The sequence below is a fragment of the Balaenoptera acutorostrata genome, chromosome 9 (genome assembly GCF_949987535.1).
Source record: "Balaenoptera acutorostrata chromosome 9, mBalAcu1.1, whole genome shotgun sequence".
Lineage (NCBI taxonomy): Eukaryota > Metazoa > Chordata > Mammalia > Artiodactyla > Balaenopteridae > Balaenoptera > Balaenoptera acutorostrata.
The window spans coordinates 11853105-11925193 of NC_080072.1; the positions used below are offsets into that span (position 1 = coordinate 11853105).

Here is a 72089-nt window from a genome sequence, read left to right on the forward strand (position 1 = left end):
TTTCATAATCCATTTGTTCTGAGACTCTTTGAAACAGAGTAACATTTACTCTTGTAATGGAAACTTGTCTGACAAAAATTCCTTCCTTCTGAGGATTACAGAATTACTGAAGAATGCTTTGTAAACTGGTATGTGTTTGGCTGATTTGAAATTGTAATGTAACATATAAATACCTAGTTCATCAAGTTTTTCTTACTCATAAGTGGAATAATTCATTAAATCCTTTACTTAGTCTTATGATATAAATGATTCAGGAATGATGATAGTACATCAAGAAGAATATCAATATTTAGGTTTGTAAAATATCACTGTATAATGAAATACCAAGCACAAGTATTCCAATCACTGGGTATAATCAATTTGATTTATTTATATTACCCAACCAAACAGGAGATGGCAGATGACTTTGATCACTACACCAACAGCTATCAAATCTATTCTAAGGACCTCAAGAACTGTCAAGAATCCCTTAGCACATCAGACGTCATCAACTGGAAACAACATTTGCAGATCCAAAGTATGGAAGGGATCTGGGATGCGTGCTGGCTGCTAGGACTGCTCATATCTATATACCTGTAGGGCCACTTTTTATCCTGAGTACATTCCCCTACAACCTTTATTTCCTTTTACCAAACTCCAGACACTCAGCTTGATGTTCATTCCCTGTATCAGCTGCCACCATCTCTTCAGTGGAGTTGAATTCAAACATTGCAAACTCTAAGGTTCTTTTAAGAACGTGTGAGTGATGCAAGTTCTCGTTACCGGAGGATTCATGATATATTTTTCAGACATGTTCAGGATCCCTTAGGGTGATTAGATGTGACAGCAGAGCTCCCCCTCTGGCCTTCCACTCCTAGAATTAGAATGATAAGTCCTTGTGCCACAGAGCGCCACCCCAGTCACAAGAACACCTGTCATTGTTGGAGTCAGACTCCCTTGGGTGACATCCTTGCTCTGCCTGTTACTTGCTTTGTGATCTTGAGCAAGTGTTGTAACTTAACTATTATTCAGTTCCCTCACATATAAAAAATGAAGATAATAAAAGTACCTAAAACATAAGGTTAATGTAAGCATTAAATGTGGTATCAGACCAATACCTGGGCATGTAGTATGTGAACATGCAAGGTTGCCTACTGTTTTCTAAATACCAATTCTCCTCGATTTCACAGTACTATAGTCAGGATTTCTAGTATCTCTGTATTGCAGAAGAGAAAACATGCTTAGGTAGCGACATGGCCATGGTCACATGGTCATTTGCAACAGCAGAGGCAACATTGTCTGACTTTAAGTCCTGCATAGCTTCTGTTGGGAATCTTCGTGAAGCATCTAAATGGACAATTGCTTCTCTCCTAACTTTATCCCTCTCTAGGTTCACAGTCCAGTCTGGATGAGGTGATACGGAATCTTGCAACCACTAAATTCGTTAAGGTCAAGCAAACACAATGCATTCTCTATATGATGTCTGAGACAGCGAGGAAACTTCTTCCTTCCCTGCCGGAGACAAAGAACTTACCTGCTGGATATGGCAGACCCAAAGCCATGTGAGTTTGAAAAAAGACACTCTGCACTATTCACATCTTTCACTATTGAAGTAGCCTCCCAACTTCTCCCCTTATATTCACTCTTGTCTCCCTACAATCCATTTCCAGGGTGATTGCTTTTAGTATGTAATGTGGATTATGTCCATTCACCCGCAAAGAAGCCATTGAGGTTTCTCAGCATACTTTTAATAAAACCAAACTCCTTCATGGACTTTCAAGGTCCTGTAAGACCTGGAACCCATCACCTTTTGGACTTCATTCTGTCCCTCTAGCTAACTCCCACCAGCAGCTCTGGCCATCTTTCTGCAGCTCGATCTCATACATTCACACATGCATTTGCACTTTGTCTGCCTACAATGTCCTTTCCTCTGATCTTCATATATTTGCCTCTTTCTTGCCATTCATACTCTCAAATGTAATTTCCTCAGAGAGTTCTCAGAGAACCCTGTCTAAAACCACTGCTTCCCATAAGTCTTCAACTGCAAAACCCAATTTTTATTCTTTATTGCATTTATCATTATCTGAAATCAGCCTGTTTGTGTATGTATTGACCTGTTTGTTCTTTGACCCTCTCCCCTACAACATTTCAAACTCCACAAGTGCAGCGACCTTCTTTATGTTGTTCACTGACAGATCCTCAATAACCAGACTGAACACATAGCAGATGCTTGAAAAATACACATTTAATGAATTCACAGAGCAAAAGTTTTCCAGTAAAAAGAATTTAAACAAATTATATATTTTCCCCCATTGATGTCCAGTCTAACACTGAATAGAACTGAACACTGATGGTGGAGATTTGAGCTGGAGACGCCCAATCCTATGACCCTCTGTGTGTTAATATACCTGGAAAAGCTTTATTCACATTTGTATCACACATGACACCTGAAAAGCACCTGCGCATCTATAATCTCATTTGATTCTCCTGTCCATCCCATGAGATAGACAAGGTAGGAGATATTATCCCTAGTTTCCTGACAGAAAATAGGCTCAGATAATGAAACAGCTTGTTCAGGTCACATGGATGGTTAAGGGCATAATGGGCTTGAGTCTAGATCTCCTAGTTCCACGTGGTGGGCTCGTTCTAGGACACCCCCGAAGCCTCTTTACAGCCTGCAGATACCTGCAGATTCAGGGTTCTGTACCTCGGGGGTCGCCTGCATGCCACATCACTCCCCCTCTCTGGACTTCAGTTCCCACAGTGGCCAAGGACCCTCTGACGCCAACATTCTAAGATTCCATGATTCTATGCTCTGGCTTTATATACAGCTTGCTAGCATGTGCTTTGGGGCACTTGCCTATTTTCTGTTTACCTATTTTTCTCATCTGTAAAATGGGGGCGATATCAATTCCCTCATATTAAGGGGAGAGTCACTGCATTGCTGAAAGGACCGATACTTAATTTTTATGTACTGCTTATTGTTTATGGGCGCAAGTCCTAGGTACTCATGATGTAATTGCTCTTATATCAGTATTTGAGGAAGGTACTATTAACATCCCCACTTTATAAAGAAGAAATGGAGGCAGAGAGACATTATGTTGCCTGCTCGAGATCACACAACTAGCCAGGTTATGAATCCCGGTGGTCTGGTTGCAGAATCTATACCTTTACCTGTGCTCTCATTTGCATTGTCTGAAGACAATTTGGGGGCAAACAAATATCATACTCCACAGTATGTGTGATTTATGGACTGTTCTTTTTCCTTCTTCTCAATAGTAACCAAGAGATGTTTAAACTCTCATCCCTGGATCCTATCCATGCTGCCATGGTGAATAAATTCTGGCATTTCGGTGGCAATGAGAGGAGCCAGCGATTCATCGAGCGCTGTATCCGGACCTTCCCCACCTTCTGCCTGCTGGGGCCTGAGGGGACCCCTGTGTCCTGGTCCCTGATGGACCAGACAGGAGAGGTGCGGATGGGGGCCACCCTGCCTGAGTACCGGGGCCAGGGTCTCGTCTCCCATATGTTGTTTGTCCACGCCCACGCTCTGGACAAACTCGGCTTCCCCGTATATAACCATACAGACAGAGCCAACAAAATCGTACAGAAAATTAGTCACAATCTGCAACATATCCCCATGCCCTGTGATTGGAACCAGTGGAACTGTGTGCCTCTGTGAAGCAGCCACGAACCCGAGACAGTGCTGGGTGGGCTGGTCATGTGGCAAGAGATGCTGAGCAGGGGGCAGAAAGAAAGAATAAACTGTAATCAGCAGTAAAGCAGTGTGTGTTGTTTGGGCTCTGGGGAAGCAGCGTGAGTGGTCAACAGAACCACCAGAGTCCCTCCTCCCAAATCACTCATGAATTTCCCTTTGGGTCCAGCAGACCTTCCTATTTCCTCCACATTCCAACCCTGGCAACCACCATTCTACTCTGTGTTTCTGTGAGTTCAACTTTTTTTTTTTGAAGATCCCACGTATAAGTGATATCATGCAGGATTTCTGTTTCTGTCTGGTTTATTTTACTGGTTCACAATTTTCTTCTAATACATATGGCTAGTAAGGAAACTATCCATAATCGATAAGGAATAAATGCAACCCACTGTTCTAGTGGTGCCGTTATTCTTCTTTCCAGCACCATCATATGTATCTCTATTTAGAACGTGTACATGGGATGCAGAGCAAGACAACGGAAGTACTATAGCTTGTCATATCACAATAGCAGGACAATTTAACATCTTGTTTTCCAGAAACAGTACACATGCAAAAAGAAAATTGTTATTTAACAATAACTGTTAAAATGTATGTGGCAGAGATACTTTAAATTTGAGGTGAATCAGGAAAAATCTATAAAATTGGATCAAATTTGTGGGATTTTTATCACACATAACATTTGTACATTCTGTGAACTAGGTTAAATCTATAAATATTGAATATGACTTTTTTTTTCTAAATTGACAAGATAAAAAAAATTGGCATGTTATCAACTTGCTTCAAGTTGCAGGATGAATATGAATTACTTGTATTACAAGTATGTATTACTTGTATTACAAGACTACTCTAGGTAGAAAGGGATACTTCAAATGTAATGTTCTTTTGTGTGTAAAGAGGAGTTTTACAATTAATATCAGCCATTATTCTCATACCAAGCTGTAGGACATTTTATACAATTTAATAAAGGAATTTACATATTGAAAACCCTCCAACTAACATTGTATGCTATGCACTAATGTGCTGTGCGGTTTCAGAAAATTAAAGCTTCGAAAATGTTCAGGAAGACGACTTTACTCTCAACTTTCTCTTGTAGTACAATCCACCCTTCTAAGAGTTCAGAAAGGAAACAGAAAAGATGTTGCATTGTCATCAAATATATTTTTAAGATAATGAATTTTTTGTCTTCCTCAAAAAGGAATTTGAGAATAGAATATAATAGTGCATTGTGTACTAATCTATAGTGGTATGTATCTATATATTTATGTATATATATTTTTTTCCTTCAAGACACAGGAATTTAAAAAAATTCTCACATCTCAATAAAGCCATGAAACAACAAAATTCTCACATCTCTAATGAATTAGTGTAATCATAGGTATGATTATCAGAGAAGAAAGACACTGAGGATGTACCAGTGGTAGAAAAAAAATAAGAATTCTCCAAGCTGATACATCAAGGTAGAAGCACTTCCTTATTTTGGGAGATGACCTGAAATTCTGTTGGTCTAAGACAGCACTTCTATATGACATCTGCAATCATCATCGCATCACTGGAATTTTCTGAATACTGACAACATAAAACAGCACAGATTCTAGTAATAAATTATATTAGCTGCTTATTTTTACCTGAAAAGGGCTTTATTTTACTTAAATTTTGAAGGGTATTTTCACTGGGATGTAGAATTTTATCAATGTTTTTCCTGAAGCACTTTTTACGATGCTGTTCCAGTGCATTTGAACTTTGTAGTGATGAGAAGTCAACTGCAATTCTTATTATTCCCAGAAGGAAATGTGTCTTTTATGTCTCTGACTGCTTTGTCCCCCCACTTTTTAATTTTACGTATTTATTTTATTGTGGTTGAAAAATATGAGATCTTAACAGATATGTAAGTGTACAGCACGGTATTGTTCTCTATGAGCACAGCAGACCTCTAGGACTTTTTCATCTTACAAAACGGATACTTTATACTCATGATAAGCAACTCATCATCTTTCCCTCTCCCCAGCTCCTGGTAACTACCACTCCACTTTTTGCTTGTATGCGTATCATTACTTTACATACCTCATGTAAGTGGAATCATGCACTATTCGTCCTTCTGTGACTAGCTTATTTCACTTAGCATAAAGTCCTCAAGTTTCATTCATGTTGTCATATATTGCAGCATTTCCGTCTTTTTTAAGGCTGAATAATATTCCATTCTATGTATGTACCACATTTTCTTTATCCATTGGCCTGTCCACGGACATTTAGGTTGCTTCCACATCTTGGCTACTGTAAATAATGTTGCAATGAACATGGGAGTGCAGATAGCTATTCAAGATCCTGAGTTCAACTCCTTTGTCTATATACCCAGAAGTGGAACTGCTGGATCACATGGTAGTTCTAGTTTTAATTTTTGGAGGAACTGTTATACTGTTTTTCACAGCGTCTGCACCATTTTACATTGCTACCAACGGTGCACAAGTGGCTGAATTTCTCTACATCCTTGCGAACAATTTTTAGTTTTTGCTTTTGGGAAAAGCTGGAATTTGGGGGTTTTGCCTTGCTCACTCTGCATTAAGCTGGGGAGGAGGGGATATTACCAGTGAGTGTGCACTAGTTCAAACCATCACCTTTGTTCTCAGTGGTTCCCAACATGGGGCTCTTTCCTCTCAACACTCAGACTCAGGCAAGATGGAAAAATAAGTCCCTCAGGCTGCTCCTGAAAAGTCAGACCATTGCATGTCTGGTCCAGTCCTCTCATCTCCCCTGCGACAAGCTGGGAGTTGGGGTCTTCCTCCCAGCATGAAGTGCTGTGCTGCAGGGCTTGGGGGAGTACGGTAAGAAGGTACCACATATTTCCCTAGTGGCTTCAATACTGCTGGTTTCATGCCCACCTGGTGTGCAGAAGCCTCTCAAGTGGTCTCTGGATTTCTCACAAGGGGAATTGAGCTGGGTATTATTTTTAAATTGGTGTGCCTAGGGTTTGGAGAGTGTAGGGTTTCCTATTATGCCATTTTACTGACTCTGACTGCTTTTATGACTTTCCTTTTATCTTTGCCTTTCAGAAATTTAATTATCATATTTCTAGGCTTGTTTTACTCTGTGTTTAAACTTAAGGTTTATTGAGATCCTTGGTTGTGTAGGTAGATATTTTAAACCAAATTTGCAATTTTGGGGCCATTAAAAAATGTTTTGTTCCTCTCTCTCTCTCTCTTTTTTCTCCTTCTGGGACTGCAATTATACATCTGTTAGATAATTTGATACAATGTCACTGGGGATCTAGCCTTATTTTATTCAGAATTTTGAATATTAGAACCAGAATTAGCTAAATTATCAGACATTCATGAACTCCACTGGCCTCATGAGTATGGCTGGGCCTAGGGCCCTAAGGAAAGAATTATTGCCACTAAACATTTTTATGCACATTAGCACATGCATATTGCATTGTATTAGATAAGTTTTCATTGATTTAATATGACATTTCTATATGCTTACCATGTACCAGGAACTTAAGCTATTATTGTCTAAGCAATTATAACTCTGCATATCTAAATTAGGAAAAGATATGATCTTATTTCTGCTTCTACCTAGGATTTAGAAAGCGGAGAAAGCTTCGTTCCCACACTAATGATGAGAAAAGGCTGGATAGACTACAAGATCATATATTTTCTGGGACTCATTAGGGGTCAGTAGGCACAGGGAAAGCCACTAGCCTGAATTCCACTTAAGGACGGGCCCTTCTTAGATAAGAGTACTATTATTTACTCCTTATTGTAGATACAAGACACAGAGACGTGGAAAGATCAACTAATCAGTCCAAGGTCACAGTAGGTAAGAGGTGCAGTCAGGATCTCAACCCTGTTAGTTCGGCCCCATCTTGCTCATCTGAGTCCCTCCGCTATGCTGCTTCTGTCGTCATTGGCAGCCCTAACCCAGCACCCAGAGAAACACTTCCATGAAGACTGACACCAGTGCTCCTGAACCTTTTCCCTTGTACCTGACCCCAAAGTGTGTGAGAAGATTTATGTCTGCTATCTTGTGTAACACAGCAGAGGTAATAACCACAGAGTCAAGGAAGTGTCGCCGGCAAATCCCATTAACAATTCCCAGGGAGTGTGTACATGTCCATCCTAAACTCCCAATCTATCCCTGCCCCCTCCCACCCTCCTGCTATATATAAAATAGATAACCAACAAGGACCTACTGTATAGCACAGGGAACTCTCCTCAATATTCTGTAATAACCTATTTGGGAAAGGAATTTGAAAAAGAGTAGATACGTGTATGTGTATAAGTGAATCACTTTGTTGCACACCTGAAACTAACACAGCATTGTTAATCAACTACGCTCCAATATAAAATAAAAATTCAAAAAAAACCAAAGCCAGTTCCCGGGGAATACAAATAGAATCTGGGTAATAAAATCAAGTCTAACCTTTCTCTTTTCTTTTGTGCTTCATCTGGTTTCATTTGCTCACAGGGTGCCTCGTGCAGAGGGCTCACACCCGGCGCTTCAGACCACAGTTCCTGGTGTAAATGGCTGCACGGACACTTCAGCTCTGAGGGCCGTGTGCAGAAGCGCCGCCCACAAGGCCAAGATTCAAGATGGTGGCAGTGGCAGAGGGCCGTGTGCACAGACCCTGCACCCGACACTGCCATCTGGAGCCCTGAGCAATACGCCTGCCCCAGACCCTGGAGAACTCCACACCCACCCTGCCAAGGAGAGAACCCTATAAAGCAGCCCTGCCCACCGCCTGTCAGGGAGAGTGTGTGCTCTAGAGCCAGAACTTGCGCCTCTCCATTCCCTGATGGGAGAATAAAGCTCTCCTTTGCTTCTAAGCTGAACTAGTTCTCATTTTATTGGTGGGAGTGACGCCAGGCAGGAGGACCCTTCTTGGGGACCCATTGGAGAGTGTTGGTAACAGAAGAGCAGAGAAAACCCTTGGTTACCTGGCATGACAACACTATTTTTTTTCCAGCTGGGAAAACATTCCAGAGAGGTTAAGAGAGTAGTTTAAGGTTAAAGGGTAATAAAGACTCTTGAATCTTCTGACTGAGTGAGTGAGCGTAAGGGCTGAAAGAGACAGAGGACCAGAGGTCTGGGTTCAGGTGGGAGAGAGAAGGACCCCACTCTTGTGTTGTAGATAGTCTTTGCAGGATATGGACTCTACTGGGGCCAAGGGGTCCACTAGGCTGATTCTTCCCCCACCCCACCCACTTTCCCCTTCGTTAACCATAAGTTTGTTTTCTATGTCTGTGGGTCTATTTTTGTTTTGTTTTGTAAATAAGTTCATTTGTATCTTTGTTTTTTCAGATTCCACATATAAGCAATATCATTTGATATTTCTCTTTCTCTGTCTGGCTTACTTCACTTGGTATGATAATCTCTAGATCCATCCATGTTGCTGTAAATGGCATTATTTCATTCTTTTTAATGAATATTATTTTATATATACATACATATATGTATATGTTTGTATATACATACCACATCTTCTTCATCTATTCATCTGTCGATGGACACTTAGATTGCTTCCATGTCTTGCCTATTGTAAATAGTGCTGTTATGAACATTGGGGTGCATGTTTCTTTTCAAATTACAGTTTTTGTCTTTTCCGGATATATACCCAGGAGTGAAATTGTAGGATCATATGGTAACTCTATTTTTGTTTTTTTTAAGGAACCTCCATGCTGTTCTCCATAGTGGCTGTACCGATTTACATTCCCACCAACAGTGTAGGAGGGTTCCTTTTTCTGCACACCCTCTCCAACATTTATCGTTTGTAGACTTTTTGATGATGGCCATTCTGAGACAGAACAGTTTCAATGGCCTTTAGCCTTGGAGAAAGAGTAATGAATAATTATAACAACTTCAACCCCAGGAGACAAGATGGAGAATTAATATTCGAGGAGGACAGAGGTGAACATGTGTAAACTTGTGCTGTGCTGGTCTATGGACTGAAGGAGCACACAAAGTTTTTCAATTTTCTGGACACTAGGCAACCCTGCCCCTGCTCCTCTGATTAGAGTGACTCCTTCCCTCCACTAACCTGCTGAACAAGGATAAGAGTGATGAGGTCGAGGACCCAGATAGTGTCAACCTTCCCTCCCTGGTCATTTCACAGAGTGGGCTCTCTTTTCTATGAACCCTCCTTTCTCTTCTGAGAATGGTAGAACAAGTGTTCATGTGGGGTACTGGGCACTTTGGAGGGAAAGGCTCTGGGTTTAAATTCTATCCAGTTCAGCCACACTGAGCCTCAGTTTCCTTCTCTATAAAAGTGAGACTAAGAAGTGCCCGAGTTAAATCATGGTGGGGATGTTTAACTGGAGCCTCAGAATGGGCAGGGGAGAGGACACAGATTATCCTAAAAAGGCGAGGATCCTAAGAGCTTTAGTCACCCTGTGCAAATGATTTTCTGTACTGCGTACGTGTAGGAAGAAAAGTCAGATTCTGCAAACCAGACCTGAACCATATCTTTCCTAATATCTTTCTCTTATTGCAGATAATTGAGAATGGGAAGGGGAGGAGAAAGGTATTGCCTATACAGTGTGACCCTTCCAGTATCTGGCTTGTTGGCTTCACATAGCTTGGTTATCAGAGTAATGACAGGGCCTGCGGGGCAAAGAGCAGCCTGGCGTTTCAGAAAGAGAAGCTCAGGTGGCACACTGGCAGCCTCCCAGCCTTGCAGAACCAACTCCCTCAACATGAGACCCAGAGAGCAAGGGATAGATTTCATGAGAGCTAACACCCAACTTTTTGCCTAGTGCAAGGTCCACATGACAAGCCTCAGCTCGGCAATTTGTGAAGAAAACGTACCTAAAAGCACTCTGCAAGACCTGCTTAACTGTCTGCGCCAGAGGGAAATTTCATGATCTAAAGGTCGCTCCTCTTCATTTGTTCCTGCAAAGATTGGTGTGAAGACAGCTTTCCAGGTGAGAACACATGCCAAAAAAAAAAAAAAAAAAGATAATCATTGTTTTGTGACATCCTCTCCACTTACATGAGACAAATCAAAATGCTCGTATTTTGTTCTGCTCAGAATACGATGACAAATATACCTAAGGAAAAGGAATAACTTCAACTTAAGAAACGTGTATCTGGCACCTATTCTGTAAAAGGCAACTTGTTAGGTACTATGAAAAATTCTTGCAGTTTTTGGATCTGAACTAATAAAGGAATGAGGAAAGATCTGGGCATTTTCTGGCAGTGGGGTGGTGGTGAATGGAGCACTTAATGCGTGAAAACAACTCTAAACAGCACCCTGTTGAATCCTTCTGGTTATATTTTAAAGTAGGCAGTTTTTTGTCTCCATGAATGATAAGAAGATTGCTGTACTTAAAGTCAGAGAGGAAATGAGTAGCTGAGTAAGGACAAGAATACAGACCAGACCTATTGTTTATTTAAATCGTATAATAAACAAACTTACTTTAAAGTTTTCACCTATATTGCTACTACCACAAGCTATCTTTTTATTTGTCTGTGTTCTCTTATAAATTTATGCTTATGTATGTGGTATATGAACTGTTTTAGGCCCTACATTTTCTCATTCTATTTCAACCCTTTCCCATGTGTCCGTATGTATAGGAATTATGCTAATATCATGGAGTTGCACCATAGTTTATATTTCCTTCCCCTATTGTTGAACACTGGGATTTTGTTCAGTCCTTGCTTATCTTTGTGTAGCTTTATCAGATTCTGTTGAGAGCTTTTTTCTTCTTTTGAATTGTTTTCTTTGGATTAATTTCTTCTTCTGGGAACAACTAGGTCCAAGGTTCTGAATTTCACTCCCAAGGACATTGCCTGTTGCCCAGTTCTGCCAGCTCACAGTGAGTGTGTCCAATGTCCTGGAGAATCACGGTCTCAGTTGTTTTCAATCTACCTTATTCATGAGGCACCATGCTTGGTTGTTGGTTTGTGTGTGCATCCTTGGAGGGTGGTTCCAAACCCTATACTTTTTAGGAAACATGGTAATATTACACCCCACAGATATTTTAATTTTGTTGAAGTATAGTTGATTTACAGTGTTGTGTTAATTTCTACTGTACAGCAAAATGATTCAGTCACATATACATATATATATGTTTTATAAATATATATATATATATATTCCTTTTCATATTCTTTTCCATTATGTTTTTTTTTTTAATATTTTATTTATTTATTTATTTATTTATTTATTTATTTATTTATTTATGGCTGTGTTGGGTCTTCGTTTCTGTGTGAGGGCTTTCTCCAGTTGCGGGAAGTGGGGGCCATTCTTCATCGCGGTGCGCGGGCCTCTCACTATCGCGGCCTCTCTTGTTGCAGAGCACAGGCTCCAGACGCGCAGGCTCAGTAATTGTGGCTCACGGGCCCAGTCGCTCCGCGGCATGTGGGATCTTCCCAGACCAGGGCGCGAACCCGTGTCCCCTGCATTGGCAGGCAGATTCTCAACCACTGCGCCACCAGGGAAGCCCCTTCCATTATGTTTTATCACAGGATATTGAATACAGTTCTGTGTGCTATACAGTAAGACCTTGTTGTTTATCCATCCTATATATAATAGTTTGCATCTGCTAATTCCAAACTTGCATTCTATCCCTCCACCACCCCCCTCCCCCGCTTGGCAAACACAAATCTCTTCTCTATGTCTGTGAATCTGTTTCTCTTTCGTAGATATGTTCATTTGTGTCATATTTCAGATTGCACACTTGGGCGATATCATATGGCATTTGTCTTTCTCTTTCTGACTTACTTCACTTAGTATGATAATTTCTATGTCCATCCATGTTGCTGCAAATGGTATTATTCCGTTCTTTTTTATGACTGAGTAATATTCCGTTGTATTTTATATATATATATATATATATGTCACATTTTCTTTATCCATTCTTCTGTCAATGGACATTTAGGTTGTTTCCATATTTTGGCTATTTTAAATAGTGCTGCTATGAACATAGGGGCGCATGTATCTTTTCAAATTACAATTTTGTCTGAGTATGTGCCCAGGAGTGGGATTGCTGGATCATATGGCAACTCTATTTTTAGTTTTTTGGGGAACCTCCATGCTGTTTTCCATAGTGGCTGCACCAGTTTACATTCCCACCAACAGTGTAGGAGGGCTCCCTTTTCTCACACCTTCTCCAACATTTATTATTTGTAGACTTTTTAACGATGGCCATTCTGACTTCACCCCACAGATTTGACATTCATCTTTACGTTGCAACTCATACTCCTTCTGAGTTGCCTCTAGATAAAAGATAAGATTGGCCTCAGGAATGCTATACTTTTTACAGTCTTAAGATCCTCTGGATTCAATTCTATCTACTCTCTTGAATAAACGATCCAGTGATGTCTGGGTAGTAGCTCTTTTTTTTTCTTGTCATAGATGACACGGTAGCACTGGATTGCGTTCTGAATGGCTGCTGCAACTTTCGTGTACCATTCTACATTCGGGACCTGTGCCTCAAAAACTAACAGTGCCTCCTCAAATAAAGAAGATCCCCTTGTCATTTCCTACGTCGTGAATCTCTTCAGTTCTTCAGTTACTTCTTCCTCTTGTCTCTCTTCATCCTTTCTCTGGGCCTCCAATTCCATCAGGTCTTCATTAGTAAGCTCCTCATGTTGGGCAGCAAGGAATTCAATGAAGTCATCTTATTGCAGATCTAGCTCCACCTTCTCGCTGAGGGTCACTAAGTTGCTGAAGACCTCTTTGGACTCCTCATCCACCTTCTCAAATCCACAAAAGTCGTGAGCAAACTGCAGGCAAAGGTTCTTCCCAACCCCATTCATGGTGATGGCTGTAACCTCACAACAAGCAAAGTCAATGTTTTTATGGCCTTGTAGATGTTACCATCCTTCCAAAATTGTCGCAAGATTGTTCCTGATTCATCACTCGCCTTTACTGCCAGGTGAAAAGTGTGACATAAATAATATTTCTTAAAAGTCACTATAATTGAGACTTCCCGGGTGGTCTAGTGGTTAAGACTCTGCATCCCAATTCAGGGGGCCCAGTTTCGATCCCTGGTCAGGGAACTAGATCCCACATGCCGCAGTGAAGATCCCGCACTCGGCAATGAAGATCCCGTGTGCCACAACTAAGACCCGGCGCAGCCAAATAAATAAATAAATAAGTATTAAAAAACAAAAGTCGTTACAACTCCCTGGTCCATAGGTTGGATGAGTGACGCACGTTCACATCTTTGAAAGTTCAAAACTTGAAATTTCATATATAAGGGACTTATTGTATTCCACCTTGGCCAAAAACAGAAATGCCCTTGCTATTCTAAAATCACAAATTTACCCAGTTCTGGCCTGGAGCATGTCATCTCAGGCATGGTGGGTTTTAATACAACACCTTCTCAGAATACCTCTTCGGCGTCTTCATTAAAAAGTAACTTGGTATTCCTAAGATCACAGTTGCAAATCAGAACACTGTGACACTGCCTCTTTTCTTCCTTTTTCATGTCAGTAGGATTTTATGGGATGTTTTGACCATCCCAATTTGATGCAGTGAGTCAAATATGTAAAAATACTATTTTTATGCTACCTAGTAATTACGCAACATGTATCACAGATCCAAGAGTAAGGCTTAGAGATGGAGTAAGACTCAAAAATAGGGTGAGGCTCAGTGATAAAGTGAGAGCACCAGCCTGAAATAGGACTTGGCAATTAAATAAACAAGGAGTTCCCTGGCCGTCCAGTGGTTAGGACTCGGCACTTTCAGTGCCGGGGCCTGGGTTCAATCCCTGGTTGGGGAACTAAGATCCCGCAAGCCACATGGTGTGGCCTAAATAGATAAAGAAACAAGCAAACAATAAGATAATTTGTTTATATTTTAAACCATGTCAAAATGCCCTATATTAAAAAGGTGGCATCAAAATATCATGCAGTATACAACACTTTAACTCAAGTGGGGAAAAGGAGGAGGGGGGAGACGAGGAGGGGAAAGAAAGGACAGTAAGGAAGAGGAGTGGTAGTAGTAATAAAATAACATATGTTCAGTGTTTACTCTGTGACAGATACTCTTTAAGCACTTATTTACTCTTTTAACATATTAGCTCATTTAATCCTCACAACAATTCTATGAGTCAGGTAATACTATTATCCCATCTACTTTGAAGAAACCAAGGTACAGAGAGGCTAAGTAACTTTCCAAGGTTGCACAGCTTATCACTGGTAGAGTCAGAAAAATCACTGATAGCAACTAAATTTCAAAAAAAATGTTATATATATTTTAGAATGTGCTTGTTAATGTAAAGTGAAGTTAATGACTAGAATTCATCGGAGTTTTAAGAAAGTGAGCTGAAAAATTCAGAAGGCAGGCTCTGCATTTTCTGCCAGTCTCATCCTTCCTTGGAATGGCTGATGACTTTAGTGAAGATGACACCAATAAAGAGACACTGAAGAGGGCTCTGGCAATTAGCAGAAAACTTGTTACTTTTGTTTCTGAATCTCCTCCTGATCTTCTCATTCCTGGCTGTTTCCTGGTTGTCTCTCCAGGACAAGGTGTCTTGCACGATGTTCCCATTGCAAGGTGCCCAGATGCTGCAGATGCTGGAGAAATCCTTGAGGAAGAGCCTTCCTACATCCTTAAAGGTGACAATGGAAAATTCTGAGGGGAGTAGGAATAGAAAGTTCCTGTGATGAAAGGAAAGAGAGACTAATATTTATTGAGCACCTATTCTGTGCCAGGCACTAGTGCATATTTTCTCTTATTTAATTTGCATAACCTCTCTACAAGATATTTGCTGTTATGCCCATGTCACTGATGTGAAGATGGAGGCTCAGTGAAGTGGTTTGCCCAATACCCCACAAATAGTGAGCTGCAGTGCTATGGTATGAACGTAGGAATGCCTGAGACCTAACATTGCTTTTTGCTCCAAGCTGATTCAAAAAGTATTCCCTTGCTCCTTTCCAAGAAACGTTCCATAACAGCACTGGAAACTTGCCCAGAGTTCTCCTACAAAGTTAGCTGAGACTACATGTTAATTTTTAATTTGTTCTCCTTAAAAGAACACTTGCCAGGTGAGAGGTTAACCATCATGAGCCTTCTTTAAAATTAATAATAAGTCCATTTCTATTTCACTTAGATTTTCCAATTGCTCCGAACTTATGGCATATCAAGCTATTTTGTGGCTGACTCTGAGGATCTCTGTTAACCAAGTACAACTGATCAGAAATCTCAGGATTAAATAGAACATATCCATAGATGCCCACATCCAGAACTGTTCGAGAGCAACTCTAATGATTGGCTGGGGTCCTCACCTGTGTTTTTCTTTAGCAACCAAAGGGATGGGGTCCATTCCAGTGGAATTTAAGTACAACCGTGTGTGGGTGAATGTGTGTGTGTGTGTAATGTGTGTGTCTGTGTGTGTGTGTGTATTTGGAGAACAAATTATTTCCCTGAAATTTTTTTGTGGAAAGAGAACTAGATTTCTACTGTTTTATAAGACACTCCTATAAGATGCATACATTTTAGATAAGATAAATGCATTCACCTGCCCCACTCCCTAATAGAATTGTTACTCCATCTTTCTGTATAAAGGAGAAAAATGTTAGCATTATTTTATTTGTAGATCATATGCCTTCATTTTCATTTATTAGAAATAGACTAATGAAACAACTCACCCTGTTCTTTAATTACTGCCAAAAATGACTTCAAATCAACTAATTTAAAACTAAAATGTCACCCACTTTGGTGGGTCCCACTAATATTAATCTCTGTTACCTAATATTTAACTACTTTCACTTGATAATCCTTAAGATCCAGGCAACCTCTCAAAGAGACAGTCAATTTTTCTTAGAGGTTACATCAGTTATACATGTTATGAACGCTTGCCTAAGATATTTTTTTGGTAAGTAGCTATTTTTAAAAATGCTTCAACCTAAAAGTTTTTCTTCCATGCTCTGTAGTATAGAATTTTGTGCTTTAAATTTCTCTTTACTCCTTGGGTTAAGTGGACCCCAAACATCTTGAGGAAACTCTTGGTGGTTTCCAAGTGTCCTTACTTGGAGCATCTCTGTGGTAAGATAAGGCGGCCCTCTTGGCTCCACAACTTTCATGAAGAAACAGCATTGGTTGTATATTAAAGATACACATTTTTACCCTAGTTGAAATCTAGAATAGTTGTTTGCCAGGTACTTTTAATGAAGGTATAACCTAGAACTCAATACTTGCTGAGTCTCAGTTGACAAAACGTCCATCTGTTCTTCTAAGTGTTGGCTATTAAGTACATTTTATTGCCTGTGTCAACTCCAGTTGAGTCAATTTAGAGTAGTTGCCTGGCTCACTACGTTCTGAGTTCAGCAGAAAAAAAAAAAAAAAGAGTTTAAATTAATTCAGCCCGGGGAATAAGAAAGAGGAAGAGATACACATATTATCAGATCTTGTAATGGATAATGTATTAATGTAAAACAATTTTACACACCCCCAAATGCAAAGGCGTAAAAAGAAACATCTATATTTTGCCGAACTATACAGAATTTCTATATCAAGCCTCCATTCATGGCTGAAAACAATGATTTCAGATAAGCTCAGGCAACTTAGATTTTTTCCCCCTTCTCTTTCTCCATAGTGTAACAACAGTAGTTCACATCGGGTGGAGGGTGGTAGGAGGGAAAGATGTTGGTACAGACTTTGGTCATCATCTACCCATGGTAGAAACCATTAAACTGCATACCTTTTTTTTTTTTGGCCTTTGGTCATTGGCATGTTTCCATGCTGGTATCTGCAGAGGCTTCATGTTCACAATAGTCATGTGGCCCATGGTGGTATCCACCACTGCATTCCCCCAACCCCAAACCACCAGGACACTTAATGTCCACAGGCTATCTCATTCATTCTCTCCCTGCTTTCCTCTCTCTCTCAACAAACTATGCAAAAAGGCGGGGTTGGGGACTCAAGACTGGACCTAGACTGTAGGCTTCCACAGCCCATTCTCTTGAGCATTTTGCTTTAGCCTTTGCTTATTGGTGGGAGGAAATTACCTTTCCAGAGGGTACTGTGGACATACATGTTAAAGAGTTTTAAACATGTCCATAACCTTTGAACCAGCAGTTACCTGATGGATAATCTAAGAAAATATCAGGTGCCCATGCAAAGATTTCTGTGCAAGCATGCTCTGCAGAGAATTAGTTGTTAAAATGAAAATTTGGAAAAAGCTGAAATGACCATCAGTAGGCAAATGCACAAATGAACCATGATACAACCAAATAATGGAACCCTATGCAGTCATTAGAACATAATTGAAAAATTTTGTATTTATGAACATAGAAATACACCCACAATTTATTCAGTGGTGAAAAATATCATGTATCAGATCATTTTACATTTGTAAAATTGTGTATCTCTATGAGTATGAATAGAAGAAAGTCTGGGAAAAGATAATATTAAATCCTACCAAAAAAAGAACAGTGTTCTTATGATAATTAAGTTTGTCCCAATATTTTACCATATGCATGTTTGATTTATATCAGATGGGAAGAAAAAGCTCTCATCTGAGGTAAAAAAAAAATATAGCATGTGGAGATTTTAGACCCAGATGCCCTATTTGTCCCTTTACCACTGTAAAATTTCACAGTTTCATAGACATAAACCTGTCCTGGTCAAACAAGGCACTTTGCCATCCCTTCCTAATAAGCTGACCCTCTCACTTTGTCCGGATACTGCAGGTTTATGGGACTGTCTTCCACATGAATCAGGGAAACCCATTCAAGCTAAAGGCCCTGGTGGACAAGTGGCCTGATTTTAATACAGTGGTTATCCGCCCTCAGGAGCAGGTAAGGTGCCAGATGTGGAATGAATATGCATCTATGTTTATATTTGCTATGTGCCTACCGTGTGCCTGGCCATGTGGTAGACCCTGGGGCTACAGAAATGAATTGCAGTGATAGTGAACAAATCCTTGCCTTTAAGAACCCCACAGCCTGGAGGAGAATACAGGTAAGTAAATAAATTACAACTTAGTGTAAAATGTTCAAAAACAGAAAATGTACAATATATGGAGATAGCACAGGCAAAAGCTGATTAAACTATGGAGTTTGGAGATGGAGGTTACAGGATCAGATTAGATACACTTCTTAGTGGATGTTTCATCTGAACTGGATTTTGTAGATAAATATATCTTTGTTAGGCTGACAAAGAAAGGAGGACATTCTAACCAGAGAAAGTAACAAGGACAAAGATAGAAAGGTATGAAACAGGACAGTTAGTTGGCTGATTATTAAAAAAAAATTTTATAATATTAGAATTTCCATATGCATTTTGGGGAGACATTTAAAAATTAGTGAAACTAAATAGTTAATACATTTCAAAGACAAAAAACCCTAAGTTTATTTTAAAACATCCAGTAAAATTATAAATTTATAAAAATACAAATATATCTTTCCTACAAATAATAAGTTATTTAAAATCCACGGAATTAAACAGTATATAAAATGAAGAAGTTTATATTAATAATAAAAACTGAACTGCAATAAAATTATTTGACCTTTTATCTTAAATGGGATCTTAAGAAACAAAATATGTTAGTGGTATCATTGCTGACTTGTGAGTGTATTTTTGTGCAACAATTCCAACTATTTTTGAAAAGGTTTCTAATTCTGCACTCAAGATAATATTTTCCTGTGCCTTCTTCCAAATAATCGCATCTCTTATTTAATAATTTGAGGGGATCTTTCTAAATATGTGGTTTCTTTGTTTTTCTGTAATTACAATTTGTTCAACTATTGTATTATTTTATGAAAGCATTTCTAATTGGTTTTCATCTTCTTTGTCTTAATTTAGTATAGATGGAAATTTCAATCCAGAAATGTCAATAACCAAATTTAATACTGTCATCTTCATAGTTTGTGTATTCTGCAAGTGTTTGAAATATAGAAAAATTTATTCTTGCAACAGAAGCTTTTCCTTGTCAATTGCTTTTCTCTTCTTCCTGTTGAGGAAGATGAAAATATAGAAGAATGCTTTCTAAGTAGTTGTGTCTTTGCTTGAGTTGAAATTTTAACACAATATATGGGTAGAGAATAGTATTGTTCTGCAGTTTTTCATCATAATTTGAATACCTGAATCTCCCATCTTGATCTCATGATTTAAATGATTCAGAAAAATTTCTAATGCACCAATACAAACACCAATATTTTAGTACTTAAAAATACCACAGTATAGTAGAATTTAGAAAAAAGTATGACAATCATGAAAAATAAGACATTTGTTTTGCCCCCCTTTTCTCAATGATAATAGGACATGACAGATGACCTTGATCATTACACCAATACTTACCATATCTACTCCAAAGACCTCAAAAACTGTCAGAAATTCCTCAGCTTACCAGAAGTCATCAATTGGAAACAGCATTTGCAGATCCAAAGTAAGTATAAAAGGAATGGAATCTGTGCTGAATCACATCGCCATCCAGAACAATTTCTCCTATGACATGTATCTCCTTTCTCCAAGCCCCAGACCCTCAGCCTGCTGTCAGTTTTTTTACTCAGCTGCAACTATACCTGTAAAGGGGGAAAAAACACCCTCAAAGCTTGTACCTAATGGGCTTCATATAGAGGACTGTAACGTAATCCCCTGAGAGCTAAGGATTTATGGCATATTTTGTGGACTTATCCAGGATGCCTTAGGGTGGTTGGGTATCAGAGCAGAGCTTTCCCCAGGGACTTTCATTCCTAGAATTGGAATGACAACTCATGCCACAAAACACCAACTAGGTCATAAAGAGCAACTTATATGGTTATGAGCGTGGTCTCCAGAGTCAGACTACCTAGGATGGCATTTGCCTGTTACTTTGCCAAGTGATCCTAGCCAGGGACTTGTCCTATCTGAGATCCTGACTTTTATATATAAAAATGAGGGTAATAATTGTACCTAGGACTTCCCGGGTGGTGCAGTGGTTAAGCATCCGCCTGCCGATGCAGGGGACATGGGTTTGAGCCCTGGTCCAGGAAGATCCCACATGCCATGGAGCAGCTAACCCCGTGAGCCACAACTACTGAGCCCACGTGCCACAACTACTCAGCCTGTGTGCCACAACTACCAAAGCCCGCGTGCTCTAGGGCCCATACTCCTCAACAAAGAGTAGCCCTCACTCGCCACAACTAGAGAAAGCCCGTGCGCAGCAATGAAGACCCAACGCAGCCAAAAATAAATAAATAAATAAATTTACTAAAAAAATAAAAAATAAATAATGGTACCTAAAACACAACAGTGTTGAAAAGATTAAATGAAATCTTAGCTAGGAATTGCTTAGTGCAATACCTGAATGTTTCAGTTAACTCACTGCATAGCAAACCTCATAATTCTGTGAATCAACAATTGGACTGGGCTTTGCAAGGCAGTTGTTCTGCTGGTCTCCTCTGGGTGTAGCTATGCAGCTACAGTCAGTTGATGGGTGACTGTGGGCTGGTTGCTCTAGGATGGCCTAACTTACAAGTCTGAATGATGGTCTGACTGTCAGTGCTGGCTAGGCCCTGGTGACATCATGATAAGAGCACATGTCTTCAGCAGGCTAGCCTAGGCCTTTTCATGTGGTGTTGGCCTCAAGGTAACCAGAAGCACAAAGACATGGTGAGCCCCAATGTGCAAGCATTTTTAAGCCTCTCTCTGCATCAAATTTACTCTTTCCCATTGGTAAAACAAGTCATATGGCCAAGGTCAGATGCAGTGCAGGAGGGGACTATTCCAGGGAATGGGTACAAGGAGATGTGGGCAAATTGTGGGTCATTACTGCAACAATCTACCACATTGGGAACATAGTAAGTACTCCAGAGATGTTGGCAACTATAATTATTATTATTTTTTAAAATTTTATTTATTTTTGGCTGCGTTGGGTCTTCGTCGCTGTGTGTGGGCTTCCCCCTGTTGCAGTGAGCGGGGGCCGCTCTTCGCTGCAGTAAGCGGGCCCCCCATCGCGGTGGCCTCTCCCGTTGCGGAGCACGGGCTCCAGGCGCGCAGACCCCGGTAGTTGCAGCACGTGGGCTCAGCAGCTGCGGCACACGGGCTCTAGAGCGCAGGCTCAGCTGTTGTGGCTCACAGGCCTAGTTGCTCCACGGCATGTGGGATCTTCCCAGACCAGGGATTGAACCCGTGTCCCCTGCACTGGCAGGCGGATTCCCAACCACTGCTCCACCAGGGAAGTCCCGGCAACTATAATTATTATAACTCACCTTCTTTGATCATCAAAACTGCATGATTATGTAGCCCAGAAAACTTAGTTCCAGTCTTGGTATTGCCTCTAATGGCATGACCATGGCTGAATGAATTTCTAGGCATGTTTTTGCTTCTGCAAAACAAGGAAAATTGCACAAACCCTGATTACATGACCCCAGTCATACAGCAGCAGCACCGAGCCCATCACCAAAGTTCTCTGACTAGAAATCCTCAGACACTTCCTACTCCACTGGAGAGCTTCTCCCTAGAATGGACATAAATCATTGCATTTCTCCTTATAATCCCATCTAGGTTCACAATCCAGCCTGAATGAAGTAATCCAAAGTCTTGCAGCCACTAAATCCTTCAAAGTCAAGCGATCACAAAACATTCTCTATATGGCGATTGAGGCAATAAGGGAACTGGCTCCTTCCCTGCTGGATGTAAAGAACTTATCACTTAGCGATGGCAAACCCAAGGCCATGTGAGTTTGATAAAAGCTACCCTACGCTACTTACACCTCTCACTACCAAAGTAGCCTCCCAACTTCTCTTTCTGCTTTTACTCTGGCTCCCCACAATCCATCTTCTTCAAAGCAGCCAGAATAATCTTTTTTAAAAACATAATTCAAACCGTGTTTCTCCCCATTTCTTTTCTCACCTGGAATATGTCAGGCCTATGTCAACTTCTATTGACCTGTCTTGTCCTTCTAACTCACTCAGTCCAACAACATCGGCCTTCTTTCTGTCCCTCTGTCATTACAAGCTCACTTATACTCCAGACTTTGCGTTCGGTATTTCCTCTGCCTACTCTGTCTCTCAAGATAATAGAGGTAAGAACAAATATAAACCTCTAAACTCATGGACTTTGCTTTTATCTTGGAACATCCATAGTGACCAAGAGATGTTTAAACTCTCATCGTTGGATCCTACCCACGCTGCCGTGGTGAATAAGTTCTGGCATTTCGGTGGCAATGAGTGGAGCCAGAGATTCATCGAGCGCTGTATCCGGACCTTCCCCAACTTCTGCCTGCTGGGGCCCGAGGGGACCCCTGTGTCCTGGTCCCTGATGGACCAGACAGGAGAGATGCGGATGGGGGGCACCCTACCTGAGTACCGGGCCCATGGTCTCGTCACCTACGTCATCTATTACCAGACCCAGGCTCTGATCGAACGTGGCTTCCCCGTGTATTCTCATGTAGACAAGAATAACAAAATTATGCAGAAAATGAGTCACAGTCTGAATCATATCCCTGTGCCCTGCGACTGGAACCAGTGGAACTGTGTACCTCTGTGAAGCAGCACTGAATCCAAGACAGTATGGGACGGGCCTGAGGATGCAGCTGGAGGAGCCGATGGGTGGGTGGAGGGAAAGAACCAACTGTAATTGTAATCATAGGTAAAGGAGTGGACATTGTGTGGGTCCTGGGGCAGCAGTGTGAATGGTCAACAGGACCACTACCGTCGATGGGCTTGCCTTAGATATCTCAGCATAAGCATCATCTGGTCCTCCTGCAGTGGTTTCATAGTTCTGTTCCCCATGCTTCCAGGATCTCTGCCATGCTTCTTCATCCGCTACATGTTGCCCCAAATGGCTTCCCCTGGGACTCTTCGGGCATGGGTTGGTAGACCCTTGCCAGGTTTTCCCGGGAGGGCTAATACTTCCTGGGCATTACGACTTAGTCCTCTCTTTCTATGGCTTTTCCCTTAGTGAAGAGCAAGTGGACTCTACTCGTTAGGTCTGTAGACATTATCCTCTCCTCTGATTGCTGCTTTACAGGTGTATTAAATATGTTATATACAAATATATATGACATATTATGTTACACATGATATGCATGATATAGCAGGGAGAGTTATTAAGAAAAAGACTAACTTATGTTAGCCTGTCCCCCCCCCCACCCTTCCACTCTGGGGAAAATGATTCAATATTGTTCCTAAAAGCTGAGCTTCCTAAAGTCACCTGAAACCCTCAAACAATAAAGAGATTTTGTGTTTGATTGTATAAGCTGAAGCTAAGTGGTTCGTGTTGGGGAAACATGGCGTGAGCTAATGGGGAGAGGAAAGTGGGAACACCAGCCCCAGGAAGGTGGGGATTTATTGAGGAGATGGAAGTTGAGGGAGTGGGAGGTATAGCATGCATGCCTACTGTTCCGCTTGACCTTGGCATGTTACTTCAAGATGCCAGAATTCTGTGCGGTTCAGACCATTGTCTCATGCGAGAATCTGGTTGCTGGTGTGGAAAGATATTCTTCCTGGTTGGGACAGGTTAGGTGGGAGAGTTTCCTGCCCCAGCCCTTCGAGAGAAACAGCACTAAACACCAGGCAGCAAACAGAGCACCTGAATGAAGATGATCACCTGGATTAAGAACCTGTTCCCTCTGAACCTGAAATTAAGCTGTGGAATTGGAGATGAAGCCCCCCACAAACATATACACACACACACCTACACACATACACACAACTGAGGTTTAATTTCTTCGCCAGTTGAGAGGGTGAAGGCTCAGTTTAGAGCAGGTTTCTCGACTTTGGCACAATGGACATTTTAGACTGGACAATTCTTTGCTGTAGGTCTGTCCTGTGCATTTGTAGAATGTTTAGCAGAATCCCTGGCCTCTACCCACTAGATGCCATTAGCACCCTCCATCCCAATTATGACAACTAAAAACGTCTCCAGATATTAGTAAATGTCCCCTGGAGGCAAAGTCACCTCTGGTTGACATTTAGTTTAGTGGTTCTCAAAGTTGAGCCTGCATCAGAATCGCTTAGCAGGCTTGTTCACACAGGTTGCAGGGCCTCACCCCTAGATTTTCTGATTCAGTAGATCTTGGGGAGAGTTCCAGAATTTACACTTCTAGCAAGTTTCCAGGTAATGCTGACGCTGCTGGCCCAGGGACCATGCTTTGAGAACCACTGGTTTAGTGAAATAATAGAATATATCTTATTCCTAGACTATAGATGAAAATTCTGATGCCATACTACTTTCATTTCTGTATGAGTACAAGCTGATACTCCCCTCCAAGAATTCCCTGTAGTCATCAAGGAGAAAGAGGCTTTGTGGTCCTGAAACAGGGAGAAGGAATTCAGGCTTGGGTAAAGGAAAGCACACTGGTGGCAGCATATAGCGGGACATTGTTGATAGCTAACATCTTGGCTCATTAGCTCCAAGACCTGGCCCCGCAACAGCCTGTAGGCTCCAGTGCCGGAACACCTCAGGCCAAACAACTAACTAGGCAGGAACACATCCACCCCCATCTGCAGACAGCCTGCCTAAAGCCTAAAGAGCCCACAGCCACCTCTGGGCTTGCCCCTAGACACGGCCTAGCCCACCAGAGGGCCAAGACCCAGCTCTGCCCACCAGTGGACTGGTCCCTCCCACCGGGAAGCCAGACCATGCCTTTAGACCAGCCTCACCCACCAGAGGGCAGACACAAGAAGCTAGAAAACTACAGTCCTGCACTGCAGGCCAGATCCTACACTGGCACTGGCTGGGCCCTGGTCCAGCCCACTAGCTGGCCAACGCAACTTTTAGGCACCCTGGACCCCGTACCCAACTGAGTCAAGAACCACCTCCCCCCCCCCCCAATAATATTAAATGAGCTCTGGGATTCCAGAGCCACACTCTAGGAACCAGCTATGCCTACCAGTAGTCTGGCACTAACCCCAAGATCTGACTTAACCAGCCAGCAGGTGGGCAACAGTCCCAGAGTCTTCGGGACCCTGACTCCGCCCACCAGTGAGCCAGCACTAGCTCCAGGGACCCCCTAGGATTCTGCAACTAGCCACCTCAGGACCAGGCCCCAGTAAATAGCAGCCAGCTACATCCACACAAGGCAGGGCCTGGCAACCAACCAGTTACGGGCCTACCTGACCTCCCACACACTTAGCCCACCACAACAGAAAAACCCATGTAGCGTTCTTAGGGGGAACCCCTAGAGCACATAGCTTGGGTGTCGAGAGGGGAGTGCACTGCTGGGACACATAGGATGCCTCCTACAGAGGGCCACTTCTCCAAGGCCAAGAAATGTAACTAACCTACCACATACATAAAAATACAAATAGCAACTCAGAGAAAATGAGACAGCAGAGGAATATGTTTCAGGTGAAGGAACAAGATAAAACCCCAGAAGAATTAAGTGAAGTGGAGATAGGCAACCTACCTGAGAAAGAGTTCAGAGTAGTAATCACAAAGATGATCGAGGAACTTGGGAGGATAGTGGATACACAGAGCAAGACGTTATAGTAAGTCCCCTACATATGAATGAGTTCCATTCCAAGAGTGTGTTTGTAAGTCCAATTTGTTCATAAGTCCAACAAAGTTAGCCTAGGCACCCAACTAACACAATTGGCTATATAGTACTGTACTGTAATAGGTTTATAATACTTTTCACACAAATAATACATAAAAAACAAACAAACACAAAAATAAAGAAAACATTTTTAATCTTACAGTGCAGTACCTTGAAAAGTTCAGTAGTACAGTACAACAGCTAGCATACAGGGGCTGGTATTGAGTGAACAGGCAAGAAGAGTTACTGACTGGAGGAGGGAGAGGAGGTGGGAGATGGTAGAGCTGAAGGATCATCAGAAATAGGAGATGGAGGGCAAGGTATCTTTTCTCCTCACTCCACTCTCAATTATTTTCACTTTTGTTTCCATTGTTATTGCTTGGTGCTTCTTAGCAGTACCAGCTACCTCACCGCTGCTTTTACGCTTGCTTCCAGACATCCTGGGCTTGAAAAAAGATACTGTACTACTGTACTCTATACAGTACTGTACAGTAAAGTACACAAAAGCACAGTCACTTGTAGAGGATGCACAAACGTGACAATGTATGCCAGACATGTGACCTAACTTATGTGATTAGACATGCGACCATATGTTTGCATCTTTGAAAGTTTGAAACTTGAAGTTTCATATGTAGGGGACTTACTGTAGAAAATTTTAACAAAGAGTTAGAAAATATAAAGAACAACCAAACAGAGATGAAGAATATAATAACTGAAATGAAAAATACACTGGAAGGAATCAGTAGTAGACTAAATGAGGTAGAAGAACGGATCAGTGAGCTAGAAGACAGAGTAGTGGAAATTACTGTCACTGAACAGAAAAAAAGAAAAAAAAAAAAAGAATGAAAAGGAGCAATCCAGTGTCTTTAAAGATAAAGATAAGATATTTTATGGGAAACAAGACTTCCCAGCCTTTGGTGGGTTTATTTGGATATCCTTTTAACATGTTGATTGCCTTATTGTTTGAGGTAGGTGGCAAAGAAATATCCGGGATACCCCAAGGTTTATGCCCGTGCCTGTCTAGAGACTTGAAGTCTCCAGAGCCTGAGTGTCATTGCTCAATTATCTCGGTAACTTTCTTATTTGTTTTAATTGCAGGATTTCCTGTCTAGGATAAATAATAATGCTATATCAAGGGCTTTCATGAGGAAAAGATAACACAATGCATGTGAAAGTGCTTTATAACTGCTACATGTTGTATACTTACAGAATATTGCTTTAATATGCCTAAATCTAGTAACCTGGGTAATGGGGTAAAAACATGGGATTAGGGGTCAAGAATGTATCTGAATTATGGGTATGGCTCAGCCGCTCAGTGTATGATACTGGGCAAATCCCATCAACACTGTAGATTTTGGTTGCCCATTTTTTAAATGCAGATAAAAATACATGCACTTGTAAAAATAGATATGAAAAGGATTGCACAAATGCCAGTTAGAGAATTGGCTCAAGATTGCAGATGGAGGCCAGTTATCATTTGCTGAATTCTCATCAAATGATTGAATTAACATCCATAAGAGTCAGGGAAGAGAAAAAAGAATTTATTGATGCTCCAGATGTGTTGGGGAATTCCTATAAGGTGGAGAATGAAAAGGACTAAGACTAGGGTGAAATAAAAGTGTAAGAAACTGCCACCTATAATACATGTGTGAAATGTCAACTAGAAGAGCATGCAAGGCAGAATCAGCCCAGAGTCAACAGACAAACAAACTAGAATAAACCTAACTCAGGCCTGTTATTGGTCAGAGCTAGATTATGCAAGTGTGGCTGGTTGGCCTTTGATTCCATCCTGATTTTTGCTAAGCATTTTGCAAATGTGAGTGTTACCAGGGCAGAAGGCAGTCGGGGGGGGGGGGGTGGGTAGGGGAGGGGCTTTGGGAACTGGAAGCAACAGAGAGCTCTGACCCTTGGAAGAGGGGAGGGCCTCACACAAAGAGGGCAAATTACTGCCACAACTTATAAAATTCCAGGCCCATCCTCCAAAATACCAGGGACGTGGAACAGTAGCTCTTTTAAACTTGTGAATAGGAACTCTCAAACTCAAAGATAAAAAGAAAACCAGGAATGACCAAAGAATTGACAAGGAAAGAAAGGCATCAAACTCGACCTGTGGATGAATTCACACCTGCTGAAAGAGAAATAGAGCAATTAGGAGACTTTAGAAAAGTATAGTTGTTGATATGTTATGTTACATTCTTAAAAAGGAATCAACTAGAGATTTCAGAAATTAAATGCTGGAACTTTGAATAAAAATCTCAATAGATGGACTGAGTAGCAAAGTGGACACGGTTGATAGATAACTAGAAAGCTAAGAAGTTCTGGTAGAAGGTATATCTCAGAATATCACATAGAATGAAAATGGGATGGAAAATATGAAAGAAAATATAAGGGAACTGAACAACATTGACAAGTTTAAACATCCATCAAAATGGTATTCCAAAAAATGAGAACAGAGCAAATGGAATGATGAAAATAATGTAAAAGGAAGAAAAAGAAGAGGTGGCAGAAGCATCAGAAGAAGCAGATTTTCCAGAAGTGAGGAATGATTTAAGATTGAAATAACTTACTTAAGACTGAGTGTGAAAAGAACTCATTAGATATATTACTGTAAAATTTCTGAGCCCCAAAGGTGAAGACAAGATCTTACAAGGTTCCAGAGAGAGGGAATAAACTGGTTATGATGAGAAGAATAAGAATCTTACTGACTTCAGACTTCTCATTGACAGCCCCAGATACTTAGCAAACAGAGAAATGATGCCATCAAATTTCTCTGGAAAGGTCTTAAACCTACAGTCATAGAGACAGGCAAAATAGTATCTAACTAAAAGGACAAATTAAAGAAGTGTTTGGACATACAACAACGCAACAGGTTTAATACACAGAGATTCTCTCTCTCTCTCTTTGAAAATGAAAGAGAGAGTAGTTCTGTGGGGTTGAAACAAGCTTAGTTACGCTCAGGAAACCTGCATTCTTTTCAAAAAATAGAGCAATTTTGTCACGTCTAAAAATTCTTTCATACTCTTTGCCAGTCAATCTACAGCCCTACCAGAGGCAAGGGCTGGTTAAGATCTCTTTAGTGATTAATTTTTCAGGTTCTTGAACTCTGTAAAATTAGCATCATATATTGAGTACTCTTTTATGCCTGGATTTTCCATTCACCAAACGCCTATGAGACTTAAGCCATGTTGTGTGTGTTGGTATTTCATTCATTTTATTGCTGAGTACTATCCCATTATGTCCCATCCTATATGGGTATGATCGGCTCATTGGCAGGCCCATGTCACAGGAAATAGCTCCGTCAATACTAAATTCCAATATTTTACAATCTGATCTAGGTAAATATTGAAGAAGACTAGTTTAGTACATTCAATGCTATCTTCAATAGGAGCAGGCTGACTTTCCTCATCAATTACATGATCAATCCTTACATGATCTAAAAGCAGGTGATCCTGGAAAAGAAATCTGAGAAAGACCTCCTTGGAGCCTCCCTGGAAGGGACTTTATAGGTATTCTTTTTTTTTTTTTGTAACATCTTTATTGGAATATAATTGCTTTACAATGTTGTGTTAATTTCTGCTGTATAACAAAGTGAATCAGCTATACGTATACATATATCCCCATATCCCCATCCTCTTGTGTCTCCCTCCCACCCTCCCTATCCCACCCTCTAGGTGGTCACAAAGCACTGAGCTGATCTCCCTGTGCTATGCGGCTGCTTCCCACTAGCTATCTGTTTTACATTTGGTAGTGTATATATGTCAATGCTACTCTCTCACTTCGTCCCAGCTTTCCCTTCCCCCTCCCCATGTCCTCAAGTCCGTTTTCTACATCTGTGTCTTTATTCCTGTCCTGCCCCTAGGTTCTTCAAAACCATTTGTTTTTTAATTTTTAGATTCCATATATATGTGTTAGCATATGGTATTTGTTTTTCTCTTTCTGACTTACTTCACTCTGTATGACAGTCTCTAGGTCCATCCACCTCACTACAAATAACTCAATTTCGTTTCTTTTTATGGCTGAGTAATATTCCATTGTATATACGTTTCCCTTCACTGCAAATAATAACTTGTTTAGGTTATAAGGACAATCCCATCCTGACTCTATAATTTACTTCTTCCAAGTTATTGCTGGTTCAGTCAACTTAAAGAATCTCTACACATGGTGGCACCTTAAAAAATCCACAAATAATGGATATATATTCAACTGATGCTTTCAAATATGATTTTGAACAATGATACTCAGAGTATCATATATGTCCATTATTTGTAGATTTTTTTAAGGTGCCACCATGTGCAGAGATTCTTTAAGTTGACAACAAAAGGAAGTTTCATTAAAATAATTTCTCATCTTTAATCTCTAATGTCTTTAATCTCTACTTTTAAAATCTCTTCATTTTATTCTACATGCAGCTTACCCTGTTTGTAATGTATCCACCAGTACAGATTATAAAAACTATATTTCAACAAGGGACATGCTGGACTTCCCTGGTGGCACAGTGGTTAAGAATCTGCCTGCCAGTGCAGGGGACATGGGTTCAATCCCTGGTCCGGGAGGATCCCACATGCTGTAGAGCAACTAAGCCCATGAGCCACAACTACTGAGCCTGCACGCCACAACTACTGAAGCCCGCCTGCCTAGAGCCTGTGCTCTGCAGCAAGAGAAGCCACCACAATGAGAAGCCCGTGCACTGCAAGGAAGAGTAGCCCCCACTCATCACGACTAGAGAAAGCCCACGCACAGCAACGAAGATCCAATGCAGCCAAAAATAAATAAATAAATAAAATCTATGTTTAAAAAAGGGACATGCCACTGAATGTCATGACTATTCATGTGCTGGTTCTAGTGCTTTCAAACAAATTTGTTTTGTGGGACTTCCCTGGTGGCACAGTGGATAAGAATCCACCTGCTAATGCAGGGTACACGGATTCGAGCCCTGGTCCGGGAAGATCCCACATGCCGTGGAGTAACTAAGCCCGTGTGCCACAACTACTGAGCCTGTGCTCTAGAGCCTGCAGCCACAACTACTGAGCCCATGTGCCACAACTACTGAAGCCCACGCACCTAAAGCCCATGTTCTACAACAAGAGAAACCACATCAATGAGAAGCCTGTGCACCACAACGAAGAGTAGCCCTTGCTCGCCACAAATAGAGAAAGCCCACATGCAGCAATGAAGACCCAACGCAGCCAAAAATAAATGAATAAATTTTTTTAAAATTTGTTTTATGGTGCCCACTCTATTGCATTTTTCAGTAGGTTATAAATCTTGTTAAAACCAATAAAAATATAATTTCAGAATGTTTAAAAAAAATGATACTCTGATCAACTACTAGCCTTTAGGAATATTAGTAAGATGCTATGAATAAACATTCATGAAATGTTTGCTGGAACAATACTTTTGGAAAGTCTTGTTGATAAGAATCGACCAAACTTGATCAAGATTATAAAATACTGTCATTCAGGGCTTCCCTGGTGGCGCAGTGGTTGAGAATCTGCCTGCCAATGCAGGGGACACGGGTACAAGCCCTGGTCTGGGAAGATGCCACATGCCGCGGAGCAACTAGGCCCGTGAGCCACAACTACTGAGCCTGCGGGTCTGGAGCCTGTGCTCCGCAACAAGAGAGGCCGCGATAGTGAGAGGCCCGCGCACCACAATGAAGAGTGGCCCCTGCTTGCCACAACTAGAGAAAGCCCTCGCACAGAAACGAACACCCAACACAGCCAAAAATAAATAAATAAATAAATAAATTTTCAAAAAAAGTTAAAAAAAAAATACTGTCATTCAACCTAATCATTTGAATCACTCCAACTCTCAGTCAGACTAGCCCTTTATCAATATTCAGAGATATTTCCTTTGCACTAATACTACAAATTAAATCCCAAACACTTAGACATTTGAAACCTTGAGTTATTCCTAGTGAAATGATAAAAGGTTAAAATTTCTTAGACATAAAAAGAAAGTGAGGATTGTACTAAACTTTATTACATTAATTTTATCAATAATGATACACTTTTTGGACAATACTACGAAAAGAAAATTCCTTGTGCTATAAAGACAGACATACAAATATTCCTGAGAATCAGGAACTGTTCTTCATGACATAACCCAGATGTGAAACACCTACGGAAATAATAAATTTAACCACACCTCACGAGAGGCTCCTGGCTTCTTATCCTATGAGGGAATCAGGTTCTTCCCTGCTAAGCCAGGACTGTGGGAATCTTAGTTAAGACCATTCCAGTGTATTTCCTCCCCAACTCCCCCAGTGTACTATGGGTCCTTTCAAAGAGTCTGGAACTGTCAAGTACACCTGGAGTTATACCTGCGAGCTGATGGGACACCTCTAGCTCCAAGTGGTCACCTGTGACTGCCCTTCAGAATGACTATCATAATAAAGAACACACTTCAGTCTATACAGCCATATCAAACTAGTTTATGTTCTTTAGCCCACAGAGTTAAGGATAATGGAACAGTCTTCAGTTTTCTTTGGCTGACTGGTAAGAATCTGTGCCATTGCAAACACGGTGGATTAACACCAAAGGAAGCTGAAACAATCCATATGTAAGATAAATAAAATTCCCCCTGGCTTTCTATGCTTTTACAACAGGAAACTGTTTCTTTTCCTAAGTTAGTTCCCTGATATTGTAAAAGTAATTTGCCTCCATACTTCTATCTATCTCCGTTTGCAAGATACATTCTGGGGCTTCCCTGGTGGCGCAGTGGTTGAGAATCTGCCTGCTAATGCAGGGCACACGGGTTCGAGCCCTGGTCTGGGAAGATCCCACATGCCGCGGAGCAACTGGGCCCGTGAGCCACAACTACTGAGCCTGCGGGTCTGGAGCCTGTGCTCCGCAACAAGAGAGGCCGCGATAGTGAGAGGCCCGCGCACCGCGATGAAGAGTGGCCCCCACTTGCCACAACTAGAGAAAGCCCTCGCACAGAAACGAAGACCCAACACAGCCATAAATAAATAAATAAAAATAATTTTTTTTAAAAATGCATAAAAAAAAAGATACATTCTGTATGTTATCTGACTACAGATAATGTTTTAACATGAATTTGTTTTCCTTGAATACCAGGAATCCCAAATTAAGGCAAAACCTTATCTAACATTGTGACTTGTGCATCTTCACTTATATATAATGAGCTAGTTAGGAGCGGCCGCGTTGAGTCAACGTAAATGAGGAATTTGGTAAAGATGTTTCTAGGAAAAGCTCACACTGTGTATAACTGTGTAGGGCGGTGTAGTAGGACAACATGTCATCTCTTTCTGACATTCTTCTCTTCATTGTGTCACATTAGAATGATCATATCAAAAGGGGCTGGATCCATAGCCACAGGGAAAAAGTATTTCACTAAATATTTTGAGAGATATTTACATATGCAGCTTACCCTACATGATGGAAATTTTGTTTTGCTGTGTTTCATTTAAGAGACATTAATATACATTTTATATTTGTCAGGCACTTACCTAAGCATTTCACAAATGTTAGCCCATTTAACTTAAAAAAACAAAAACCTAGGGAGGGATAAATTGGGAGATTGGGATTGACATATACACACTACTTCATATAAGATAGATAACTAATAAGGACCTGCTGTATAGCACAGGGAACTCTGCTCAATACTCTTTAATGACCTATATGGGAAAAGAATCTATAAAAGAGTAAGTATATGTATATGATAACTGATTCACTTTGCTGTACACCTGAAACTAACACAACATTGTAAATCAACTATACTCCAATAAAAAATAAATAAATAAATAACAAAATAAAATTTATAAGAAAATTGGAAAAAAAAAACAACCTAGTGAGAATAGGTAGTATTATTTACCTCACCTATGAATGAGGAAACAGAGGCACAGAGAGATTAGATGACTTGGTCAAAGACACACAGCTGGTAAATGGTAGGATTAGGATACAAACCCTTAGTTACAATCAGACTCCCAAATTTGCAGAGGCAGCAGAACATGTGACCCAGAGGGAGGGACCAGGTGCTACTGGATTCCACACCAGCTAACAGAAGCTTCTCCCCGCTGCTTTTAAAGAGACAAGGTCTACTTCAACAGCTTCAATTTAGCTATTTCTGTAGAAAAATTACCAAAGCACACTTTGCAGTTCCTGGCTGTACTTGCCAGGATAAAGGGAAGTTCATATTCTGGAAAAGTCTGCTGCTTCTCATTTGTTCCTGGGGACCTTTCTCCGTGGAGACAAGGTGAGGGATCATCTCACTGGAGAGAATCACTGCTTTGTGACACTTGCCTCCTCATTTTTCTCTCACGACAAGGTGGGAAAAATCAAATGCTCTTGTTGGTTTCCACATGAAGGGCCGAGCTTATTTATTGACACTTAGGTTGAAGAAAAGGGAGTCTATTCAATTTGAGAAATAATGCATTGCAGGTACTCTGTATGCAGCAGGTGTACTGTGGAAAAAATTCTTGGAAGGATTAAGCCATGTTTCATTCTAAGCAGACAAATGATATGGAGGGATTTGGGAAGCTGGTGGGTGAGTGGAGAAGTAATAACATTTGCAAGGAAGGATGCTGATCCAAGTAACATTTATCTAGCACCTAATGTGCCGAGATACTAAGCAAACATCGTTCTATTTAGTCCTGTAGGAAACTTTCTAAAGGACGTAGCTTTTTCTTTAGATACAGGTTAACCAGGAAAGTGAAGTAGTCTGTTCAAAGTCAAAGAGGAAATATGCAGAGGAATGTGGACCAGAATGCAGGCCAGATTTACTGTTAATTCAAATCATGTGAAAAAGAAAGTTAATTTAAAAGATTTTATCGATAATGCTATGGCCATAAAATGTCCTTTTTTTTCTTAATTTATTTTTGGTTGTGTTGGGTCTTTGCTGCTGTGCTCAGGCTTTCTCTAGCTGTGGCCAGCAGGGGTTACTCTTCCTTGCAGTGCCCGAGCTTCTCATTGCGGTGGCTTTTCTTGTTGCGGAGCACGGGCTCTAGGCTCACAGGCTTCAGTAGTTGTGGCTTGAGGGATCCAGAGCACAGGCTCAGTAGTTGTGGTGCACGGGCTTAGCTGCTTCGCGGCACGTGGGATCTTACTGGACCAGGGCTTGAACCCATGTCCCCTGCATTGGCAGGCGGATTCTTAACCACTGCACCACCAGGGAAGCCCCCATAAAATGTCTTAATATTTTGCTTTCCCTTCTAAATTTATCTTTCCACATCCTTACAATTCTCATATATGTTGCATATAGAATACGTGTAAGCGAAGACTTACCTATTATAATCAGGAATTATGTACTGTTTTATGTTCTACATTTTCTCCTTTTATTTTAGTATTCTCCTGTGTACGTGTGTGTGTGATAGTTATTATGTTAATGGTTCCTAGAGTTGCAACATACTAAGAGATCATAATTTATGTAGTCTTATCCTAGTGCTAGACATAGAGATTGTGTCTTGTTTGTTCCTATTTGTTAATGTTGTTTTATAAAACTATTCTTTAGAACTTGTTTTCTCTGTTTGAATTGTTCAACATTTTGCAAACATTTCCAATAAGGCAAAGGCTGGGTCTGAACTGTGGACTTTGCCCTTTGCCAAAGCTAAAAGCTCACCCTGACTGTACAGTGTTCTAGAGCCTCTTCAGGTTTCAGTGTACCCTATTAACTGGACGATATGTTTGCTGTTGTTGGTGGTGGTACTTTCCACTGTGTGTATGTGTGCATGCTTATATGTAGAGCAGTCTCACATTATGTGATTTGTAGTATTATAACAATGTTACAACCCTAGAAATTTGGCATCAAGCTCATTTTGCCTCTTCTGCTTCATTTTACCTCTTACAAGATGCTTCTGGATAAAAGGTCACATTTGCCTCTCGGAACGTTAGACTTCCACTATCCTGAGGCTCTCAAGGAGATGGAGCCAATGTCTGGAGACATTTTTGTTTTTCACAATTGAGAGTGGAGGTGTTACTACTGATGGCTAGTGGGTAGAGGCCAGGGACATTACTTTATGTTCTACAGTACACAGAATTTCTTCCCACAGCGAAGAATTGTCTGGGCTGAAATAGAAGTAGTGCTAAATTTAAGGAACCCTGCTCTAAACTGATCAAGAAGTTTTTAAAAAGAACATGAATTACCAGTACCGTGTCATCATGAAAAGGTAAATTAAAACTACAATGAGATAACTCTTCACATCCATAGTTTAGCTAAAATTTAAAAGACCAGCAGTCCGAAAATGATACAAATGAACTTATTTACAAAACAGAAACAGACTCACAGACTTCGAAAACAAATTTATAGTAACCAAAGGGGAAAGGTGTGGGTGGAGGGATAAATTAGAAGTTTGGGATTAGTAGATAAAACAGATAATCAACAAGGACCTACTGTACAGCATAGGGAACTCTACTCAATATTCTGTAATAATTTATATGGGAAAAGAATCTGAATAAGAATAAATATATGTATATGTATAATTGAGTCAGTTTGCTGTACACCTGAAAGCAACACAACACTGTAAGTCAAATATATTCCAATATAAAATAAAATTTTTTTAAATAATAATAAATTAAAAAAAAAAAAGAACAACAGTCCAAAGCATCGTTGAAGTGTGGAGTAATTGGAACTCTCATGATTTGCTGGTAGGAATGTAAAATGAAACAACTACTTAGAAAAAACTGTTTAGAAGTTTCTTATACAGTTAAAGATATACTTTCCATTCAATCCAGCTGTTCCACTCCTAGGTATTTACCTGAGATAAGTGAAAACATATAACCACTACAAAGCTTTTACATGAATATCCATTGTAGTTCTACTTATTATATCCAAAAAAAAGGAAAGGAAAGAAAAGAAACAACCCAAACACCTATCAACAAATGGATGGATAAATAAATTGTAGTATATTTCTACAATGAAATAATACTCAGAAATAAAAATTAACAAACAACTGATACGTGATCAAATTGTTTTAATCTTAACATCATTATACCACATGAAAAGTACATAGTATGATTACATTATATTCAGTATAAGGCAAACTAATCCATAGTGATAGCTGATCAGTTCTGGAGTAGGCCAGCAATGGGGAGCAACTGACTACAAAGAGAAATCAAGAAACACAGGGGATGAAGGAAATGTTCTATATCTGAAAGGTGGTGATGGTTTCATAGGCATATACGTGTGTCAAACCCATAGAATTGTACCCTATATATGCTTTTAATTATGCCCATTTAAATTATTCAACAATAAATGTATTTTTAAAAGATATAACCACAGCTATAGTGATGCTGTCGAAGACTCTCCTCTCCCCAAACCAATAAGTGGACATAGGGAACAAAATGGCCTGTTGGTGTCCCCAAAGAACTGGAGAGCACCTGGGGGTGTGGGGCAGGATACACACATGGAAAAGTCAAGAATACTCACTCATTCAAGCAATCTCAAATCTGTTCACACAGCAGGTTCCAAAAGGTAAATGAGATCCTTGGAACCATAAGCATTTTCCCATTGAAAGTAAGCAACACTGGTTCCATCTCTACAAGTCTGTATCTTAACTGACCATGCCAAAGGGCATATGTTCCTAAAAAGAAGAAAGTCAAGAACATGCTGGCCAGAGATCTGGAAAGGTAAAGTGCCTCAGCACAAAAGGACTAAGTACATAAATCTACCTTTTTCCTGCTTCCTTTAGGGAATAAGAATAATAATGACATATTAATATTATTCTCTGCTAGGCACTCTGCTAAGAGTTTTACATGCACTTTTTCATTCATTTGGTGCCAGTGCGTGGATTACTTCATTTAATCCTCATGTCTATGATTTTTCCCAGGGCACTATTCTAACTGAAGACGTTCACATCGTGGTCTGTGTTTAAGTTACATCCCATTCCTTCAATACAGAAGAACAACCCAATGGACTGATTTGAATTACTGTGTAGTTAACGGCCAGTGACAATATTAATAATAACAATGGTAAAAATAATAACATTTTGAGATAATATATGCTGGAAACTTTCTATGCACTTAATATGTATTAATTCATTTAATTATCACAGCAATTTTCTAAGATAGGATCTCTTTTCAGAGAATTTATTAATGAGGAAGCCAAGGAACAAGGAAGTCAAGTAACTTTTTGAAGATTACATAGCTTGTTAGTGGTGACATTGGGATAATCATGGACAGCAACTTAATCATGAAAGATGCACTTGCATATTTAAAGAATGTGTTTGTTCAATGCGACCAACAGTGTTTAATTTCCAAAATACACAAACAGCTCATACAACTCTATAACAACAACAACCAAAAAAGAACCCGATCAAAAAATGGGCAGAAAACCTAAATAGACAATTCTCCAAAGAAGAAATACAAATGGTCAATAGGCACATGAAAAGATGCTCAACATCACTAATTATTAGAGAAATGCAAATCAAAACTACAATGAGGTACCACCTCACACCAGTCAGAATGGCCACCATTAAAAACTTTACAAATAACAAATGCTGGAGAGAATGTGGAGAAAAGGCAACCTTTGTACACTGTTGGTGGTAATGTAAGTTGGTACAGCCACTATGGAAAACAGTATGGAGGTTCCTTAGAAACTAAAAACAGAATTACCATATGAAACAACAATCCCACTCTGGGCATATATCCAGACAAAACTCTAATTCAAAAAGATACAGGTACCCCTATGTTCGTAGCAGCACTATTCACAATAGCCAAGCCATGGAAACAACCTAAATATCCATTGACAGATGAATGGATAAAGAAGATGTGGTACATATGTACAATGGAATACTACTCAGCCATAAAAAAGAATGAAATAATGCCATTCGCAGCAACATAGGTGCAAATAGAGATTATCATGCTAAGTGAAGTAAGTCAGAAAGAGAAAGACAAATACCATATGATATCACTTCTATGTGGAATCTAAAATATGACACAAATGAACCTATTTATGAAACAGAAACAGACTCACAGACATAGAGAACAGACTTGTGGTTGCCAAGGGGGAGGGGGTTGGGGGAGGGATGGAGTGGGAGGTTGGGGTTAGCAGATGTAAGCTATTATATACAGAATGGATAAACAACAAGGTCCTGTTGTATAACACAGAGAACTATATTCAATATCCTGTGATAAACCACAATGGAAAAGAATATATTTTTTAAAAATGTATATATATATATATATATATATATATATATATATATATATATATCTGAATCATTTTGCTGTACAGCAGAAATTAACACAACATTGTAAATCAACTATATTTCAATTTAAAAAAGAATATGTTTGTTAAAATATATGTGTCTTTAATGACTGAAATTCAGGGTAGTATAAGAAAGTGAAGTGAAAATTATCAGAAAGAGAACCCTGTGCTTTCTGCCCGTCTCATCCTTCGTTGGAGTTGGTGAGGACTTCAGTGACAGTGATACCAATAAAAGGCACTGAAGAAGGGCTTGGACATAGGTATTAGGGTAGAATCTTCGGCTCTTATTTCTTTGTGTCTTCTATGAGGTGACCCCTTCAGGACTTTTATGATGCTCTTCTAAACTCCTGTCCTTCATAGTAAGGCTAGAAATCTATGGTGACTATACTTCCTCCCCCTCTCCCAGAGCAGTTTTCTAGGCAAATTTATCTCACCTGTTATCTTCTAAGGTTCAGGTAAATGTGTGCCAATCTATTCCTATTGGTTCAGTATCTTCTCATTCCTGGCTGTTTCTTGGTCTTCTCTCTAGGCTAAGGTACCTGCCAAGATGCTCCACTTACAGGGTCCACAGATGCTGCAGATGCTAGAAAAATACTTAAGGAAGAGCCTCCCTGAGTCCTTAAAGGTGAGCATGGGACATTCTTAGGGAACCAAATGGTTGCGTCTTCTTGTAACAGAGGTGAGAAAGAGAATGAGCTTTTACTGAGCACCCATTCTGTAGCAGGAAATCACTCATGCTGCATCTCACATAGTTCACACCACCTCTTGGCAAGGGAGGTCTATTATACTCATGTCCCAGAAGAGGAAACTGGTCTCAGTACTATGACTTGCCTGATACTTTTAAGTGGCAACAAAACCACTCTCTGCAGACTCAAAAACATTTCCTTGATTTCTCTTTAAAAGGTTGATCTAAGTACATACTAATTTTTAAACATTTGTGCCCAAGGCAAGGTTAACCACCATGTACCTTCTTGGAACATTTAATAGGTCAACTCCTATTTCTTTGAAATCCAAAAGATTGTGCACTATCCATGGAGGAGACCTAGAAATAATTATATACTATTCATTATTTTATTGCAGCAATATTTGCTACAAAGTGGCTGGATTTATGCACATTTTATTTATATTTTCATTTTTAACATTCAGAGGATTGATGAAACGAGTAAAATGCTTTTCTTTCATTTTTTATTTTTTGGCCATGCATCTTGTGGAATCTTAGCTCCCCGACCCAGGATTGAACCCAAGCCCTCGGCAGTGAAAGCGTGGAGTCCTAACCACTGGACTGCCAGGGAAGTCCCTAAACTGCTTTTTAAAAGCTCCTTTTACACCTAAAGATAGAAGCTTAAGTCACATGCAACCACTGCCCAGCACCAGCACCAATGGGGACCTCAAGGTCAGAACAACACCAGTACAGTTCATTAGTGGCAATAGAAAGCACTTATAGCCCTTACCTCGTCCCAGCCACTGGGCTTTATCTGTGAACTCATATAAACTTCAAAACTCCCACATGAGGAGGGTGTCACTCTTCTCCCTATGTTGTAGATGATGCATCTGACCAAGGAAACTTAATTTACTTGCCCAACTGGTTACTCTTGAGGCCAGAAATATAATCAACTTACCCAACTTCAACTCACCTGAGCCTACCTGCATGCTTTGAGCAAAATAGACCCTCAACTTCAGATGTTGTTAAGAATGAGGAGAAACTGGATCTCTCATATATTGCTGGTAGGAATGGGAGACGGTACAGCCACTCTTGAAAAGCAATTTGTAAGTTCCTAACTAATCTTGCAACCAGCACACAACCAGCAATTACAATCCTGCTCATTTGCCCCAGACAAATACAAGTTTATTTTCACACAAAACTATGTACATGAATGTCTATAACAACCTTATCCATAATAGTCAAAAGCTGAAAACAACTCAGATGTCCTTCACATAGGTGAATGGCTAAATGAAAGGTGGTACATCCATACAATGGAATACTACTAAATGACAAAGAAGAAATGACCTATTGATACCTGCAACAATCTGGATGAATCTCCAGAAAATTATGCTGAGTGGAAAAAAAAGCCAATCCCAAAGGGCTACATGCTACATGAGTCCATTTATATAAAATTCTTGAAATAACAAAATTATAGACATGGAGAAGAGATTGATGGTTGCTGGAGGTGAAGGAGGAGGTGAGCAGTGGAGGGTAATGGGTGTCACTCTATAGAGCAGCACGAGTGATCCTCGTGTTGGTGAAACTGTTCCACATCTTGACTGTATCAATGTCAAAATCCTGGTTGTGGTGTTCTACGGGCACAGGGACACCAGGTCTCTGCACTTTACCGAGATCACACAGTAAGTAGCCAGGGTTTTATTCCAGGCAGGTTCACCCTTGAAGCCAAGTACTAACCATTATGCTCATCCACTGGGCATAACGCCTTGGACATTGGTCGATAAAGTTGTATATTTCAATTTCTATTATTAGTTTTGTCAAGAACATGCACCCTAATCCTACCATGGGAGTTAGGTTGATGACAGTGACATCGTGTTGGTTCTGTGGCTAAAAGGGCAGACTCAGCATCCAGCCTGCCTGGGTCTGTGCCTGCCTCTTCCACCGTCAAGCTGTATGTCGACACCACATCGCTTAACTTTTACGTGCTTTAGTTTTCTCATACAAAAAGGGAGTAATGAGGGACTTCCCTGGTGACCCATGGTTAGGACTTGGTGCTTTCACTGCCCAGGGCCTGGGTTCTATCCCTGGTGGGGAAACTAAGATCCCACAAGCCACGCAGCCAAAAAAAAAAGAGAAGGGAGTAATGAGAGCTCTAACCTCTTGGAGTTATTGTCAGGATGAGAAGACTTTATGTTGAACAGGTGGAACTGTGCCTTGCACACAGAGAAGCTATGCAAATATTAGCCACTGTTATTACAGATCAGACCATAAATTTACAGTGGGGTGAATTGTGGATACATCTTATGTGAAGCTAATGTTTTGAAAGACCTGGCATAATTTGGGGTGAGTTGAATCTATTCACCTTCCTCAATCGTAACCATTTGTAAACCATCCTTTTACTCTGGGGAAGAGAAAGGTAAGCATTCTTCTATGGGTAGACTAACTGGCTTTATTTTTATTTACTATAAAAGGACCAAAGAGACAATTGTCCCTGACTTTTAATTACTATAGCCTCCACTTATTGGTAGGAAATATTTACCTTTACCAGAGGATAATTTAAAAATATATGTTAAAAAGCCTTAAACATGTAGATAACTTTAGGCCCAGCAATCTCCCTTCTAAAAACCTTCCCTAAGCAAATATCAGTTACATATGCAAATATTTCTGCAAAAAGATATTCTTTGAAGGGTCATTGTTTACACTGAAAAGTTGGAAACACCTGGAGTGGAGTGTATCTGATATTTTTCATTTTTTGTGAAGTTTGTTGTGTGTGTACATGAATAGAAGGAAATTTATTAAAGATTTTATTAAATTCTACAATGGGAGAGTTCATAATTTTTATTCATAAATTTCATTGGTCTGACTATTTTCTATATGAATATTTTTTAAAGATATATTTATTGGGGCAAAATTAGAACCTAAAAAATGGTCTGCAGAAATTCTCATTAGGTGACTTCCAATCAAAAAATTTCATTATTTCATAGAAATAAACCTTGTCCTGATCAAACAAGGCACTTTGCCATCCCTTCCTAATAAGCTGACCCTCTCACTTTGTCCGGATACTGCAGGTTTATGGGACCACCTTCCACATAAACCAAGGAAACCCTTTCAAGCTAAAGGCCCTGGTGGACAAGTGGCCTGATTTTAATACAGTGGTTATCCGCCCTCAGGAGCAGGTAAGGTGCCAGATGTGGAATGAATATGCATCTAAGTTTATATTTGCTATGTGCTTACCATGCACCTGGCAGTGTGGTAGACCCTGGGATTATAGAAATGAATCGAGGTGTTGGTTAAAAAGTCCTTGTCCTCAAAAAGCCCACAGCCTGGAGGAGATTACAGATAAATCCACAGATAAATTACAGCGTCATGTGAAACAGGCAGGATCAAAACACAGATAGCATCCTGCTGCTGCTTAAGACCAAACACACTTTGTCATTTCTTGCACCCAGTTTGTGGGAATAGAGGCAACCAGTGGGAGGTTGTGGTAATGTAGGATTATGCAGATGGTCACTTTTGTTAAAGGTATCAAAGGAGCATTTCCCAGGCTAGATTTCTGCATTGTAATAAATGAAACCCATTTTAAACCCTTAACCCAAGGGGAAAAAAAATATTTCCTATCTTTTAAAAACACCAGTTTTGAAACCACACCAACTCATTCGTGCTAACTCCAAACTTCTCATTGTGATACTGTCTTCCCATTGAGATGCTGCAGGGTGTTATAACCTACTGTCATCAATAAAGCAAATAAAACAGGGCAGGAAAAAGACTATATGTGGTAGAGGTTGTAGGGAGAGGATCAGAAATGCTTCTTAGTAGAAATTTTACCAAAACTGGATGTTGAAGACAAATAAGATTTTTTACATGGTGGCAGGGAGGGACTGCGTTCAAAGCAGAGAAAATAGTAGTTGCAAGGCATAAGGTCTGAAACAACAGAGTGAACTAAGGAAAATGATTCACATTTGGTTGTATATATAAGTCCATGCCACTCTCTCACTTCGTCCCAGCTTACACTTCCCCCTTCCCATGTCCTCAAGTCCATTCTCTACATCTGCGTCTTTATTCCTGTCCTGCCCCTAGGTTCTTCAGAACCATTTTTTATTTATTTATTTAGATTCCATATGTATGTGTTAGCATATGGTATTTGTTTTTCTCTTTCTGACTTACTTCACTCTGTATGACAGACTCTAACTCCATCCACCTCACTACAAATACCTCCATTTCGTTTCTTTTTATGGCTGAGTAATATTCCATTGTATATATGTGCCACATCTTCTTTATCCATTCATCCGATGATGGACACTTAGGTTGCTTCCATGTCCTGGCTACTGTAAAGAGAGCTGCAATGAACATTGTGGTACATGACTCTTTTTGAATTATGGATTTCTAAATGAGTATGTTTTTTAATTGTTGGTGGAATTGTTTGTTTAACAATGGTATGATTTTTTTTTAAAGAAAGCAAAGCTACTTCATCTTTTTCTTGGTTTCATAATTTATAGGAGGATTGTCTAACCTGTTAACTGTATCGGTTTTAATAAAGACATGTTCATAGACCACATGTTCTAAAAATCTTTGCACTAAAGCAAGATTTATTCTTTTGGCCAGGGATTTTGCTTCTCAATTGTCATTTTACATGAGCTGGCAGGACTAGATTAGTCACAATCCCAAGTGGATGCTAGCTTGGTTTTTGCTGGCTATCGACTTTGCTGATGGAAGTGGATTCAGTGACATATAGAAGGCACAGGGTTCTCAAGAGCAGAAAGAGACAGCAAGCCTCAGTGCTCAGTCACTTTTCAAGCTTCTTAATGAGTTTTATGGAGGGATAGAAGAATAATTTTAAATGGATCATTTTTGCTTGGTTTGAAAATTTAAAGCAATAACTGAGTTAGGAGTAGTTTTGTTCAGGACATTTTTCATTGTTAATTGAATCAGGGAGTCCTTGACTTGATCTCATAATGTAAATACTCCTTCAATAAAATCAATACAACAAAAAAGCTAATATTTTAGTATTTAAAAGTATCATAATATAATGGAACACTGAAAACGAATAGGGAAATCACTAAATACAAGCATTTTGGTTGATTCTACTTTTCCCAACCCAAACAGGAGATGACAGATGACCTTGATCACTACACCAATACTTACCAAGTCTACTCCAAGGACCCTAAGAAATGCCAGGAATTCCTTGGTTTGCCAGAAGTCATCAACTGGAAGCAACATTTGCAGATTCAAAGTAAGGGAACCGGGATGTGTGCTGGCTACTGAGATCTCCCATGTCTGTATTTGTAGTGTCACTTTTCATTTTTTAATTGTTTTTTAAGAGAGAGAATAGAATCCCAGCTTTCTTTTTTTTTAATTAATTAATTAATTTATTTATTTATTATTTATGGCTGTGTTGGGTCTTCGTTTCTGTGCGAGGGCTTTCTCTAGTTGCGGTGAGTGGGGGCCACTCTTCATCGCGGTGCGCGGGCCTCTCACTATCGCGGTCTCTCTTGTTGCAGAGCAGAGGCTCCAGACGCGCAGGCTCAGTAGTTGTGGCTCACGGGCCTAGTTGCTCCGCGGCATGTGGGATCTTCCCAGACCCGGGCTCGAACCCGTGTCCCCTGCATTAGCAGGCAGATTCTCAACCACTGCGCCACCAGGGAAGCCTCACTTTTCATTTTGAATTACAGCCCTACCTCCTCTATATCTTTACTCCAAGTCCTACACACTCAGCCTGCTGTCCATTCTTTCTCTCAGCTGCCACTACTACCTCCATAGTTGTTAGTTCACAAACTTATTTGGGAGCTTCCCAGGTGAAATCTGAAACCAGCCCCCATATACATGTATGGCAAGGAGAGACCTAAGAAAGGGGCAAACCACTTCCGATTGGTAGGTGGCAAGCTTAATAAGCAGGGGAACTTCAGGCTTGTCTCAGGAGACTGCAGGATGAGTATATCACCTCACCCACCTGCCAAAATCTTAAACATTTATATAGTGGCCTTAACTGGGTTCAGTCATGTACCCAATTCATATATCTCAACACCACATTTCAATCTCAGGCTGTGTCCTTGGAGCAGCTTCTGGGAGCTGGGAAGGCAAGTGGGAAGCACATTCCAAGGAGGGGAGGGAGTGGTGAACCTCCAGTTGCCTGGGTCCAGCTCATGGGTCAACAGGTAGCACGTCTTCTTGATGACCTCCTCCAACAATAGTGAATTAGAACTTGAAGACTGCAGTACATGGGGTTTACATAGGAAATCATGAATAACATAATTTCTTAATAGCTAAGGATTCATGGTTTATTCCAGGATCTATTAGAGAGCTTGAATATGGGAGCAGAACTTTCCTTCTGTCTCATCTCCGTTTTATCATTGTCTTATTTACAAAGGAGAAATTTAGTAGTTAAGAATGTATTTGGGAATTCCCTGGCGGTCCAATGGTTAGGACTCTGTGCTCTCACTGCCAGAGGCCTGGCCCAAGTTCGATTCCTGGTCAGGGAACTAAGATCCTGCAACAAAGATCCCCCAAGCTATTGTGAGGCCAGAAAAAAAAAAAAAAAAAAAGTATTCTCTGGAGTCAGACTGCCTAAAATTGTGACCTTGTTGGGCCTGTTAGTAGTTCTGTGATCTAAGGCAAGGAACAACCTCTCTGGGGATCAGTTTCCTTATATATAAAAATGAGGATTAGAATAGTACCCAAAACATAAGCCATTTAAAGGCTGAATAAGATCTTGAATGAGAAGTGCTTAGCACTATGCCTGATTTTATCAGTTAGGTTTTCAAACCATCCCCAAATAGCGAATGGAGACCACAATCATTTATTAGCTCATGATTTTGTGGGTCAGCAATTTGGACTAGACTCAGCTGGGTGATTCTTCTGCTGATCTCTCCTAGATTCACCCATGTGGCTGCAGTCAGCTGGGGGTTGTCAATGAGCTGGTAGGACTAAGTTAGCCATAATCTCAAGTTTGGCTGTTAATGCTGGCTTTGTCTGTGCTGGCCACTGACTGTGCTGATGAAGTGGCTTGGGTGATGTATAGAAGGCACAGGTTCTCAAGAGCAGAGAGAAAAGGCAAACCTCCATGCGTAGTCACTTTTCAAGCTTTTTACTGATTCATATTTGCTGTTTTTCCATTGGCCAAAGCAAGTTTCATGGTCAATCCCATAGTCAGTCAAGGAGAAAAAAGTCACGACAGTGAAGAGGAACAAACTCAGACCACTGTAGCAACAATCTACTACACTGAGTGCATAGAATTTTTCAATCAATTTTGGTTATTATCTTTATACCTTATCTCCTTTGATGGTCATAACTGTACTGGGATGTATTCAGGAATTGTAGTATTATGCCAATTTTGAATTATTTTTAAATACGAGAGTGATTTGCCATTATCCCATAGAAGTCTTTTCATGATGGAACACGAGTTTTAATAATTCGAAATTCGAATTCTGCAAACTTTGCAGCCGTTGGACAGCTTTTTCCTGATACTTGAAGGAACAGTGATATCTCATATAATTCATTTCCTCCATCTAGGTTCACAATCCAGCCTGGATGATGTGATAAAAAATCTTGCGGCTATTAAATTGGGCAAGGTGAAGCGAACACAGTGCTTTCTCTATATGGTCTCTGAGACAGCAAAGAAATTGGCTACTTCCTTGCTGTATGAAAAAAACGTATCACCCAATGGTGATAAATACAAGTCCATGTAAGTCTGAAAGAAGTTGTTCTGTGGAATTCCCTGGTGGTCCAGTGGTTAGGACTCTGCACTTTCACTGCTTGCCAAGGACACAGGTTCAATCCTTCTGGTCTGGGAACTAATTAAGATCCCGCCCGCTAGCTGCATAGCGTGGCAAAAAACAAAAACAAAAACAAAACAAAACAAAAAAGAAAGAAGCCTCATATCTGTCACCACTGAATTAGCCAGCACATTCTAGGACAGTCGCAAAAAAGCACAACAAACTGGGGTGGCTTAAAACAGCAGAAATTTATTCTCACAGTTCTGGAGGCCAGAAGTCCCAAGTCCATGGGTTGGCGAGCCTCTGTTCCCTTCAAAGCCTCTGGGAGGGAATCCTTCCTTGTCTCTTCCAGATTCTGGTGGCTCTAGGCATTCCTTGGCTTGTGGCTTTGATACCAACCAGGGTTCTTGGCCTTCCCCAATCAATAGAAATTGATTAGAGGCCAGACAAGAAGTTCAGGCGAGGCTTTATTGGGAGCTTGCTGCAGCAGGGGGGAGGAGGAACAAGCAACAGGTTCCCTTGCTTGCTTGCTGGCTGAGGCAGGGGGTCGAGCTGGCTCCTTATATGGGGTGAGAGTAAGGGTGTGTCCAGGGGTCGGGCCGGAGGGGTGGCTTAGGTGGCCTGCCCACCCCTTTGGTGGTGTTGTGTGCAGGGGGTATGAGCAGTGCCCTGCTTTTGCTCCCAACACCCTGTTTTTTGCTCCTGGCTCTTCAAAAGTGGGAATTGGGCGTTTTTGGTCTTTTTGTCCCTTTGTCCATAATTTGCCCCAACTGCTCATGCACACAGTTATTTTTGGTTTCTTATAGTTTCTTTGTATTTTGTTGCCCGAGGAGAAGTTCGTCCAGGTGCAAGCATTGTAGCGCTGCAGCAAAGGGTCCCAGGTCCCAGCCTGGCTCAGCTTCATCACTCTCATTTCTGAATTTGCCTTCACATGGGCTTCTCTGTGTGTGTTTGTGTCTTTTCTTCTGTCTATTATAAGGACACTTTTTATTGGATTAAAGTCCCACTAGATAATCCAGGATGATTTCATGTTGGGATCCTTAACGTACTTACACATGCAAGGATGCTTTTTCTAAATAAGGTCACATTTTCAGGTTCCAGGTGGGCACACCTTTTGAGTGGACACACCATTCAACCCACTAAACCTCTTACCTTCTCTTCCAGCTTTTGCTTTGGTCTCCTAACCATCCATTTTCTGCCAAGCAGCCAGAGTAATCTTTTTTTTAAAAAAATGCACATTAGACCATGTTCCTCCCCTGCTTAAAAGCCTCCAGTACTTCCCATCTCACTTGGAAATAATTCGGAACTCCAACATGACCCTATAAGAGCCAACACCCATCTACTTTTTAGACCTCATCTCCTCTCTTGCTTACTGCCCCCAACAACACTGGTCTTCCTCCTGCCATCGATCATTGCAAGCTCAGGCTTTTTTTTTTTTTTCGAATTGTATTTTATTTTATTTTTTATACAGCAGGTTCTTATTAGTTATCTATTTTATATATATTAGTATATATATGTCAATCCCAATCTCCCAGTTCATCCCACCCCCCCATCCGCCTTTCCCCCACTGCTGTCCATATGTTTGTTCTCTACATCTGTGTCTCTATTTCTGCCTTGCAAACAGGTTCATCTGTACCATTTTTCTAGATTCCACATATATGCATTAGTATACGATATTTGTTTTTCTCTTTCTGACTTACTTCACTCTGTATGACAGACTCTAAGTCCATCCACATCTCTACAAATGACCCATTTTCGTTCCTTTTTATGGCTGAGTAATATTCCATTGTATATATGTACCACATCTTCTTTATCCATTCATCTGTTGATGGGCATTTAGGTTGCTTCCATGACCTGGCTATTGTAAATAGTGCTGCAATGAACATTGGGGTGCATGTGTCTTTTTGAATTATGGTTTTCTCAGGGTATATGCCCAGTAGTGGGATTGCTGGGTCATATGGTAATTTTATTTTTAGTTTTTTAAGGAACCTCCATACTGTTCTCCATAATGTCTGTATCAATTTACATTCCCACCAACAGGGCAAGAGGGTTCCCTTTTCTCCACACCCTCTCCAGCATTTGTTGTTTGTAGATTTTCTGATGATGCCCATTCTAACCAGTGTGAGGTGATACCTCATTGTAGCTTTGATTTGCATTTCTCTAATGATTAGTGATGTTGAGCAGCTTTTCATGGGCATGTTGGCCATCTGTATGTCTTCTTTGGAGAAATGTCTATTTAGGTCTTCTGCCCATTTTTTGATTGGGTTGTTTGTAAGCTCAGGCCTTTTGAGTCAGCTTTTCCCTCTGCCCCCACCCCACCCAATCCTGACACACATGACTTCTTTTGCTGTTCAGAACTGCTCAAATGTCACCTTCCAGAGAGTCCAGGCTAGACCACTCCACCTAAAATCACTTCCCAGCTATTTTCCACACATGACCCACTTTTATTTTCTTTGTAGCACTTATGATTATTTGAAATTAGCTAATTTAGTTAACAGTCTTACTTACTGGATGTTTGAACTCTCCCCAACAACGTTGCAAACCCCACGAGAAAGAGCAGGTACCTTCCCTGTCTTGTTCACTGATAGATCTTCCACAGATAAAACAGTGCCTGCCTGGTATATAGTAGGTATTTAATAAATGTGTTCAGTAAATTCACTTGACAAACAAAAGTTTTCCAATAAAGAGAATTTCAACAAATAATATATTTTCCCCCATTGATGTCCAGTCTAACACTGAATAGAACTGAACACTGATGGTGGAGATTTGAGCTGAAGATGCCCAATCCCATGGCCTTCCGTTTGTACTCCTGGGAGAGTTTTATTCACTTTGTATCAAAGAATCTCTCTGGATCCCCTTGTCTGCACTGAGGATAGACAGAATGGGAGATATTATCCCCATTTTCCTGACAGAAAACAGACTCAGATGATGAAATAGCTTGTTCAGGTCACATGGATGGTTAAGGGCATAGTGGGCTTGAGTCTAGATCTCCTAGTTCCACCTCATGGGCTCTTCCTAGGACACCTCCCAAAGCCTCTTTACAGCCTGCAGATGCCTTCAGATTCAGTGTTCTGTGTCTCGGGGGCTGCCTGCACTCCATGTCACTGCCCCTTTCTGGACTTCAGCCTCCCCACTTGTTCAACATGGTAGCCAAGGACCTTCGGACATCAACATTTTAAGCTCTGGCTCCACTGCTTGCTAGCATGTGCTTTGGGGCACTTGTTTATATCTCTGCAACTTTTTCCTTCTGTGTAAAATAAGGATAAGAACACCTGCCTTATCTAGGTTGGAAGGTTGCAGCAGAGGCCAAATGAAACAATTGTAGCTAATTTCTGTAGAGGATTTATTATCTGCCAGGTGCTTGTTCTAAGCCCCTACATCCATTGACTCATTTAAGCCTCACAATGATTCTATAAAGGAGGTGTGATTATCATCCTTATTTATTAGATGAAGAAATAGAGGAAGTGGGAAATGAAGTAATCAGCCCCAAATCACCCAAGGAGTCAGATTATGAACCCAGGCAGCCTGGCTACAGAGCACTTACGCTTAAATATGCTCCTATTCCCCTCTCAGAACAATTGGGGCAGGGAACAAATAAAATACTCCACAGTATATGTGATATTGTTACCGAACCAAACAGCAAAAGAAGTCATGTGTGTCCACTCGCAGTAAAGCCAATCTACTGACACTGGGTTGTGGTGAAGGAAAGTACAGCGTTTATGGCAGGGCACCAAGCAGGGAGAATGGGCAGCTCATGCTCAAAAGACTTGAACTCCCCAGTGGCTTTCAGGGAAGGGGTTTTAAAGTCAGTGTGACGGAGGGTGCTACAGGGTTGTGGTCAGCTTGTGCACAGTTCTCGAATTGGTTGGCATCAAGGTGAAGTTTCAAGCATCATCAACCTTCTGGTTTCAACCAGTCTAGGGTCCATGTTCTTGAGGTCAGCAGTTTTCATCTGGTGGGGATCTACTTCCTGTAAAACCAACTTAGGAATGTGTGTCAGGCCCTTATCAATATCTTGCAGGGAATTGTGAGTCCAGTGATTCTGCCATGTGGCAGATTTATAGTCTAAATTGTTACCAGTTTCTCAGCCCAACAGCTCTTCTGTTTCTAGCTCTTCACATTTTCTAATCACTAACTCTGAAGTTAGCCTTTTGACACTCAAGGGAGGCCTGGGAGGCTAAAGCAAAAGCTTTTTATTTCAAAGGACAGGGATACACAGGCTTGTATACAGTTTCAATATTATGGGCTATTCTTTCCCCTTTTTCCCAATAGCCATCAAAAGGTGTTGAAACTCTCATCCCTGGATCCTACCCACGCTGCCTTGGTGAATAAATTCTGGCATTTTGGTGGCAATGAGAGGAGCCAGCGATTCATCGAGCGCTGTATCTGGGCCTTCCCCACCTTCTGCCTGCTGGGGCCTGAGGGGACCCCTGTGTCCTGGGCCCTGATGGACCAGACAGGAGAGCTGCGGATGGCAGGCACCATACCTGAGTACCGGGCCCAGGGCCTCATCACCTACCTCACCTATGTCCAGATTCAGGCTCTAGACAAACTTGGCTTCCCCATGTATTCCCATGTAGATAGGGCCAATCACATCATGCAAAAACTGAGCTTCAACCTGCAGAGTATCTCCGTGCCCTGTGACTGGAACCAGTGGAACTTTGTACCTCTGTGAAGCAGCCTTGAACACAAGACAGTGTTGAATGGACGGGGCATGTGGCTGGAGGAGCCGATGGGTGATGGAGAGAGGGAATAAACTGTAATCAGTGGTAATGAAGGGTCCTGAGCTCTGAGGAAGCAGTGATGGGTAGTGAACAGGATAGCCTCAGTCTCTGTGCTCAAATACCTCCCAGGATTCCCTTAGTTTCCTCAGTAGGAAATAGACCAGGCACCCCAGCTGTCTGGCTGGTACAACTCCCACACTTTCAGCATCCTAGTCATGCTTTATACTTAGTTGCATGTTTTTCTACGTTGTTCTTCCTGGAACTACTAGCTCATTGACCCTTTCCAATTTGCCAGAAGGGTTGTAATAATTTGTGGGTTCTATGATTTTTTCCCTCTGGCTTTCTATGTTTTGTTTTTAATTGACTAGAGAGTCACATGTCTTCTGAGTAGCTCTTTGAATATCCTCCTTTCCTAGGTCACTTCTTAAGCCTTGTATTATAATCATATGAAATATACTATACACACACACCATACATTTCTATAGCTATAGATATAGATGATATATATGTGTGTGTGTGTGTGTGTGTGTGTATAATGCAACAGAGATAATTAAAACAAAAAGACTGATGGGCATTAATATCTTCTTTTGCAACTCCTACTCCAGGAAAGAGATACTAACATTGTCTCTGTCCTCTGAAATTGCACAAGGTGAGAGCTGGGAGTTTCAGATTTACTGGGGGCTTACTGAGAACTAGCCTGGGAAACAGCCTCTCAGATAGCTCTGAGGAACTCCTCCAAAGAGTTAAGGGGGAAGGGAATGGTACAAATGAACTTATTTACAAAACAGAAACAGATCCACAGATCTAGAGAAGGAATTTATGGTTACTGGGGTGGGGTGGGGGAGGGGGAGGGGTGGGGGAGGGGATATTTAGGGAGTTTGGGATTGACATGTACACACTGCTATATTTAAAATGGATAACCAGTCCTAGCCACGGCAATCAGAGAAGAAAAAGAAATAAAAGGAATACAAATTGGAAAAGAAGAAGTAAAACTGTCACTATTTGCCAATGACATGATACTATACATAGAAAATCCTAAAGATGCCACCAGAAAACTGCTAGAACTAATCAATGAATTTGGTAAGGTTGCAGGATACAAAATTAAGGCACAGAAATCTCTGGCATTCCTATACACCAACAACGAAAAATCAGAAAGAGAAACTAAGGAAACACTCCCATTTACCATTGCAAGAAAAAGGATAAAATATCTAGGAATAAACCTGCCTAAGGAGGCAAAAGACTTGTACTCAGAAAACGATAAAACACTGATGAAAGAAATCAAAGATGACATAAACAGATGGAGAAATATACCATGTTCTTGGATTGGAAGAAGCAATATTGTGAAAATGACTATACCGCCCAAAGCAATCTACAGATTCAATGCAATCCCTATCAAACTACCAATGGCATTCTTCACAGAATTAGAACAAAAAATCGGAGATCGGCTCAGTGCTTTGCAATGACCTAGAGGGGTGGGATAGGGAGGATGGGAGGGAGGCTGAAGAGGGAGGGGATATGGGGACATGTGTATGCATATGGCTGACTCGCTTTGTTGTGCAATAGAAACTAACACAGTATTGTGAAGCAATTATACTCCAATAAAGATGTATTTAAAAAGAAGAAGAAGGAAATTTGATAATACCTATAAGAAAATAAAAAATAAAATAAAATAAAATGGATAACCAACCAGGACATACTGTATAGTACAGGGAACTCTGCCCAATATTATGTAACAACCTAATTGGGAAAAGAATTTGAAAAAGGATAGATACATGTATATGTATAACTGAATAACTGTTGACAACTGAAACTAACACAACATTGTTAATCAACTGTATTCCAACATAAAATAAAAAGTTTAAAAAAAAGAGGTAAGGGGGGAGGTCAGCATATATGTAATTTTGGAGAAGGGGTACGTGCAATCAAGCACGCTTTTTTTTCTTTTCTTTTCTTCAGATCTTTACTGGAGTATAAATGCTTTACAATGTTGTGTTAGTTTCTGCTATACAACAAAGTGAATCAGCTATATGTATACATATATCCCCATATCCCCTCCCTCTTGAGCCTCCCTCTCACCCTCCCTATCCATCCCTCTAGGTCATCACAAAGCATTGAGTTGATCTCCTTGTGCTATGCAGCAGCTTCCCATTAGCCATCCATTTTACATTTGGTAGTGTATATATGTCAATGTTACTCTCTCACTTCATCCCCAGCTTCCCCTTCCCCCCCCCCCCAGACCCTCAAGTCCATTCTCTACATCAGCTTGTTTATTCCTGCCCTGCCACTAGGTTCATCAGTACTGCTTTTTTAAATTCCATATATACGTGTTAGCATACGGTATTTGTTTTTCTCTTTATGACTTACTTCACTCTGTATGACACACTCCAGGTCCATTCACCTCACTACAAATAATTCAATTTTGTTCCTTTTTATGGCTGAGTAATATTCCATTGTATAAATGTGCCACATATTCTTTATCCATTCATCCTTGATGGACATTTAGGTTGCTTCCATGTCCTGGCTATTGTAAATAGTGCTGCAATGAATATTGTGGTGCATGTATCTTTTTGAATTATGGTTTTCTCAGGGTATATGCCCAGTAGTGGGATAAGCACACTTCTTGGTAAGTCACTGTTAGTCACAAGGAAAATATACCTCCGTGAATGATTTTAGTGCTTTTCTAATTATGGGAAGATGTAAGAATTGGGGTTCATAAAAGTTTCTCCTGAGAATATCTGACTATCTGAAGACCTGTTCTGCCAGTTTTGCCAGAGCACAAGTGTCTCATTCCTGATCTCTGCCCTGAATTCTTTTCAGGGGGCGTGTTGAAGGTCAGCAACTGCACTGGCTAATGACTGGATCCTTGTGGAACCAGATGGCGAGTAACATTCTTTAGCTGGGATTTCTAAAAGCTGAGCTTCCTTAATCCCCCTCCTCCAGTCTGCATGTAATAAAGAGATTCCTTGTTTGGTTGTGGAAGCTTAATCTATGTGGTCCATGAAGGAAAATGAGTATAGGGAAAGGAGGAACTGGGGGCACTCAGATCCAGAACAGGGAGTATCGATTATCAGGGACAGGGGTAGGGGAGGCTCTGTGGAGGGAGGAGACTAAGCAGCAGCACATTACTTTGAGATACTTGCTTCCTCTGTGGTGTGACTAAGAGTCTTGTGGGAGTCTCATTGGTGAGGCCACCAGAGAATTCATCTCTGAGTCTCCCTGGGAAGACTGTCCCAACACTGCCAGAGGAAGAGCACCTACTTGAAGGAGAAAAGAAAGAAAGAGAATGACACCACTTTGAGACTTGGGATCACCACAGCCCAACACCTTAACACATCAAAATAACAGCTGTGCCCTTTATACTTGAGTATCAGCTAAAGCACCACCCCCAGAATGGCCCTGACGTCAGCAAAGGAAGAGGGGCTTTGTGACCCTGGAGTAGGGAGAGGAGACCTCATGACACTCAATAGAGAAAGAAGACCTCATCATACCAGACAGAGAAAGAGAGAGGATAAATGTCATGCTCCTCAGGCTATAGGGGGATTGATTACTACCTCTTGATGTGCAGCTGGGGAGAGAAAGGTTGATTTTGCATTTATCAGTTAGCTGACTTCAAATGAAATTATCTGAGAGGAGTGCTAATAACACGCATTTGACCGGGTTCATAGGTACATGAGAGGGGAGAGAAGGAAAAACCTGCTGTGGTAGAGATTAGTCTGTTAGCTCTTCCAGCCCAAACCACAAATCCTGACGGTATTTGTTCTGCAGTTCCAAAGAGTTATTTGAGTCCTTCAGGTCATATTTACTTTCCCCTCTAGGCTAAAGCTGCCACAGGATGATGAAAACATAGGGGTTTTCATCTACTCTTTTAAATTCACTCTATGAATTTTATTATTCTATTTACTAGTCAGTTATGGCTCCACTTTTTAACAATTCCTTTTTAGGAGCCTGTAAGTTACATGTAGATCCATTTCTAAAGTTATTTATATATTAAATACTTTAAAACACCCCAAACTGTCTTTATAAATTCCATTTTCTTTTTAAAAACTTCAATCATCTGGCAACAAATAGAACCATTCTAAATAGCATAATTCTCATAAATCTAACATTCAAAATTTATGAATACAATAAATTCAGTGAATCTAAGGCTATCTTAGATTTTTCAAATGTTTACGTGAATTTAGTAATAGTCTAACTTAAAATCATAACTCTAAATCAATTACCAAGATACACATTTCTAGTTAAACTTAAAAGGCAATCACTCTAATAGGTCAAATTCTCTCACAAGTAACAAGTATATAAAATATTAAATATGCAGAACTTCCTTCTTAGCTAAAAATATTAGTACTATGCATCTGATTCTCCTAAACATTTGTATATTAATTCTAATTCTTATAAGAATTGAAAGATGCATACTTATTAAGGAAGATCTTACCATTTTGGGTTATTGAAACTTTGACTACCAGCCAGACAGGAGAATGGTAGGATTTGTGTTTGTCACCATAATGGGACACAATAAACCTGATATATAGACATTACATCAGTAATATCATAATTTCAAGAAGAGAGTGGTCACTAAACTTACACCCCAGGAATGGAGTTACAAATATTACCCAGTTCTTCTGTCTACTCATATAATTCTTCATCTCCATCTAGACTGATCAGTTGACTGGGTTTTAAATATTTCAGATATATAAATATGTTTCTCAATTTAAATATACAGCCCCTTGAATTTGATGGATTCTTAAGAAACGCAAATATAACAGAGCTTTGTAGCTAATAAAATCTTTCATTCTTTCATATTCTAGGACCATACAACTACTAAGGATATTTAAAATGAACAGAATTTTGCATATTTCACATGATTTTATCAGCTTGAGGCAATGTCCATCAAGGTCATTCTACTGTCATCCCTCTTTGAGCTAGAAAACACATTCTATCTAGATGGACACCTTCAACCAAGCAATCAAAATTACCATCAACATCATGTGTCTTGATGTGATATACCGAGGAAAACACAGTCTCATTCATGTAGTATATCTTGCATAAACTTAATCAATTAATGAGGAAACAACCATTCAAACCCAAATTGGGGATATTCTGAAAAACACTGGCCTATACATGTACTTTCCAAAAAATATCAACGTCATGAATGAAAAAAATCTAAAGAACTCTTTCAGATTAAAGAAGACTAAAGAGACCCTCATCCACCAGAGGGGAGACAGCAGAAGCAAGAACTACAATACTGCACCCTGTGGAATGAAAACCACATTCACAGAAAGACAGGCAAAGTGAAAAGGCAGAGGACTATGTACCTGATGAAGGAACAAGACAAAACCCCAGAAAACAACTAAATGAAGTGGAGATAGGCAACCTTCCAGAAAAAGAATTCAGAATAATGATAGTGAAGATGATCCAGGGCCTTGGAAAAAGAATGGAGGCAAAGATCGAGAAGATGTAAAAAATGTTTAACAAAGACCTAGAAGAATTAGAACAAACACCTAGAAGAATTAAAGAACAAACAAAAAAAGATGAACAATACAATAACTAAAATGAAAAATACACTAGAAGGAATCAATAGCAGAATAACTGAGGCAGAAGAATGGATAAGTGACCTGGAAGACAGAATGGTGGAATTCACTACCATGGAACAGAATAAAGAAAAAAGAATGAAAAGAAATGAAGAAAGCCTAAGAGACTTCTGGGACAACATTAAATGCAACAACATTTGCATTATAGGGGTCACAGAAGGAGAAGAGAGAGAGAAAGGACCTGAGAAAATATTTGAAGAGATTGTAGTCGAAAACTTCCCTAACATGGGAAAGGAAATAGCCACCCAAGTCCAAGACACGCAGAGAGTCCCAGGTGGGTTAAACCCAAGGAGAAACATGCTGAGACAAATAGTAATCAAATTGACAAAAATTAAAGACAAAGAAAAATTATTAAAAACAACAAGGGAGGGCTTCCCTGGTGGTGCAGTGGTTGAGAATCTGCCTGCCAATGCAGGGGACACGGGTTCGAGCCCTGGTCTGGGAAGATCCCACATGCCGCAGAGCAACTAGGCCCGTGAGCCACAACTACTGAGCCTGCGCATCTGGAGCCTGTGCTCCGCAACAAGAGAGGCCGCGATAGTGAGAGGCCCGTGCACCGCGATGAAGAGTGGCCCCTGCTTGCCGCAACTAGAGAAAGCCCTCGCACAGAAACGAAGACCCAACACAGCCAAAAATAAATAAATTAATTAATTAATTTAAAAAAATTAAAAAAAAAACAACAAGGGAAAAACAACAAATAACATACAAGGGAATTCCCATAAGGTTAACAGCTGATTTCTCAGCAGAAACTCTACAAGCCAGAAGGGAGTGGCATGATATAGTTCAAGTGATGAAAGGGAAGAACCTACAGCTAAGATTACACTACCCGGCAAGGATCTCATTCAGATTCGATGGAGAAATCAAAACTTTACAGACAAGCAAAAGCTAAGAGAATTCAGCACCACCAAACCAGCTCTACAACAAATGCTAAGGGAACTTCTCTAAGTGGGAAACACAAAAGAAAAGGACCTACAAAAACAAACCCAAAACAATTAAGAAAATGGTCATAGGAACATACATATCGATAATTACCTTAAATGTGAATGGATTAAATGTTCCAACCAAAAGATACAGGCTCGCTGAATGGATACAAAAACAAGACCTATGTAAATGCTGTCTACAAGAGACCCACTTCAGACCTAGGGACACATACAGACTGAAAGTGAGGGGATGGAAAAAGATATTCCATGCACATGGAAATCAAAAGAAAGCTGGAGTAGCTATACTCATATAAGATAAAATAGACTTTATAATGAAGAATGTTACAAGAGGCAAGAAAGTACACTACATAATGATCAAGGGATCAATCAAGAAGAAGATATAACAATTATAAATATATATGCACCCAACATAGGAGCACCTCAATACATAAGGCAAATGCTAACAGCTATAAAAGAGCAAAACGACAGTAACACAATAATAGTGGGGGACTTTAACACTTCACTTACACCGATGGACAGATCATCCAGACAGAAAATGAATAAGGAAACACAAGCTTTAAATGACACATTAGACCAGATAGATTCAATTGATATTTATAAGACATTCCATTGGAAAACAGCAGATTACATTTTCTTCTCAAGTGCACATGGAACATTCTCCAGGATAGATCACGTCTTGGGTCACAAATCAAACCTCAGTAAATTTAAGAAAATTGAAATCATATCAAGCATCTTTTCCAACCACAATGCTATGAGATTAGAAATCAATTACAGGGCTTCCCTGGTGGCAGAGTGGTTGAGAGTCTGCCTGCCAATGCAGGGAGCGCAGGTTCGAGCACTGGTCTGGGAGGATCCCACGTGCCGCGGAGCAGCTGGGCCCGTGAGCCACAACTGCTGAGCCTGCGCATCTGGAGCCTGTGCTCTGCAACGGGAGAGGCCGTGATAGTGAGAGGCCCGTGCACCGCGATGAAGAGTGGTCCCCACTTGCCGTACTAGAGAAGGCCCTCGCACAGAAACGAAGACCCAACACAGCCATAAATAAATAAATAATTAATTTAAAAAAAATCAATTACAGAGAAAAAAACATAAAAAACCCAAACACATGGAGGCTAAACAATATGTTACTAAATAACCAAGAGATCACTGAAGAAATAAAACAGGAAATCAAAACGTATCTAGAGACAAATGACAACGAAAACACGATGACCCAAAATCTATGGGATGCAGCAAAAGCAGTTCTAAGAGGGAAGTTTATAGCAATACAATCCTACCTCAAGAAACAAGAAAAATCTCAAATAAACAATCTAACATTACACCTAAAGGAACTAGAGAAAGAAGAACAAACAAAACCCAAAGTTAGCAGAAGGAAAGAAATCATAAAGATCAGAGCAGAAATAAATGAAATAGAAACAAAGAAAACAATAGCAAAGATCAATAAAACTAAAACCTGGTTCTTTAAGAAGATAAACAAAATTGATAAACCTTTAGCCAGACTCATCAAGAAAAAGAGGGAGTGGATTCAAATCAATATAATTAGAAATGAAAAAGGAGAAGTTACAATGGACACCACAGAAATACAAAGCATCATAGAGACTACTACAAGCAACTCCATGCCAATAAATTGGACAACCTGGAAGAAATGGACAAATTCTTAGAAAGGTATAAGCTTCCAAGACTAAACCAGGAAGAAATAGAAAATATGAACAGACCAATCACAAGTAATGAAATCGAAACTGTGATGAAAAATCTTCAACAAACAAAAGTCCAGGACCAGATGGCTTCACAGGTGAATTCTATCAAACATTTAGAGAAGAGCTAACATCCATCCTTCTGAAACTCTTCCAAAAAATTGCAGAGGAAGGAACACTCCCAAACTCATTCTATTAGGCCACCATCACCCTGATACCAAAACCAGACAAAGATACTACAAAAAAGAAAATTACAGACCAATATCACTGATGAATATAGAAGCAAAAATCCTCAACAAAATACTAGCAAACAGAATCCAACAACACATTAAAAGGATCATACACCATGGTCAAGCAGGATTTATCCCAGGGATGCAAGGATTCTTCAATATATGCAAATCAATCAATGTGATACACCATATTAACAAACTGAAGAATAAAAAACCATATGATCATCTCAATAGATGCAGGAAAAGCTTTTGACAAAATTCAACACCCATTTATGATAAAAAAAAAAACTCTCCAGAAAGTGGGCATAGAGGGAACCTACCTCAACATAATAAAGGCCATATATGACAAACCCACAGCAAACTTCATTCTCAGTGGTGAAAAACTGAAAGCATTTCCTCTAAGATCAGGAACAAGGATGTCCACTCTCCCCACTATTATTCAACATAGTTTTGGAAGTCCTAGCCATGGCAATCAGAGAAGAAAAAGAAATAAAAGGAACACAAATTGGAGAAGAAGAAGTAGAACTGTCACTGTTTTACCGATGACATGATACTATACATAGATAATCCTAAAGATGCCACCAGAGAGCTACTAGAGCTAATCAATGAATGTGGTAAAGTTGCAGGATACAAAATTAATGCACAGAAATCTCTTGCATTCCTATACACTAATGATGAAAGATCAGAAAGAGAAATTAAGGAAACAATCCCATTCACCATTGCAGCAAAAAGAATAAAATGCCTAGGAATAAACATACTTAAGGAGGTAAAAGACCTGTACTCAGAAAACTATAAGACACTGATGAAAGAAGTCAAAGATGACATGAACAGATGGAGAGATATACCATGTTCTTGGATTGGAAGAATCAATATTGTGAAAATGACTATACTACCCAAAGCAATCTACAGATTCAGTGCAATCCCTATCAAATTACCAATGGCATTTTTTACAGAACTAGAACAAAAAATCTTAAAATTTGTATGGAGTCACAAACGACCCCGAATAGCCAAAGCAATCCTGAGGGAAAAAAACGGAGCTGGAGGAATCAGACTCCCTGACTTCAGACTATACTACAGAGCTACAGTAATCAAGACAATATGGTACTGGCACAAAAACAAAAATATAGATCAATGGAACAGGATAGAAAGCCCAGAGCTATACCCACACACCTATGGTCAACTAATCTATGACAAAGGAGGCAAGGATATACAATGGAGAAAAGACAGTCTCTTCAATAAGTGGTGGTGGGAAAACTGGACAACTACAAGTAAAAGAATGAAATTAGAACACTCCCTAACACCATACACAAAAATAAATTCAAAATGGATTAAAGATCTAAATGTAAGACTGGACACTCTAAAACTCTTAGAGGAAAACATAGGGAGAACACTCTATGACATAAATCACAGCAAGATCTTTTTTGACCCACCTCCTAGAGTAACAAATGAAAACAAAAATATACAAATGGGACCTAATGAAACTTCAAAGCTTTTGCACAGCAAAGGAAACTATAAACAAGATAAAAAGACAACCCTCAGAATGGGAGAAAATATTTGCCAATGAATCAATGGACAAACGATTAATCTCCAAAATATACAAGCAGCTCATGGAGCTCAATATCAAAAAACAAACAATGCAATCAAAAAATGGGCAGAAGACCTAAATAGACATTTCTCCAAAGAAGACATACAGATGGCCAACATGCCCATGAAAAGCTGCTCAACATCACTAATTATTAGAGAAATTCAAATCAAAATAACAATGAGGTATCACCTCACACTGGTTAGAATGGGCATCATCAGAAAATCTACAAACAACAAATGCTGGAGAGGGTGTGGAGAAAAGGGAACCCTCTTGCCCTGTTGGTGGGAATGTAAATTGATACAGCCACTATGGAGAACAGTATGGAGGCTCCTTAAAAAACTAAAAATAGAATTACCATATGACTCAGCAATCCCACTACTAGGCACATACCCAGAAAAAACCATAATTCAAAAAGACACATGCACCCCCAATGTTCACTGCAGCACTCTTTACAACAGCCAGAATGTGGAAGCAACCTAAATGTCCATCAACAGAGGAATAGATAAAGAAGATGTGGTACGTATATACAGTGGAATATTACTCAGCCATAAAAAGGAACGAAATTGGGTCATTTGTAGAGATGTGGATGGACCTAGAGTCTGTCATACAGAGTGAAGTAAGTCAGAAAGAGAAAAACAAATATCATATATTAATGCATATATGTAGAATCTAGATAAATGGTACAGATGAACCTGTTTGCAAGGCAGAAATAGAGACACAGACATAGAGAACAAATGTATGGACACCAAGGGGGGAAAGCAAGGGTAAGGGGGATGAATTGGGAGATTGGGATTGACATATATACACTAATATGTATAAAATAGATAACTAATAAGAACCTGCTGTATAAAAAAAAAATAAATAAAATTCAAAAAAATAATTTAAAAAGTTAAAAAAAGAAAAAGAGGTAGTATACCTCCTACACACCCAACACACACCATCAACTACTGGATTATTTCTTAAAAAATTCCATATATCCTAATATTTTACCTGGAAATACTTCATTATGTATCTCTAAAAGATGACTTTAAAAAATATACTCAGTGCAATTAACATAGATAAAATAATTAACAATTTCTTTCTGTTGTAGAACATATAGACAGCATTCAATTTCCCTACAAGCATCTCTTTATTGTTGATTTGTTTGAATAAAAATTCAAACAAGACTTGCCACTCTTTTTTTTCTTTTTATCTCTGTTCAATATATGTGTTGAAAAAAAATCGGGTTGTTTGTCCTGCAGATTTTCACACATTCTGGATTCGTTTAATTTGTTTTTCTGAAGCCTTCATGCTGTTTACCCTATTTTTCTACAGTCTGTATTTTCTGTAAACTTGCAATTAGATCAAGAATCTTGATCAGGTTCAGGTTTAATTCTATAGCAAGAACATTTCACAATCGTGTTTGTGCACTTTCTACTGCATCACATTAGGAGGCAAGTAAAGTATGATTATCTCTCTTTTCTGATGGTCAAGATCCATCAGTGAGTCTAGTTATTGTCAGACTTTTCCTACCATTATAATGTTCCCTATCAGCTATTCACTTATTTGTTTCAGCAGCTGTTCATGACCTTTGCCTAAGTGCATTGAGTTACAAAATGGTGATTTTTTTCTTTCAGATTATTAGACTTTATTTTTTAGAGCAGTCTTGGGTGCAGCCTAAGAATTCTTAAGTAATGCCAATGATGCTGTTTTGGGGACCAAACTTTGAAAACCACTACTCCAAACCAAAATCTGAGCCCAGGCTCAGGAGCACCATCTGGCCTTGAGGCAAGCTGTACCATCCACGACATTTCCTTCCAAACCACGCTCCAGACTGGCACTGTCCAATAGATATATGACACAGGCCCAAAACGGTGATATTCTAAATCTATCATTCTTTCTGCATTCATTTGCTAGAAATCGTCTACAAAGTACTTACCCGTGATACCTCTTTGGTGAGATAGATTTAGTACAGGAAAGGGAGAATAAATGCTATCTTTTCCTTTATTTACCGGTTTTCAGAACGATGAGTTGGTTACCAAAGATCTTTATATTTTTGATATCGTCATGAAATCTTGGGTTTTATTACATTCGAAATGTTTCTATCCACTGAAATTATTATTCTTGGTCAGTGGGAGTCCCTTCAAGTTAGCTTCTGAGTCCTTTGGACATGTTTCCACTAGTCTTTGAAAGCTTCCTTTCTTTCCAGTTAAATAAGATCTAGGCTTACCTTGTTCCTTTCCTTTCCTGGACTTGGAATCAACCATTTCTCCAAGGGCAATGTTTTCCTTCATTAGGAAATTATATTTAGAGATGATAACCTGGGTTCATCACTGTTTCCAGGGTTTCCAGCTTGGACATGAAACGCATGTGTGATCTGAAAAATATTTGTTTGTGTGTTATTTCCCCTAAGGAGAAAATTCATCATGAGTTTATATTGATATTTCCAATACAAGTTTCAGATTACATGATTTTTACTTAATGTCTTTGTTTTCCTTTATTTGAAATTCGTCTCTCTTACAGTGAAAATCCTGGTTCCTAATGACATTAGGAACATTATGTCTATGTCATTATGACACTAGTATAACTATTTAAATTATCAACCTATTGTTTATTTAATTGCATAATCATGTATATATGTGTGCGTACATATAGAATAATTTCAGAAAATATTAATATTATTATTAATAATGTTATTACTGAAAATTTTGTAAGTTTTAGTGTCAATTCTTATTTTTATCTTTTTTTTTTTTTTTTTAAATATTTTGGCCACACCACACCGCAGAAGGATACTAGTTCCCCAACCAGGGATCGACCCGTGCCGCCTGCAGTGGAAGCATGGAGTCCTAACTACTGGACCCCCAGGGAAGTCCCTACTTATTTTTATCTTTAGGATATATCACACAGTGGACATATAATAAATTGCTGTGCTTTAAAGTTAGTTGCAATAATTTATTTCTGTATGGTTCAGCCATCAACTTAAAACACAATTTGTTTTTGTTCCATTTTGCTTGTGATTTTTAAGGAATTGCTTTTTACTTTAATTTTATGTCATATTTAAGAAAAACATTTAGGGAAGCGGACACAATGGCAGAGTAGGAATCCCTGTGTCAGAGATATCTGGGGAATTCCCTGGCAGACTAGTGGTTAGAACTCTGTGCTTCCACACTGCAGGGGTCACAGTTTCGATCCCTAGCCGGAGAATTAAGATCCCACAAACCGGGCGGTGAAGCCAAAAAAAAAAAAAAAAGAGAGAGATCTGATGCATGAAGAAGTCAATTCTGAGAACATGTTCCCTGGAGAGATATACAGTAACATCCACTTGTTATTTCTCCCTCACAAGTGTTCTGGCCATAATGTCCCAAAGTCACAGTAGGTTGTAATAAAAGACATGCAACATCAACTACATTTAATGTAATAAGATAAAGCCACCTGTTATCCCAAACAATCTGCACCCTGGGGCTTTAGGATAACTCCAGGATAATTTAACATTTGAAGCAAAAAAAAAAATCCTTGTTCTATGGATCAGCCACCTCTGCTGCCCTCTGCTGGCTGACTGGGGCCAACACAGTCTGAAGTATGTACTGCCTTGGAGACTGGTAACCACAAGGAAAACTGCCTCACTCCTGGTAAAGGGTCTTTACAAGTCATCCAGTAATACAGATATAAATTATCTGACATCCATGGAATGAATAGACAGATGGTGGGATCATTCATGAACTTGTTCAATCATTCATCACTTAGCAAAAACATTGTCGTACCTTCAGTTGTTCAGAACAAAACTCTTGGTGTCATTCTTAAATCTTTCTTTCACAACCCACATCTTCCCACTTCTTACCATATCCACTGATATTACCATGGTCCAAGCCAAAATCATATCTTTTCCGGAGTGCTACAATAGCCTCCTAATAGATCTCTGGCTATATGATAAACATAACACAGCCAAAATAGTAATGTAAAAACATATTACATCATGTCATTACACTATTCAAAGCCTTCCAAGAGCTTACTCAAGAAGAAATAGAAAGGCAATATCGAGAGACTAGAGATGCCGGTTATAAGAATTTCAAGATTGTGGAACCTCTGGAACGACTCTATGTTAATTGTTTCTCTGATCTGATGTGGGCTTAGTTAAAAAAAGAGGATTGTGGGGAGACTTCGTCTAGCTCTTTGTCTTGTGAAGCACCCCAGGAATATCTGAATATTTCCTTCCAAATGGCCTTCACACTAAGTAGACTCTGTTTTAAATTTAACGGTACTGCTCCTCGGGCGCTTTCTTGTTCATGGCTGGCGGCGGCTGCTGAGTGGGACGCAGATCACCGCTGCCAGCGCTGGGAAAGTCTCCCCGCCTCTCCTTTTCCCCTCGCCGCTTGTGCCCGAGCTCGCCAGCATGTCCGCGGCGCCGCGCAATCGCTAGCAGACCGGCTGGCCCCGCGGGGTCAACCAGCTCGACCACAAGTACATCCAGCGGACAGAGCCCCTCACCCTGGAGCGCACCACCAACCTGTACCCTCTTACCAATTACACTTTTGGTACAAAAGTGCGCCTGTACGAGAAGGACAACTCCGTTGCAGCCAGATTTCCGCGCATGCGGGAGGAATTTGATAAAATTGGCATCAGGAGGACTGTAGAAGGGGTTTTGATTGTCCATGAGCACCGGCTACCCCATGTGTTACTGCTGCAGCTGAGAACAACTTTCTTTAAATTACCTGGTGTTGCGCTTAACCCAGGAGAAGATGAAGTTGAAGGACTAAAACGCTTAATGACAGATACAGGTTTGTCGAGATGGAGTCCTGCAAGGCTGGGTTATTGATGACTGCACTGGTGACCGCTGGAGAACGAATGCTGACCTTCCTCAGTGTCCATATATACCTGCACATATTACAAAACCTAAGGAACGTAAGTTGGTTTTGGTTCAGCTTCAAGAGAAAGCCTTGTGTGCAGTCCCTAAAAATTACAAGCTGGTAGCTGCACCACTGTTTGAACTGTATGACAATGCACCCGGATATGGACCCGTCATTTCTAGTCTCCCCCAGCTTTTGAGCAGGTTCAATTTTACATACAACTGAATTCCTGCGCAGCAGAGAAGTAAGAGACGCCGTCTCTGTGAGCAGAGCTGTATACAGTGTAGAATAAACATGCTAGGAACGTTTTTTTGGTTTATCTCTTCCCCAGTTCGTAAATTACCACCTACTTTCTATTGTTTGAATAGTAAAGTTAATATGAAAAACTCGATTGTGGTGTAAACAAATGCGATCATGTTTAATTTGCTTTTGGTTCTACTCATACTTTTTTGTACAACATTAAAGAAAGTGAACTGCTTTCTATTTGTTATTTTTTGTTGTTTTGTTTTTTAATTTCACACTAAATTTGTAGAATTCTTACAGGCAAGGATTGCTTTTCCCCCACTAGGCAGGTGAATGTTAAGAGACAGCGGCAAGCTTAGGTCAATCAAGTTTGTGGGACCCTTGCTCCGATACCATTCTTGGGGGTATACTCCAAGACCGTGTTATAGATCTTTGTGATGAGGATCTTCTGTCACTTTTGGGAACTAGATTTGCTTGAGTGAGTCCAAGGTGCGACTCCTGTACCGATTTTACACTCTTAATGAGTTGTATTACAGCAGAACTCCCAGTGTATTACTGACTAGTACATTTTATACCGGTATCACCAGACCTTACTTCACAAACAACAGATCCTAATTAAACATATGGGAAACTATTAAAATTGACTAGGCTGGGGAAAGTTTTGGGCATTGGTATAAAAAGAGACAGATCCAGCGCTCATTAGAGCCCCCCCATAATGCACAAATTCCAACATTTGTGCTGTTGGAATTTATGTCTTAGTTATTCTTATGACCGTGGTGAAATGGTGATCTGTGAAGGTGAAAGAAGTTTCTAAAAGTGGGTCTGTTAGGTTTTGAACTCTTGGATTGTAAAGTTAGTTATTTCAATTAACGTGAAGTTACAGTGAAAGAGATGAAAATTTGGTTTTAACAAGTGACACAAAGCCTTTTCAAAAATATTTTGGAATGATCTGAATCAGAACTAGATTTTGTCAGCCTAAGAGAAAAATACCAAATTTAAAAATCTTTTCAAAACACTGCTAAATTAGGATCCAATTTGAGGGAATTAAAAAAAAAATCTTAAGACAAAAGAGTTTGCTGGTCGTGTTATTGCTTAATGGTATGTTGTGTACGCCTTATTACAAATGACTGACTGTAGGTTTAATGTAAAGGAAATCTTATAAGATGCAGCTACTTAAAGAGATTGATACAGTTATGTTTTTAATAGATAGAAATGAACTTTTGATTAGCTGTACATCTTTATGGTACTGTTCACAGGGCTGTTCTCCTGAATATTGGGTGATGTGAAAGATACATCATACATTCTTCCCTATTTAGACTTGAGAAAATCAGACCAAGAGCAGTTGAGCAATTATATTGATAAGCATTGAAGTTTATTTAGTTGAGGTCCGGTCCAAGCTTCACACGATTACGTATCTAATAGTGACTATAGCTATGCCCATGCTTAGTAGTAGGTGAGCACTGGTCTCCAGGACCAAAAATGACCAGGGATCTGCTTTGAAAAAGCCCCTAGTTCTATGGCTAGTCCTCCTTCTTCAAGTGTAACAGTCCTGCCCTTCTGGTTTACATTCACTTGTTTCTAACTTAACTGTAATTTTACTGGTGAGCTCACTGAAGAGTCCTACAAGACTGGGGAAGGCAGAGATGGAGATGGCTCGATCTAGCCCACCTTCCATGATTGTTTCTGGCATCCAAGTGAAAAAGCTGCAGTGATGACTTTCAGGTGTGTTAGCTCCTGCCATTTGGGGAGAGTGAGGAGAGGCAGACTTTTTCTTGGTGTGATTTATAAAGTGCTGCCAGTAAGGAGTGTTTGGGTTGAAGAGTCATCTGATTCGAGGCCACTCGTGTCCTTTTGTAACTTAAGCTTGGACCTAGAAATTCTTTCTCCAGCATTACTTCCCAATTGTATAAGTGCTTGAGTCAGTCATCCATACCCTGGGGCTTAAGTGAGAAAAACAGTACGTTGGCTGAGTTAGTAACCTTGGAATATAATAGATCTGGTTTTGAGTGTAAAATTCATAACACAAACACGAATTTTTAAAACTTGTTTTTGAACTGGTTAGTTATAGTTGTATCCCAATGCTCTCTTGTTAGGTTTCCTGATGAAAATAGAACTAGAGAAGTTCAAATTTGATGTATTCCATTAGAAAGAGGGTACAAGGGTACTGTTTAACACTTTTGTTAGGTAAGTTCTTATCACACTTCTTCAAGAACCAACAGTCTTAAAATGGGGATTCCAATTCTCTACATAATAAATACTGACTAGTTTTTAAATGAGCTCTTGATTAACTTATATTTTTGAATGCCTTCTATGTTCCAGGTTTGTTTGTAAATGAAAGCCCTCTTTTGCATTGTATAATTACAAAATATGCCGTGGTCTTTTCCCTGAGTAATCTAAGTCGTGAATATTCTATATAAAACTACTAAATGGCATTGGAAAATATTCAATAGGTTGAGGGGAAAAACTAAACAGTTTTACTCAAATGTTTTAAATCATATTTAGGATTGACATCCCTTTGAAGAAAAGTGAAATCTGTATTTTTTTCTATGTGATGAAGACTTGTGATTTTTTAAAAGTAGATAATACTTAAAATAGCATTATGATAATCCTGTGTATGAATTCGTACTTTTAACAGTAGTTAAAATACTTTTTACTTTTTATCATTGTCTTCCCTTGTAATTAGCGTTGTATGGTTCAGTTATTATTTTTTATATTTAAGGGTTCTGTTAAGTTAGCCTTTTATTTGGATAAAACATACCCAAACTAGCCAGTCTGTTTTCTTACATGGTTAGTTAGAAGTGAGAGGTAGAGGTCCTCCAAATTCAGCTGGCCAGCAGGCAATCAGTTTAAAATTCCCTTTCTTAAATGGTGCAACTCTTACACTCTCAGGTTTTTAATGACTTCATTTTTTGAGATGAAATTCTTGGAGTACCTTTTCCATGTTGGAGTTCCTCAAACTTGATGTTTTCACTAGTTCATAGTGTTTGGAACAGTATGTGCCCATCACTAAGACTGCTTCAGAGAGTGCAAAATTTTCTATGTCCCATTGTCAGAGAAGGCTTAGTGGGTTTTGACTGTAATACAAGTCAGCTTACATAAGCATAAAGTTTGATTTCCTATAATTATTCCACATGTTTTACATTACTCATTATTTGGGTTCAACTGGACTCATTTGAAGCAATTTGCCTTTGCTAAATATGTAATGAGAAGCATAATACTGTAATTTGACTTGAGCCATAAAACACATTTTACTATTAGCTTATATTTATCTAGCTTGTTTTTTGTGAAAAAACTGACTAAAACCTAAGTAAGTCTAGATTAAGCCAGTTTAGATGTAGTTTGAATTTTAGTGATGGATTGTATCGTAAGGCTAGAGCTAAATTGGGAAAATGTATTACGGTCTGTTAAGGGAAAGATCAGTGCATTTAAAAACTTAGACTTTGGCTGCTGTGTTCACATCATAGTGTACAAGCATTTGTAGTTTGGCTTTGAGAATTTCTCTGGCATTAAGTTTATAGAAAAATGTATAAAAGAAACTGAAGTTTTGGTTATATTTTTATATTTGTAAAGTAAAAGTTTGATTCAAATGGAAATAAAAATTTAATTGTGCTATACTCCCCCCATTCTGTGAGGGGTGGTCATGCCGTGCTGCTTATGGGATCTTAGTTCCCCCACCAGGGATTGAACCTGGACCCCCAGGCTCTCACTTGGCACAGTGAGAGCGCCAAGTCCTAACCACTGAACCGCCAAGGAATTCCCTCTACTCCCCCAATCTTTACACTCTGAGAGTTTTGATTTTAAGGAGCCCTCTGCTTTCTCCTGGAACCATGTGTGGCAGTCTGTCCCATCTGTCACTCTAGCAAGTACCGTGTCACCACAGGTAACTTGGACACAAAGCCTAGAGACATTTCACCCTCAGGAATCGCCTCTCTATGCTCTACCTTGGCTTAGCTGAAATAGGCCAGATAAAAAGAACTAATATTTATGGTTACCTATTTAATCACTCTGTGTCTGATGTAAACACTGCCTGGATTTACTGTTTTAATCCTCCCAAGGCTCCATGGTCTATTATTATTCCCATATCATAGATTGGGAAACTGAGGCACAGAGCAAGTAAGCAAATTGTCCAAGGCCCACAGCTTGTAGGAGGTAAAGCACAAATCTCAGGCGAGGCAGTCTGGCTACAGAGCCTGTGCACTTACCCACCACGCTTAACTGCTCCAGGGTCATGAAACTAGGACACATAAGCAGCTGCATTTGAACTGAAACTGGAAAACAAAAATTGAATCTTTATACACCTAGTTGTTTCCCACGTATGGGGCCCCCTATATTTGGTACACACAGAGTACCACAAATTGGGTGGCTTAAAACAATAGAAATTTATTGTCTCCCAGCTCTGGAGTCTAAAAGTCCAAAATCAAGGTGTGAGCAAGGTCATGCTCTCTCTGAAACGTTTAGGGGAGAAGCCTTCCTTGCCTCTTCTGTCACCAAGTCCAAGCTTGCTCTGCTCACCTCATGACAGGCCAATAAATCAGGAGATGAGGTGTTGAAGCAAGGAATACAACTTTATTCGGAAAGCCGGCAGACCAAGAAGATGGCAGACTAATGTCTCAAAATAACCATCTTATTGGGG

The 72089-nt window shown here is 40.0% G+C and overlaps 3 protein-coding genes and 1 pseudogene across 10 annotated transcripts in view; all 4 read left to right on the forward strand.

Annotated features, from left to right (window-relative positions):
• Positions 1-4090, forward strand: part of LOC103014180 (glycine N-phenylacetyltransferase) — a 16846-nt gene extending 12756 nt beyond the window's left edge. For all 3 annotated transcript variants that reach the window (XM_007196491.2, XM_007196492.3, XM_007196490.3), the window contains 3 exons: positions 391-517; positions 1370-1541; positions 3259-4090. In XM_007196491.2, the coding sequence (XP_007196553.1) occupies positions 391-517; positions 1370-1541; positions 3259-3661 (702 nt within the window). In that variant the 3' untranslated portion in view covers positions 3662-4090. The remainder of the gene's footprint in view (positions 1-390; positions 518-1369; positions 1542-3258) is intronic.
• Positions 4091-10308: 6218 nt separating this feature from the next.
• Positions 10309-23819, forward strand: LOC103013536 (glycine N-acyltransferase-like). 3 transcript variants are annotated; one of them, XM_007196489.2, is made up of 7 exons: positions 10309-10608; positions 11441-11502; positions 15158-15253; positions 18329-18436; positions 19899-20025; positions 22125-22296; positions 22706-23819. In XM_007196489.2, exons 3-7 carry the CDS (start codon positions 15176-15178, stop codon positions 23106-23108), a joined length of 888 nt encoding a protein of 295 aa, XP_007196551.1. In that variant the 5' UTR covers positions 10309-10608; positions 11441-11502; positions 15158-15175; the 3' UTR covers positions 23109-23819. The 3 variants fall into 3 exon arrangements, with proteins under 3 accessions (XP_007196551.1, XP_007196550.1, XP_007196549.1); XM_007196488.3 differs by lacking the exon at positions 11441-11502 and adding an exon at positions 13319-13566; XM_007196487.2 differs by lacking the exon at positions 11441-11502 and having other exon boundaries at positions 10310-10608.
• A 10293-nt stretch (positions 23820-34112) lies between these two features.
• Positions 34113-52927, forward strand: LOC103012684 (glycine N-acyltransferase). 4 transcript variants are annotated; one of them, XM_007196483.2, is made up of 7 exons: positions 34113-34317; positions 37886-38027; positions 39794-39889; positions 42994-43101; positions 45029-45155; positions 47432-47603; positions 51907-52927. In XM_007196483.2, exons 2-7 carry the CDS (start codon positions 38025-38027, stop codon positions 52307-52309), a joined length of 909 nt encoding a protein of 302 aa, XP_007196545.2. In that variant the 5' UTR covers positions 34113-34317; positions 37886-38024; the 3' UTR covers positions 52310-52927. The 4 variants fall into 4 exon arrangements, with proteins under 4 accessions (XP_007196545.2, XP_007196547.2, XP_007196546.2 ...); XM_007196484.3 differs by having other exon boundaries at positions 34309-34389; XM_007196485.2 differs by lacking the exon at positions 37886-38027.
• Positions 52928-66759: 13832 nt separating this feature from the next.
• Positions 66760-67586, forward strand: LOC103012391 (cleavage and polyadenylation specificity factor subunit 5-like; annotated as a pseudogene).
• The last annotated feature ends 4503 nt before the right edge of the window (positions 67587-72089 follow it).

Bases quoted from the DNA above. Each gene is read 5' to 3' on its own strand.
- LOC103013536 (XM_007196489.2), top strand. From the start codon at position 15,176: ATGTTCCCATTGCAAGGTGCCCAGATGCTGCAGATGCTGGAGAAATCC. The intron at 18,437-19,898 runs GTAAGGTGCCAG...CAATGATAATAG, and splicing joins TTATCCGCCCTCAGGAGCAG to GACATGACAGATGACCTTGA. The intron at 22,297-22,705 runs GTGAGTTTGATA...GAACATCCATAG, and splicing joins GATGGCAAACCCAAGGCCAT to TGACCAAGAGATGTTTAAAC.
- LOC103012684 (XM_007196483.2), top strand. The intron at 43,102-45,028 runs GTAAGGTGCCAG...CAACCCAAACAG, and splicing joins TTATCCGCCCTCAGGAGCAG to GAGATGACAGATGACCTTGA. The intron at 45,156-47,431 runs GTAAGGGAACCG...TCCTCCATCTAG, and splicing joins GCAACATTTGCAGATTCAAA to GTTCACAATCCAGCCTGGAT.